At 42.3% G+C, this 65,319-nt stretch overlaps 2 protein-coding genes across 2 annotated transcripts; both read left to right on the top strand.

Moving 5' to 3' along the window:
* The first annotated feature begins 2,922 nt into the window (after positions 1-2,922).
* Positions 2,923-17,383, top strand: LOC129103542 (mitogen-activated protein kinase kinase kinase 7-like). The gene is made up of 14 exons (XM_054614058.1): positions 2,923-3,418; positions 3,860-3,970; positions 4,602-4,667; positions 5,778-5,823; positions 6,384-6,522; positions 7,408-7,532; positions 8,937-9,065; positions 10,472-10,602; positions 11,230-11,314; positions 11,432-11,562; positions 11,658-11,796; positions 13,178-13,239; positions 14,215-14,330; positions 15,811-17,383. The coding sequence occupies exons 1-14, from the start codon at positions 3,353-3,355 to the stop codon at positions 15,980-15,982; spliced, it is 1,518 nt and encodes a 505-aa protein (XP_054470033.1). The 5' UTR covers positions 2,923-3,352; the 3' UTR covers positions 15,983-17,383.
* A 7,110-nt stretch (positions 17,384-24,493) lies between these two features.
* Positions 24,494-63,539, top strand: bach2a (BTB and CNC homology 1, basic leucine zipper transcription factor 2a). Its single transcript, XM_054613543.1, has 5 exons — positions 24,494-24,620; positions 50,800-51,082; positions 54,570-55,997; positions 61,582-61,788; positions 63,129-63,539. The coding sequence occupies exons 2-5, from the start codon at positions 50,816-50,818 to the stop codon at positions 63,537-63,539; spliced, it is 2,313 nt and encodes a 770-aa protein (XP_054469518.1). The 5' UTR covers positions 24,494-24,620; positions 50,800-50,815.
* Positions 63,540-65,319: the final 1,780 nt, after the last annotated feature.

Below are 65,319 nucleotides of genomic sequence, written 5' to 3'. Positions count from 1 at the left end.
TTCTTTGTGGTCATGAGTGACATTCTTTAGTTGAAGGCCAGGGGCCCCTTGACCCTTTGGGTCCCTGTTTCTGTGCCTGGTAGGCCCATTCAGTCCATCCATGCCTGTAACACACCAAGGAATGGACCCAGTTTGAATTGTTTAGATTTACCATTTACATAACAGCGTATCATTTCTATGCCAAAATTGGCACAAATCTGTCCAAAACTTGCTTTGTATTGTTCTATGTAGAATATTCGGTCTCTTGATTTAATGTAAATAATAAAAATGATGTGAAATTTCTAATTTCAGTAAAAGTGGGATTTAAGAGACTTAAATTTAAGTAGTAGAACAGGGACGTACAAACAAAATGATGTAAAACTGACACATTGCAGTGCACATTGTAGTGTAGCATCTCAATATAAATATATATACACACATATACAGTACCAGTCAAAAGTTTGGACACACCTTCTCATTCAACTACTTTGAAGAATGTAAAATATAAAACATATTCTGGTTTGTTGAGCATTTGTTTGTTTACCACATAATTCCATATGTGTTCCTTCATAGTTGATGTGACTTTGTTGGGTTAACAATACAACAATTGTATAATGTCTAAATCATCAGGGATGCTGCTAAATAGTCTCTGATACAGTACCAGTCAAAAGTTTGGACACACCTTCTCATTCAACTACTTTGAAGAATCTAAAATATAAAACATATTCTGGTTTGTTGAGCATTTGTTTGTTTACCACATAATTCCATATGTGTTCCTTCATAGTTTGGATGTCTTCAATATTAATCTACAATGTAGAAAAAAATATATAAATAAAGAAAAAACATTGAATGAGAAGGTGTGTCCAAACTTTTGACTGGTACTATATATATATATATATATATATATATATATATATATACATATACAGTGGGTACGGAAAGTATTCAGACCCCTTTACATTTTTCACCCTTTGTTTCATTGCAGCAATTTGCTAAAACCGAAAAAGTTCATTTTTTTTTTTGCATTAATGTACACTCAGCAACCCATCTTGACAGAAAAAACAGAAATGTAGAAATTTTTGCAAATTTATTAAAAAAGAAAAACTGAAATATCACATGGTCATACGTATTCAGACCCTTTGCTCAGTATTGAGTAGAAGCACCCTTTTGAGCTAGTACAGCCATGAGTCTTCTTGGGAATGATGCAACAAGTTTCTCACACCTGGATTTGGGGATCCTCTGCCATTCTTCCTTGCAGATCCTCTCCAGTTCTGTCAGGTTGGATGGTGAACGTTGGTGGACAGCCATTTTCAGGTCTCTCCAGAGATGCTCAATTGGGTTTAGGTCAGGGCTCTGGCTGGGCCAGTCAAGAATGGTCACAGACTTGTTCCGAAGCCACTCCTTTGTTATTTTAGCTGTGTGCTTCGGGTCATTGTCTTGTTGGAAGGTGAACCTTCGGCCCAGTCTGAGGTCCTGAGCACTCTGGAGGAGGTTTTCTTCCAGGATATCTCTGTACTTGGCCGCATTCATCTTTCCTTCAATTGCAACCAGTCGTCCTGTCCCTGCAGCTGAAAAACACCCCCATAGCATGATGCTGCCACCACCATGTTTCACTGTTGGGATTGTATTGGGCAGGTGATGAGCAGTGCCTGGTTTTCTCCACACATACCGCTTAGAATTAACGCCAAAAGTTCAATCTTGGTCTCATCAGACCAGAGAATCTTATTTCTCATAGTTTGGGAGTCCTCCGTGTGTTTTTTGGCAAACTCTATGCGGGCTTTCATATGTCTTGCACTGAGGAGAGGCTTCCGTCGGGCCACTCTGCCATAAAGCCCCGACTGGTGGAGGGCTGCAGTGATAGTTGACTTTGTGGAACTTTCTCCCATCTCCCTACTGCATCTCTGGAGCTCAGCCACAGTGATCTTTGGGTTCTTCTTTACCTCTCTCACCAAGGCTCTTCTCCCACGATTGCTCAGTTTGGCTGGACGGCCAGGTCTAGGAAGAGTTCTGGTCATCCCATACTTCTTCCATTTAAGGATTATGGAGGCCACTGTGCTCTTAGGAACCTTGAGTGCTGCAGAAATTCTTTTGTAACCTTGGCCAGATCTGTGCCTTGCCACAATTCTGTCTCTGAGCTCCTTGGGCAGTTCCTTCGACCTCATGATTCTCATTTGTTCTGACATGCACTGTGAGCTGTAAGGTCTTATATAGACAGGTGTGTGCCTTTCCTAATCAAGTCCAATCAGTTTAATTAAACACAGCTGGACTCCAATGAAGGAGTAGAACCATCTCAAGGAGGATCAGAAGAAATGGACAGCATGTGAGTTAAATATGAGTGTCACAGCAAAGGGTCTGAATACTTATGACCATGTGATATTTCAGTTTTTCTTTTTTAATAAATTTGCAAAAATTTCTACATTTCTGTTTTTTTCTGTCAAGATGGGTTGCTGAGTGTACATTAATGCGAAAAAAAATGAACTTTTTCGATTTTAGCAAATGGCTGCAATGAAACAAAGAGTGAAAAATTTAAAGGGTCTGAATACTTTCCGTACCCACTGTATATTACATTACATTACAGTCATTTAGCAGACGCTTTTATCCAAAGCGACTTACAGGAAGTATATATATATATATATATATATATATATATACATATATATATATATGCATTTTTGGTAAAAAAAAATCCAGTCTTTTGTCCTATAAAGACCTGTGGTGGCTCTGAGAAGCAGGTTGTAAAGAGGACATTGGATGTGTTTGGACCTGCCTGCTGAACTCAACAGGTCTGAACAGAACCCAAACACGGTGATGAAGCCACCGTGCAGGCCCGCCCCACACCGCCTCCCCAGGGCAGAGTCGTGCTGGAGGCTCCCTCTGAAGTGAGTAATGAAGGATAACAAACACAAGGTGAACGCTTGTGTAAGGAGGCGCGTGTGTGTGTGCGTGCGTGCGTTAGTCATGGAAACATCGCGTGGCGCCCCTAGTGGAGGCCTTCAGCAGCGCAGACAGCTGAACAAAGCTGCGTTCAAGACCCACACTCGCCAGGGCGTTCTGGTGAAGAAGCCTTCTCCCTCATTCAGAGACGACCGGGTCACACCGCCGGTCTCAGACCTCACACCCTGCATGTCCGGTGCTCTTACGTCACTATAGCCCCGGTGTGTCGTGTCGCAAACGCCCCGTCTCGCTCCTGTGCGCTGCTTCTCTGAGCGGTGTCGCGTTCACGAGCGCGCTGCTCACACATGTGTTGTTAGCCAACGAGCCGCTGGAGCCACTTCCTGTATTCACAGCAACAGGAGCCCGCACACGTCTCTCTTCACCCCGCAAGAAGCTCCGGGGCTGAACTCTCCGGCCCGAGCTGAGGAGCGTCGCCGCCATGGTGGAGACTCCCGCCGGCTGTCTGTTCGAGGACATCCAGTATGAGGACATCCAAGTGGAAGCGGTAAACTCACTGCCGACCCGGGCTGCGGGGGGGGGGGGGAGCGGGGCCGTGTTCCGGGGCTGGGTTCAGAGGACAGCCGGGGACGGGTCTGTCCTCTGAACCCAGCACATTGAGGGACACGGGACAGCCTCTGCTCGTGCACACCGAAACCATTTAACACCAGCGCGAGGCCTCCGTCTAATAACAGCGTTGAGTGCTTAACTGTTACCAGTGCAAAGGCTGCTACAGACCAGCACTGACCCTCTGACCTGCGGGGGGGACTCACTGACCTGGGGGTCCGAGGAGGAACATAACAGAGCTGCTGAACCCCTGTTAACCTCCTCCTCCTCCCCCTCCTCCTCTCTTCTTCTCCTCCTCCTCTCCTCCTCCTCCTCCTCTCCTCCTCCTCCTCCTCCTCCTCCCTGTGTCCTGAGTGTCTCACTGTCTTGCTGTCCCCTGCAGGCTGTGGGCCGGGGGACGTTTGGAGTGGTCTTCAAGGCCGTGTGGAAAGGAAAGGACGTGGCCATCAAGACCATCGAGAGTGAAAATGAAAGGAACGCGTTCCTGGTCGAGGTACCGTCAACACCGTGGGTGGCTCTCAACCAGGGCTGTCCTCTGCAAAACACAGGCGTAGTCGACTGACACTAGTACGATTATGTCAACTAATCGATTATATGGTCGAGTCAAGAGGCCAAAGAATCAGCAGGAAAAGCATAAGAAATGATTAATGGACTTTAGAGAGCTAAATGAGTGATTAGTCGACAAATCTTCAAAGGTGGGGCAGTCCTACTTTAAAGGCCTGAGTGTGAGGAATATAAAACATAAACGAAAAAAAAAAGAAAGCCGAAGTTGCTCAAAAGTTAAATGTCTCTTAACACAAGCAGGCCTACAAGAACTTTGTTTTATTAAAATATCCTTAAGATCTTTAAAATGTGGATTTAGCTCATGAACTATTTGATCAGAGGATTACAATTATGAACTGTTTGTTTCTGGGACTTTTTGTACGGTAAATCTGGACCCATATTGTTTTCAAACAACAAGAGTAACAATATGATGATATGTATACTGTGTGACTGTGTGAAACTTTTACAATCATTACATGACAACCACCATAATACCTGTACAGTATGTAGTACACACAGACCTACAGAAATTCATATATTCATGCTAATATGAAGTATTTATCTATTTTCTATGTGCACAGCTCCGCCAGCTGTCCCGGGTGAACCACCCCAACATTGTGAAGCTGTATGGCTCCTGTGACAATCCAGTGAGTACACTAATGCATCGGTGCCCTCCTCTCATGATGTGTGTAGTAAAGGACAGGCCGCTTCCTGAATGAACGTACCAGGATTTTAGGCTACATCCACACTAATAGGTTTCCGTTTAAAAAAAACGGGGATTTAAAACAAAAAACGATGGGTGTTTCAGCATCCTTTTTCAAAATGATTCATCCATCCATATTAGCACACCCAAAAATGAATATCACATGACTATTCACGTACGATGAGCATGCGGGTGCTGGTTTAAGCAGGAAGTAGATTGTTTGTTTGAGTCACAGAACATACAACAGAGTATTTTAGTACTCTCTAATAATAGAAGGTTGTGCTTGATACATAGTATCTTCCTCTGTAATCTTCCTCTGTAACAAAAACCAGAGAGATTTCATGGAAAAAGTTTTTCAAACTTCGTCACAAGGCTGAAGGTTCTATCTCTCTCTCACACACACACACCAAATTTGCTTAAAAATGAACACTTACAAATAAAGTTTTACTAGATTATGAGTCAATACATTTGGTCAACACACCTCCCTCAGTCGTTTACTCGGTTTCATTGTTGTCTGTTTTTACACTCTTAGCTCTGCTGGTGGCTGAAGTCCCTGTCGTACTTGAGAGCATTTATGCTTTTGTTCCTTTACAGTTTCTTTGTGAACTTTACAATAGTTGTGCGGAGAGAAAAAAAAAAAGGCATTCATAAGAAAAGGAAAGTCCTTCACTTTGTGTCTATTGCCCTCTTCAAAGCTGCAAACCGGGACCTCAGACGTCGGCTCAGTAGGGCCGATAACACTGCTGGACACGCCGCTCGCTAATTGCTCCAGTAACAGCTTGCTTCCCCCGCATGTCGGCAGCAGTAGAATTATAAAAAGGAAACTTAGTAGTGTGGATGTAGCTTTAGTTGAGATGAGTTTCAGAGCCAACCCCAAAACGGAGCAGTTCTCCATCAAAGTGTTTTTCCCTCCACAAAGGAGACGTGTGAACGTCTCGTCAGGCTGCTGCAGGTGGCGGATCAGTAACCTCAGCTCAGCTTACAGGAAGTTACAGATGACCAACGCCTCTCTGTCATGCTTTCACTGCTTAGGTAATGTGTTGTGTGTTCTCAGGTCTGTCTGGTCATGGAGTATGCAGAGTGTGGCTCTTTATATAATCGTAAGTCATATTATATATGTATAATATTCTTGATAATTCATGTAGACTGGGAACATTGCATATGATTATATAGGTTATATTGTTTCAGTTCTTCTGGAACTCAGTCATGGTTACACAGTTTATTTTCTCTGAGACTTAGTTCTATTGTTTTATTGTTTCTCTGCTCTATGAGTATTTTATTCTATTCAAATTGGTCTTTGTATATTCTTAAGCTAGGCACAAAAGAGTTGCACTACACAATGTGCCAAAAAAATAGATTTTTATCATTATCAATAACATAAGCTAGTAATTATTCTTAAATGACTTAGTCTCAGTTACAGTATAATCATGCCTATTTTTTAAAATTGTATTGATATTTTTGTCTCATCTCATAAATGTACTACTTAAATCTAAGAGAATATCCTATTAGTTTTTTTTTCCTGGTAAATGACGACATATGCAAACCCCACCAGTGATCCACACTCATTACAGAAGAGTTCCCAAAGGGATGTGAGTGTGGGATGTGATTTGTGTCCGTCTTCATGTAGTCATCTCATTCTTTACTTGTCTCCTAATCAAAGTCCTGCACAGTGCTGACCCTCAGCCCCACTACACGGCATCCCACGCCATGAGCTGGTGTCTGCAGTGTGCCCAGGGAGTCGCCTATCTGCATTCTATGAAGCCAAAGGCCTTAATTCACCGGGACCTCAAACCACCAAAGTAAGTCTCTTTATTATCAAACAGATTGAAAGTTATACAGTTCAGAGTCTGTCAAAAACACGGTGATGATCACCAGACGCTTTCAAAGAAAAGATTTGCACTGATGTCAGACTCTCAACAACTTGAGATGTACCAAGTGATGTCATCTTCACTACTACCTTATTCCTGAAAAACGAATGAGCCTCTAGCTGTGCATGGGGCCACCATCTGCTGATGCTATAGGGAAGGGATTCTGGGTAATTGTGGCTTAGGAGTTGACTTGTGAAATATGAGCTGCAGCCCGGTGCGTTAAACAGTCCCTGATTGGTTCATGGTTGTCGGGCTTGTACAGCCAGAGGCATGTCGGAGGGTGAAGCATGTATGGAAATGCCTGATAGGAGCTATACAGCAAAGATTTAAGCCTTTACAGCTGGGAAAAGAACAAATATATACAACACACACGTTCTGCTGTTAAAGGAAAACCCCACTGTAGATTTGTCCACAATTTTTTTGATTGATGTAAAAAATGATACATTCTTTGATTTCCCGAGTCCAGTTTGAGCCAAAAGAAAGCACTTTATTTAACATGAGCTACCTAAAAAACATTCACAATAAATTATGGTGTTTTGTTGTTGTGTTTGGTTTTTCTTGTGTTTATCATTTCTTTGGTTTAGGGCATGGCACCAGTTGTTGGTCGGTTCTGACGTCCAACACTTTGGGCCGGAATGAACTATGTTTAATGGATTGCCTTGACATTTTGTGCAGACATTCACGGTCCCGTCCATTACTCTGTTTTATGACCCAAAGTCATAAGTTTTTCCTTCTGAACTGGTAGTTTTCATCCACAGATGTGTTTAGTAGAAGTGAGTGAATAGTCTTTAATCCCCGTCCTCTGCTCTGTTTCAGTCTGCTCCTGGTGGCCCGTGGCACCGTTCTGAAGATATGTGACTTTGGAACAGCTTGTGATATTCAGACCTACATGACCAATAATAAAGGCAGCGCAGCCTGGATGGCACCAGAGGTGTTTGAAGGTGAGCTGCAAACACTACTCTCACTTCTCGCTGTGAAGCTCCAAGCGAGAGCTGCCTTAAGTAAATATTTGTTTTCCACAGTCTGTCTGGATCTGGACCTGTATTTTTAATACGAGTTTATATACGTTTTAACTTTTTTAGATTTAACCTCACAGCTAGACTGAATTCTGATTGGATTTCTGATTGGATTTACTCCAAAGATTGTACTCCGAAACGCCAGAGGATTCACAAACCAAATTAACTGTGAAGAATCAAAAAGACAACTTGTGAAAAGGGCAAAACACCATAATCCAACCTACACAATGCAACTATAATTCATTGTAAACTCATATCTCATATTAATGGACACATTTACTGCCTTTGTACAAGCCCTGTAAAGAAAGAAGTTAAGTATTAAATGGATTATAAGAAACAAAGGTTTAATATCCTGTAAACTATTTGATTTGGCTGCAACATATTTACTCAAATGAAGATTTGTAAGACTTCCTGTTTCTATGTTTCTAAATGATTTAAAAGTGAAAGTGGCCTTTTTTGTATAATCCCTAGACACGAAAATAGTGTTTTTATCACAGAACTATTTGTGACAGTCACGCAATTGTGGGCGCACCAAGTAAAAAATTAAATAAAAGGCAAACTGGGAAGAAAATGTAAGACATTTTTCTTTACTTTACTTGTAATATACAGTTCTCTTGTGCTGCAGAATCAGTAACTGAACGTTCTGTACTCTCTAATTTTGGTCATATGTGTGGGACGACTGTAACAATCCCATACCATTGCTTTAAAAACTAAAATGTAAACATACATTAATATTTTTTTCATCAGTTGTATTCTATTAGCCCAGTAAAGCTTTTGTAAAACATGAACAAATGAATGAATGCCATAGAACTTTCTTTTATCATTTAGTTTGACAGATCTACCTGCATTTATATAAATATGACATATATGATGTCTATGATAAATATAAATTGCTGAAATTTTGCTAGCTCTGGCTTATGTTCCACTCTCCACTAGCACCTGTGCGATTGGAGCTAGCAAAATGTTAGCAATTTGGCGATATTTTACGCTGAGAAATCTGTGAAAGTGGATAATGAAGGAGAGTTCTGTGGCATTTATTGATTCATCTCTGCGTGTATTTCCTCTTCACTTATTTATTTTACATGCAGCAGGTGCAGTTAAACACACTTGCATGCATTGTGATTGCAGTGTCAAAATGAGGCCTCTTGTATTTGATTTGTCTCACAACTAATCAGAATCACTAGCCGAGCATTTTGCTGGTTGTGGATTTGAAGTCGTAGAGACAATGAATCTAACGTGTGTCTGTCTGTCTGTCTGTCTGTCTGTCTGTCTGTCTGTCTGTCTGTCTGTCTGTCTGTCTGTCTGTCTGTCTGTCTGTTCGTTCCTCAGGCAGCAACTACAGTGAGAAGTGTGACGTGTTCAGCTGGGGCATCATCCTGTGGGAGGTCATCACACGCAAGAAGCCCTTCGATGAGATCGGCGGCTCTGCGTTTTGTATAATGTGGGCCGTCCACAGAGGTGAGCCAAATCCTGTACCAGCGAGAACTACAAAAATACCAACTGCTTTTTTTTATTTTATTTGACAATGTTCTGCTGATTATTTTAAGAAAAGGTAAAAACTGTCCACCATGAGTTCCATATGGTAGAAGTTTAGTGCTGAATTGGTGAAGAACTCTTTCAAAAAACCCGTTCTGTGCACCTTGAAGCCACTTTGACTTCTTTGTTTTGTCCAAAACCTGCTGCTCAAACAGCGAATCATGCATTATGCTGCACATAATGGCAAAGAGAGGAAAGTCAAAGCTGGAAGTGGATGTGTGAGCAATATGAGGGGAGTTTTTAGTTACACGTTAGTCATGAGGAATGTCTGAGTAGGGTTCCTCTTATTTATGATCAACACAACTAGATTAGTTGGAATGTCTCCTCATTGTTTTTATTTCTACATGCAGTAGATTATTTCACCGACATTCAATCAAGCAGCTGCTGCAGGAATGCAGCACAAAGGGGCCACAACAGAATATCATTGTACAAAAGAACCTTGAATCTTCAAGGTCGACCCCATCTACGTTCTTTTCCCGTGTTTCTCAAATATAAACGCTGATTCGGCCGTTAGCAAAGAGCAGTGATGTAGGTTACCAAGGAAAGCTTATCAGCGAACGCTAGCACTAGCTGAGTCAGCATTAGCGTGCTAAGTTTGTAAATAACTGAAAGGATTAGAAATGGCTTTTGTGAAATGGGGTTCTACGTTTGCTTCCTTGTTCTGCAAGGTGATATGACCGTTTTTGTCAATGGAGTCTAGTGGCTTTGAAGAGAGGTCTATCTGACGACGACGACGACGTAAGTGGCAGAGCAGCACAAAAATGTATTTTAGACAACAAAAAAAAAAAAAAAAAAAAGAATATTTGAACCCCTTGACCTTGCCATCAAACAGACGTTATATCGCTATCTTCAAAGCCACCAAACTCAACTGTCAAAAACAGTAGTTTTATGCTGGCCTACCGTTGCATCAGTCGGTTAGTTAGTTTGTGTGACTTTTGGATTGGTTCTAACGTGGCGTTCACGTCAGTAAATGGTAAATGGACTGTAGTTGTATAGCGCTTTTCTAGTCTTCAGTACATCACTTAGCTCCTGTGCTGGTACTCATGTCTGCTTCTCCAAAACTAGGAGTGTGCCGACAGCCTTTTAAGTTACCTATGGATCAGGATATTTGAGTGTATATCACTGTAAACCTACTTCAGAACATGTGGTGAAACGTTTTGTCAAAAGGGCTCGGGTAAGGCATTCTGACCCTGAAACAACATACTTGGATCAAAATGTAAAGGTTCTGATAAGAAAACAAGTGGAACCAGTGTTCTCCTCAGTGAAGCTTGTCACATTTAGACATCCCAGGCCTCTGCCTGGCTGACTGAGTGTTCACTGTGACCCAGGTACACGGCCTCCTCTCATCAAAGACCTCCCAGAGCCCATAGAGACTCTGATGACCCGCTGCTGGGACAAGGAACCCAGCCAGAGACCGTCCATGGAGGAGGTGAAGAACACCATGAGCCATCTCATGAAGGTATAACAGATCAATTTGCCTTAGAGTATTTTTTTAATTATTTTTTTACACAAGATATGTAAGATGCAATGTAACATTTAAATAACTTTGGAGTATCTAATAGGATACTTTCCAGGCAATTTATTTTAAAGCAAGAAAATGAAAAGCATGTTCTAGAAACTGGGGGGGGGGTAAAATGTGTGGAAACAAACTATCATGTGAACATGTGTCATCAACAACACAACTACGCCCTTGTTACTTCTCAAGTGTTTTTTGTGATAAAGCTTAGTTTTGAAGATCTCATCGTGGGATTCCAATGAGACCATGACAATTTCCTGAAGATGCACCTAATAATGATAATAATAATAATAATAATAATGATAATAATAATAACAATAATAAGCCTGGGTACACAAAGGACCTTGTTCTATCAAACTTCTCTCAGCTTTGTAGTTAACACACAGACATGATGGATGTATCTCTCACTCTGGGAAGGAAAGAGGAAAGCATGTTTGAACTGTACCTTTAATGTGCTAATGGTTTGTTTAGTCAGTACTGATAAATTCCCTATTGATCAATATTTTTTCCATCAAATGAGGCGTTATGAATTTGTTGAAAAGCGCTGTGTGTCGTGTTTGGATCCTCCAGTACTTCCCCGGCTCTGATGAACCGCTCAAACTCCCTCACCAGTCTTCACCCAACAGAAGTGGCTCCTCGTCGGCCACGAGCACAGGTGACTATCAGCTCCACAGCTGCGAACGACGCGCCATGGTTGTTTCAGGATAATGTCTGTAGTGCACAGCTGAAAACGGTGAGAGAGTGTTTTCATCGGTGTGTGTGGCGTCTGCAGGCTCGTACGCGGACTACACCATCAACAGCAACAGGAGCGACGACAACTCCGATCACAGGAACTCCGTCGGCAGAGAGGAAACCCTGAAGAGCTTCGATGCCAAGTTTCCTCTCCAGTTCAAACCCTCAAAGGTGAAATGACCGTGAACGCTGATCGTACAGAATCACCAGGCCTCTGTTTGTCCAAACCGGCTCTATGCTGCTAACGTTATCTCTTCACCCCTCAGACCGCCACGTTACGTACCGGACTGTCCAAGGTGTCCAGTGTGGACAGTCTACCGGGACGCTCCCAAAGCCCCACCCCCTGCACCAGCCCTATTACCACCATGGGCCAATCAGAGCTGAGGATGACCATTAGTCCCACAGGTAGGGAGCCTCATGAGAAGGACAACAGCTGATAGTGAAATCAGCTAGCGGGCTAACAGCTACAGTCCACAAAAGCTGTTAATTATACAGCGTTTTACTGGCTACTTTAAAGAGACACCCATCTGGTTTGAATAAGTCAGACTTCGGAAGCCTCATTAACTTGAGATAAACTCATATAAACACATATTTTAATAGCCAGTATGAAAAGGAGGTAACCATTACAGCAAGCAACAGTGGACATATGGACATATGGACATGTGAACGTTGTTAAGGACAGAATAAATACTACAAATAAACATACTACAAATCAGAAAGTAATGTGAATACTACAAATAAACATACTACAAATCAGAAAGTAATGTGAATACTACAAATAAACATACTACAAATCAGAAAGTAATGTGAATACTACAAATAATCATACTATAAATCAGAAAGTAATGTGAATACTACAAATAAACATACTATAAATCAGAAAGTAATGTGAATACTACAAATAAACATACTATAAATCAGAAAGGAATGTGAATATTACAAACAAAGAAGTGCCCATTGTAATATTTGTCTCCCCCTAACGTTGGTGTTACATTTAATACATTTGAAGTGCGTCTGTTCCGTGACTCGTGACCGTCTGTCAGAAACACTTCTATATTTATACTATAAACGCTCTCCATGTGGATTGGCAGCCTAATCCCACTATCACATCAACCTATTTCTCTCACCTGCACACCGCCAACCAGTCCCAGCATGGAGCGGGTGAGAATGTTGGATTGTCGTACTTTTCAAGCGGCCAGCTCACTCTTGTCTATAATCCTAGCCTGACGATAATACAGTGTTTATCTAGATTTCAACCAGCCCTTCATCTATTCATTCATTTTTGGGTCCATCTTCTCATTGAGTCTTTACTTCATCAGGTTGAGTTTATCAGGAGTCTGACTACACAGTCAAGGCTTTGAGTTACGCTGCACTGCCCTCATTGTACCAATAGGGGGCATCACAGTGCAACCTACCGGTGTTTGTATGTATGCAGGTGCCTGTGTGCGCTTTCTGATACAGGAGCTTTCACAGAAATAATGTGTGTGTTGTGTGTGTGTGTCCACTAAAATGTGTTGTTGTTTTGTGATGTGTGATCAATGTGTTGTGTGTGTGTGTGTGTGTTTGTGTGTGTGTGTGTGACTGTGTGTGTGTGTGTGTGTGTGTGCTGTGTGTGTGTGTGTGTGTGTGTGTGTGTGTGTTCTTTTACAGTGGCAGTCCCCAGAGCTGCAGCTACACACAAATATTAATTAACAAACACTGGTAATTCACCAATCCAACTCTGTGTGTGTGTGTGTGTGTGTGTGTGTGTGTGTGTGTGTGTGTGTGTGTGTGTGTGTGTCTTTAGCTACCAATGGTTTGGACAGCTCCATCCCCATGGCCTATCTGAAACTGGATCATCAGTTACAGGTAAGAAATAAAAAATGTTTTGTTCATCAGATAAAAACCTTCTTCTATATTATAGTACAACTGTTAATAACAATACTAATATTTCATAGTTGTGTGACCGTTTCCATTTTTAATGTGATCAGTTATTTGCTTTCTATAACTTAATACTGTCGTTTATTTCTACGGAGTGGAGCGGGTCCTCTTCATGTTTCTACAGTAGCCCAGAAGGGACAAACCAAACACTGGCTCTAGATAGGGTCGTACACATGTTCATGTTTTTGCGTGGGTCTGCGCTCGCCGCCTGGCACACGGGAGAAGTTTCAGTCGGTGGCAATCTACACCCTCACAGCTAGATGTCTACAAATCTCTGCATGTTTTAGCATAATTATGGTTTCACAAAGCCTCATTTTTATTCCACAGTGCATTTGACGCTTATACTTGATACTTAATGTCTTTCAATCAGCGATATGTATGTCAAAACACAAACGGAAGGGTAGAAGCGTAAATGACCAGCGTTCAAATGCTCGTAACACTGTATGCATGTTTAGTGTTTAGTAAGGAGCAGGTCAGTATGTTACTGATGCACATTGTGGACATGCTGGACCTCATGTTAATCCATTTAACTCGTTGTTTTGTCCACTTTTCTCTTTCTCTGAACATTTCTACTAGGGCTGTGTGTAAGGCAAGAATCTGGTGATATGATACATATCATGATACAGTGGCTATGATTCAGTATATTGCCATCACTATAAACAAGGCCATATATTTCAATAAAAAAAAAAGCTATCCTTTAATGTATCCATATTTTCTTATACCCCTAATGTATTGCTTCAGAATTCTTATTGTCATTCCCACTGAATCAGAAAAGGGCAGTTTCTGACAGATGATTTGCTGTTTCTTTAACCTATTGTCGTAGAAGTTACTCCTGTGTCTTGGTCCTGATGACACCTGTTACAGAGCAGAGTACTAACCACTGAGCTGTCCCTGTGCTCTCAGCCTCTGGCTCCGTGTCCCAACTCCAAAGAGTCCATGGCCGTGTTTGAGCAGCACATCAGGATGGCTCAGGACTACCTCAAAGTCCAGTCCGAGATCGATGAGCTCGCCCGGAGGAAGTAAGTCTGTTGTTTGCTGTTGTCTGTGCTAAAAGTCTGCAGCTTTTAGAGGTTATTATTTTTAATAATAGAAGATATTTCATTAACTAACAGTCCCTTATCAAAAAGTGAGTGAAACATAGTGACCACACAGCAACTATTACACCAAAACTGTCCAATCAGTGGGTCACCTGTGGGGTCAGGTGACATTCATGCGTGCTCCTCTGTGTTCATTATGACCAGGAATGAGACTGGAACTAAAAAGGCAGCAGGGTCACATGTTTTCCTTTGGCCAGAAAAATGGAACTAAACAACAGGTGTGACACTGAGAGTTCACAACACCTACTGAAAACAGAAATGTACCGGAGACCCGAAATAATATGAATCTGGGCCATGAGATCTCAGGTCAGATTTAAATATGACCCAGTTTCCATTAAACGATCAAGAATTCAACGTTCTGAAAAAACACAAGACATTCTCAAGGACGTCTGCTGTCTCTGGCTCCCCTGGAAAGTGTCATTTTGCATTTAAAGGAACAGTTCAACATTTTTGGGGGAAACTTATTAGTTTTCTTTCTGAGAGTGAGTTGAGAACATTGAGATCCAAGCACAGAGCTGAAGTCAGGACGTTGTTAGCCTAGCTTAGCATAAAAACTGGAAGCTGATGAAAATTTCTGTGCATGGACCGATCCATTTGAGATCCCTTGAAGCTAGCCAGGCAAGCTGTTTCCCCCTGCTTCCAGTCTTCATGCTAAGCTAAGCTAACCATGCTCTGACGTCTCACTAGAGAAGCCCGATTCCATTTTTGCTGCTGATAGCGATTGACGGTCATCCATGAGTAATGACCAACACCGATGGTTGTTGTTTCATTCGTTATAGCAGCTGGTAAACCACTTTTTTCACCATAGCCCTGGATCAATCCAATCCAGACAAATAATTTCAAGAGTCCCAAAGTGAACTTGAAAATCCTAAATGTTATCCTTTTATAGCCAAACTGGTTATTTTCATAAAAAACACACAATTTAAATTCTTAGGAAATAAATGAGAAAAAAAACATCTCCTTCACACAAACCGAATGTATTTAAGTTTCTCCTCAAAAACTACATTTAACAAGATGACATCTTACACGTCATTTACAGCGTTATAATTTGCCATGGCCAAATACTCATGTCCACTGAAATGAGAAAGAACGTTCAGAAACCATTAATGCTGATCCCCAGATCAATGTTTTCTCTGGATATCAGCCGATAACGATCCTCTACTCCTCATGTCACTGAGATAAAGAAAGGCATAAAGAAGCAAATAAGTCTCATTCTAAAAATCTTGAAGTAGTCATTTGAGACAAAAGCCTTTTGCAGAAATGTAATACATTGCTAGTTTCATCTATAGGAGAAAGACATTGTAAAAATGATAGCTACAGGTATCACAGTCAGAATCCTTAAAAGTGACCAGGGTGTTTACTCAAGACATGTCAAACAGTAACAGAGGCTCCTTGTGTTCAGAGAGGAGCTCATGTCTGAGCTGGAGCAGGACCAGAGGGAGCAGCAGACCTCATCCCGACTCATCCAGGAGCACGGAAAGCTGCTGGAGGACAACAGCAGCCTGTCGGCCTACTGCCAGGGCCTGAGGAGCAAGCTGAGCCTGATCAATAGTCAGAACCAGCACCACAGCTAGGACGCGCTCCACCTTCTCTCCTCCACCGGCTCTTTCTCCGGCAGATGAGAGGAACCACTCCATGACCGGACCTTAAAGTAGGGAAGGCGCGTTATGCTGAGAAAATATACATAAAACGTGTCGGGAGAACACGGGCGGGGCTAACGGCGTTGGTCCAGAACCCGCCTCAAACCCATTTTAAAGACAAACATTTCCCATCAGTGCCAAAAGTTCACTTCCACTGGAGGAAACCAACGTAGAGGGTGTCGTCACTACAGGAAAATAAGGGAAATTTCTTCTTTTTAGTTCTTGCAATTTTGACCAAAGCAAACATTTAGATTTTCGAGAACAAATTATATCGGTTTGAAAATAATTATGAGCACCTTTTTGTTATCTTGAGGTAATCGGATTAAAAAAAAAATAGTAACTACCGCGTCCTTTCTGGGCCTCCGTACATTAGATGATGGTGTTGGCCAAAACATTCAGTGTTCATTTCAGTCTTCCACATTGGTACTGATGGTGGGACCAAGGAGGTTCACATGGACTCGCACTCTGAAATGGACCTGAAGGGGGACTTGCCTTTTTTTTTTTTTTTTTTTTTTTAGCCAGTGACTTATTTTACTGTATTTTCTTTTACTTTTTTGAGTTTAAAAGTAACTACGATTGTAATTTGTAAATTCTTACCTTTTTATATATATTCAGTCCATCACCTTATTGTATTGTGATTCATGAAAAGAGGAGAGGCACTGACAGGGTGGGCCGTAACATTTTAAAACCAATTTTACTGTGAATACAAGACGTTAACCAAAAGGAGTTCTGCTGTAGAGCCGCGCTGCCTCGGAGCAAAAGAAAAGCTTTGTTGAAACGGCTGTTTGAAATGGAAATAACTGTGGAATAATGAACCCGGCAGACATCTCTACACATCTGTTTAATTTCTCTTTACTTTAGTTCCTTTTTTCTTTTTTACTCACGGTTGTATTTCACAGAATTATATTTCCCATTATTCTGCACTGCACTTATTTGGGTCAAAGGTCACATTATTTGGGTCAGAGGTAATGTGTTGTAGTCTCACTGGTGTCTGGTGGTTTCCATGACGGCGGGGTTACTCTGGGATGGATCGTTGTTTTCGATGCATCTCTTCAGACGCTGCCTACGGATTGTTCTTGTACAGTTCTTTTTTTTTTTCTTCATCTCAGTTTATTTTATAAAACATGTTTCATGTGATTTTTAAAATGTACAGAATGCAACTATATGCTTTTAGAAAGTAAAAACAAAGTTTGTAGTATCTTTGTCAGTTGTCTTCATTGAGAATACTGCTTCTGGTGCAAGTTGACGAGCAGACTGGTGTCTGTGTTCACCCTCTGTCTGAAATGCTCTGTTTTAGCACTTGTCTCTTTAAGACACCTACCTAAAATCCCAGTCCATGTTCTTTTCTTTAAAAAATCCTTACTTCTTAACTAAACAATTGTTCTCCGAATTGAATGTGTTTAAATTATTTGAGTTCATCTTGTCCAATGCAGTCGTATTCCCGTTAACCAGACTCCCTTTAGAGAACCTTTCATTTTACTGTAGCAGGGTTCTAAAGGTCTTCCCCCCTTAGTCCTGGTTCTGGTTCTCCTGCGATCCGGCCTGGACCTCCAGCAGCGTGGTGTCGGTGTTGGCGAGGTGAAGCCCTGGCCAGAGGAGGAAAACTACAGAGAAAATAACCAATCTTCTTGCTGATGTTCTTGTTTCCTTAAACAGGTACTTAAAAAGTTAAATATATATTTAAAAAAAAATGTAGATTAGAGTTAAATAATGATATATATTATTTGTGAGAAGAGCCTATAGGCATATAAAAAAACTTGACTATACTTAGATGAGTCTTTCTGAAACCATCAGGTAGCATTTCTCTGTCATAAAGCTTTAACATTGTGTTGACAGCTGACGGGACGTCTCCTGGTACGTACACAGAGACGTTCCGTTCCTGAGCAGAGCGACCTGTCCGCTGAGCTCACCGTCCTCGCTCACCGTCCTCGCTCACCGTCCTCGCTCACCGCCATCACTCACATTCCTGCAGCCTCCGTGTCTGAATGTTACAGGCAGAGTGCACTACTACGGCTACTGTTCAGTACACAGAAATGATCAAAGATGCTCCAGACCCCCGTTTTGGATGTGTCAGTCGGTCAGCCCATTCAGCACTTTGGTCCAGAGCTTAACAACTAGCAAAACAACCATGACATCTGGGATGAATTATTTTCCAATTATCATATCAAATTTCCCTCTGACAAACAATTCAACCAATAACAGAATACGGTGTGGAGGAGAGATAGATATTCAATGTGCCTAATTTAGTTGGTGACCTCCTGACCGTTCATCTAGTGCCACCGTTAGTCCAAAATGTCCAACAGAAATATAAAAATATATCTAGTACCTTGCCATAAAATGTACTGCCATTTGGGCATCATTTCCACTGAATATTATTATTATTATTATTATTGTGGTTAGAGATGTAAATACAATGTCCTCTATCAATGAAACAATATGTAAACTCCAGTGGTAATAGTGCGTTAAAATTCAATGTGATCAGGTTTAGGCAACAAAACCACTTGGTTAGAAAAACACGTCATGGTTTAGCTTAAAAAAACGGTACGTTGAATTAAGCTGAACGTCGTCTGTAAACATCACTTCACTTTTGGTTTCCCATGGCGACACAAACGCTGGTTTGTTTCCTGTTGCTGTCCTTGAGGACAAACTACGTTTTTGGCCCCACTGCTGGTAAGGCAAGATTTTTGTGTGTGTGACTAAAAATTGGGGTGAGTTATTTTGGGGACTTGTTTTGATATGGCCTCATTTGAAAGAAAAAATTCTCGAGGCATGAACATTTAGAACTAAACGGGACCACTGCATACCCTTCCATCCCCATCATCTCTTGCAGGTTCCTTTTAGAGCTCAAGTTGGGTGAGAGTTGGAGAAAACCTGGACAGGTCTCCAGTCCATCACACCGACAGGCTATTTAGCATCTCCAGTTAGCCCAACAAGTCTTTGGACTAGCAGAGGAAACCACAGCGACCTGAGCTCAGAGAACATGCAGACTCCCTCCAGATGGAAGGACTCCGGAAGGCCGATCTGGATTCAAAGCTACTATCACTGTGCCTCACACTGTATAACTGAATGGTGGAGCTTTATTTTCTGAATTAGTTGCCAAGTAAGTTTTCACATACAATTTGGCTGGGTGTTTTTGGTGCATAACAGTAAAAAGAAAACAAATAGGCCTTCTGTAAAAGTCATTTTTTTCTGCAATACGTTGAATGTCAGCGTTTCTGAACCAAAAATAAGTTTCATAAATACGTTGAAGAAACTTGCAATGCAGTGTGGTTAACGTTGGGAAACGATTGGTAAGGTTTAGGCAACTACTTATAGCAACGCAACATGAATCCGTAACATAACAATGTAACCAACGTAGTAAAGACTTTCTCACTCGTACTCGCTATTAAAACACGCAACGTTCGCTTTCCATTGCTTGTTGCACTACGTCACTTGCTGCAAAAACATCAACGTTCAATGTATTCATTGTGATTTGCAGAAACGTACACTTTGTACATACAACTTGTATTTCCTTGTGACTGGGCTGGAGGAACACGTTGCAGGGACAAACAGCTGCAACACTGAATAACAGACCTGCTGTCCTCACTGGTTTATAGAACATCAGACCTAATGTTAGAGCAACCCATACAGTGAAAAATAGTGCACATTACCATACAGCACAAGCCGTGGTGTTCATACATCTTAATTGTTTCAGTGAACAAAAAAGCATGAAAAAAAAATATCTGGAATAATGCAGCAATTAGACAGTTGTGGACGGCCATAGATATCTATTCCAAGTATACCGAATATATTCACAACAACATATTCTTTTCTTTTCTAATTTCATGCTCAGTTTAACTTACATCTTCAAACAGACCAATTAAGAAGATACAATTGGTTGAGGACAAGTTGAGAGTACTGCTTTGATTTGTGGGTGAAATTGAGAAACGAGTGAGGCGAAACAATTTGTCCCAGAAGCCCTCCTCATCATCATCATCGGCAGCCGCAGTACAGCAGGTTATTGATGGTAACAGCCATCTCCGCTCTGGAGGTGTGTGTGTGTGTGTGTGTGTGTGTGTGTGTGTGTGTGTGTGTGTGTGTGTGTGTGTGTGTGTGTGTGTGTGTGTGTGTGTGTGTGTGTGTGTGTGTGTGTGTGTGTGTGTGTGTGTGTGTGTGTGTGTGTGTGTGTGTGTGTGTGTGTGTGTGTGTGTGTGTGTGTGTGTGTGTGTGTGTGTGTGTGGTTTAAGTGAAGGACTGGATTCATCTAAATCCGAGGGCTTCAGTTTCCATAGCGATGCAGAGGTTTTTAATAGATCCCAGTACTCCCTTCAACAACAGTTTGACATGCTCTGCGGTGATTTGGTTTCTCACACACACACACACACACACACACACACAAAGCTCCTGGTTGATAGGTTGGACTGAATGTGAACCCACCACCCTCTGTTTTAATGGTACAACACAGACATCAGCAGCTTCATCTGCCTTTTAAAAGAGGAAGAGTAAACATAGGGGTGTGCTGAATGAAAAGCATAAAAGTACTACTGAAAGTACCCTTTTTGTGTGTGTTTTCATGTTGATTAGGGTGTGCAGGGTCAGAGATCTTCACAAGTCATAAAGTTTCAAGTCTTTGAGCTGGAGTCCAAGCCAAGTCTCCATCAATCAATTGGCCGGGGCATCAGCTGGAAGAGTGGGGGGGGCAGAGTGAGAGGGGTCAGACCTTATTTCTTTTGCTCTTGTGATTGTACATTTCTGATATTGGGGTTCAACCGATGAGAGGGGGGAGCCAATAATCTTAAATGATTTATCGACTACGCTTTGCAGTTTCTATGTATGTGACTGTTTGTGATGGCTCTATAAACTGAAGGAGGCTGTTTTGAACTGTCTCTGCTGGGCTTCTTCTGGTGATGCCATTTCTATTGGTGTTCCATTTGAGTGTGTTACTGATGTGTGTGCCAAGAAATTTGAACGAGTCTGTTATGGTTATGGGTTCTCCTGAGACAAGTATGGGGGACACACGGTTCAATTCTTTGGACAAGAGACCCAGCCAACTCTAAAGCCTTGGTACTCTTTTGCTCCCAGACCAATCTGAGCCAAGTCAAGTCTTTGGTCATGAGTATGAGTCAGGTCTCAAGATTTTGGTCAAGGATCTGATTCAGGTAACAGGTCTTTGGTCAAGAGTCTGATCCAAGTTTCTATTATTTTATCAATAGTTGGAGTCAAGTCTCAAGTCTTTGGTCAAGAGTCCAAGCCATGTCTTAAGTCTTTGATCAGGAGTATGATTCACGTCACAAGTATTTGGTCAGGAGTCTGATTCAACTCTTAAGACTTTGATCAACAGTCTGATCCAAGTTTCAATTATTTTATCAATAGTTGGAGTCAAGTCTCAAGATTTTGGTCAGGAGTCTGAGTCAGGTCTCAGGTTTTTGTTAAAGCATCTGATGCAGGAAACAAGTCTTTGATCAAGAGTCTGATTCAAGTATTAAGTCTCAAGTTTCTGGTTGTAGGTATTACACCTTGCTTTGCCTACTGACCATCTCTTATTTAGCTATGTCTGTTTAATTCAAGTCATTTATTGATAAGATCACTTTAATATAACATACTTGCTGGCTGTCGTGCTATTGCCTTATTCTGCTGTTATCTTAATCTGGAAATGTAGCCTATCAAACCACTTGCTATTCCTAAAGCATCTATGAACAGAGTAAAGATTTATTGTGGGAGTCGCATCAGCCCATTGTTGAGTGAAGTGAGGTAAGCCTATATACCAAGGAAGACCTGTGCCTCATACTAAAGCCCAACAGGACTATTTTATCCACCCATATTTGCCTTCTCCCTATGCTTCTCAAAAATGATTGTTTTCTGAATAACTAAAAACGTTTAGCCTTGAGTGAAAGCAAAGATCAGTTTCACCAGTGACATTCTGTTTGATGAATTCCCCATCAGGCATTGCTTTGAAACAAATAGCGTATATGAGAGAAAAAAAAAATTAGTTTCCAGCAAAAGAATGATATGCTCTGTACAACGAGAGGATTCTGGTAATATGTCAGAATGTTGGCTGTTGCAATTTGGATAATGCGGACATGTGATTTTTAACAAAGAGGAAGAATGTATTGCGCACCCTGTTGTAACATATGAGCTTATCAACAGCCAGCCAAGGGTTGTTATGTATTATATAGTAATAGCCCTGTCGAATGAACTCATTTTATCTGAATGCAAACACAAATCATTTTTCTGTATCAACAACAAACCACCTCTGATGTGCATGTGTGCCTTTAGGAGGCTAGCAGCTAGCTCTTTTCCTTTGTCGTTCCAACCCTATCAGGCAACCCGTGGATCCGTCCCCCCCCCTGCTGAGCTGATCTTAGCTGCCAGAGGAGCTGTACGAATCAGTTCTGGCTATTTATAACAACTTGACATTGAGAATGTGGGCTGATCTGAATCCAGCCGCTCGGAATGAGGCCCAAGAGGTGCCTGTCTGTGGCAAACTGATAAAAATGTAGCTCTGCCAGCTCCCGCTGGATTACAGTCCTTATTAGAAACCATATCGTACCATACAGTCCTGTTCAGATTGAACTCGGCACGCTGCAAACCTGGCTTCAAATACATATGATGTGTGTGTTACTGTCAGATTTGAATGTGATGAAAGTGCCTTATGAGATTATGGAGGCCACTCATTTTGACCGATCAAATAGTTCAGAATTGGATTATCAATTAATTATTGAAATTTAGCAGGTAAGGATAAAAAAACTGCATTGTCAATAACATTTCCAGGGAAACAGTTTCTCCCGAATCAAGTTTGGTTTGGACGTATCACAAATATGTTTCTTCAAAGTCCATGAAGGTCGGTGAAGTGAGGGGGTCAGAGAGGACGGATGAGTGAAACTAACAGAACTGGTCATGTCTAGTGTGAAACCAAAAGTCTGTGTTGACTTATTGTATGTGTATAGCTTAAATAACTTAACAAAGGTTACTATTTTAAACCAAACCATGATGCTTTTACTAAACATACACAAGAAGTTCTGTTGCCTTAACATAACCAAGTATTTTTTTTACCTTTTTTTTTGTTTTTCACTTTCCAACTTTAACTGCATGTTTAAAACTGTGACCATTATCCGGGAGAAAATATGTCACCCCCGAAAGGTAATTGAGTATGCAGTTATTTGGGTGCCGCGCCATTGTTTGGCTTAAAATGTATGAAACCCCAATAGTCCTGAAAATGTCCCATGGACAGAAAGCCAATTTGACCGACAGCCTGTTATCCTGGAGAAAAACGCTTATAGTTTTGAAAATGTACACTCTTTATGCTAAATTAGTGCATTGGACCTTGACAGAGGTGATACTACTCCTGCCATGGGGGAGGCATGACAGCTTGTGAAGGTGTCGGTAACCTACTGCGTACTACGTGATGTGGACTTTGTGCTAGGGAGACGGCATTAGGGTGATGTCCGTTTAATGTTCGGTCCAAATGATTTGGACATTTTTTATTCTCACATACGGTGAATGTCTACGTTCAGGGTTGCAGTGCATGTGGGGAAGGGGTCTTTATTCTGAATCTTTCAGTAATTCAACTGCATCTTTGAGGGATATCAGAGATTCTGAGACATACGGGGCCACCTTGAAGTGGTTTCTATTCAGCAGGTTGTCCTTGAGGGTGTTTTCAATGGTCTTCAGATTATTCATTTCACCGCTTTAGATGAGAAAAACTTAGTTTTGGTTAATGGATTAGTCAGTAGTTAAGGCAACGTTTGATTTACAGTACCAGTCAAAAGTTTGGACACACCTTCTCCTTCAACTACTTTGAAGAATCTAAAATATAAAACATATTCTGGTTTGTTTACCACATAATTCCATATGTGTTCCTTCATAATTGATGTGACTTTGTTGGGTTAACAATACAACCATTGTATAATGTCTAGATCATCAGGGACGCTGCTAGATAGTCTCTGATACAGTACCAGTCAAAAGTTTGGACACACCTTCTCATTCAACTACTTTGAAGAATCTAAAATATAAAACATATTCTGGTTTGTTGAGCATTTGTTTGTTTACCACATAATTCCATATGTGTTCCTTCATAGTTTGGATGTCTTCAATATTGATCTACAATGTAGAAAAAAATAAAAATAAAAATAAAGAAAAACCATTGAATGAGAAGGTGTGTCCAAACTTTTGACTGGTACTTTATACACAAATATGTAGTTGGTTTTAAAGGAAAAATGGCAAACATTCTCAGGCTGTTATTTGTCAAAGGCAAGAAATGAATGTCTTCGCTTTGTGGACTTGTGACGTGACGTGTACGGCTGCATGGTAAATGAAGGGGGGGGGGCTTGGCCGTTGTTGTGAATGAGGGCCAGCATGACGTCAGGAAGGCAATGTCAACAATGCAGCTCCTAGAGGAGAAAAGGCGTTTCATCCTAACAACACACACACACACACACACACACACGCACAGACTGATGCCCACGGTCCGTTAGCAGCAGCGCGTCTGGCTGTCGCGGGGCTGCGGAATTAACACAGAAGGAAACAATGCGGACCCACGCGCGCTGCTGAGGAGCCGAACACAAGACGAGCAGGAACCCAAACAGAAAACCGGGTAAGTCGGTGCATGCACCGCACGGATACGGGTCCGCCGGTGGACCGGGCTGCTCTCCTCACGCTGCGGGGCGGTGCGTGCTCTGGTCGGTGCTGTGCATTAACGCATTAACGCGAGTCTCTCCGCCGGTGGCGCGGTGCTTTGTGTGTCTCCGCTGTGTGTGTGTGTGTGTGTGTGTGTGTGTGTGTGCGTAATGGTCGCACGCCGCTCTGGGAGGAGGACTGATGGTTACATTGTGTCACTGTGGCGGAGCACGCAGGAAGTTATCGAGGCTTCACGCGAGTCGATACATTTGTATCTCGATACATCCCGCACCGCCGGGGGACGGGGACCGGGGGACCGGGGGACGGGGACCGGGGGCCCGCACATGCTCTGCACGGGAGGCAGACGCCACAGAGCGGGGCTCGCTGCTGTCATGCCGCTGGGGGAGGAGAGGGAGAGGGGCTGCAGAGGGGACAAAGGACCCAGCCTCCCAGCCTCCTATTCCCGCCCTCAGCCGGTAGAAACAGCCGCCTCGGGGTAACGCCAGCACGGGCTGCATGTTGGCGCGTGCTCGCCTCCACGTTCCCCTACCACAATAACGCTCGTGTGAAAAAAAACAACCAAAAAACACGCTTAGGTGCTGCTGCCCGTCTCCTGAGATGGAAAACTGCGACCTTAAAGTCTAAAAATAGAAATGACCGAGGCTGTTCTTTTCACTCCAGCGGGATGAATGTGGTGTTGTTTAATTGGACGCCTTCATACAGCCTCTGTTGAGACGGTGTAGTGTGGCTGGAGTGAGTGGCTGCTTGTGTGGACTTCTTTAAGCCACTGTAAACATGCCTTTATTGTGAAGGGATTAGCTCTTTGTCGTCCTTCCTTCAAACCCCTTCCCCATCTCCCTCTCTCCTGATGGCACAACAACAGCAGCTTCAGAGTGCAGCACTGGTGATGGTGGTGTTGGGGGGGGGTTACACACAGTTCAGCTGAACAGTGACAGGGGTCAATGAAATATTTACCACCACCACTTAAAGATAGTTATCCTGAGCAAAGACCGATATGTCACTCCCGCTTTGGCTGGAGATATCGCCTCTATTGTTTGTTCAGTTATGCTCATAATACAAATGGATCTTAAATAAAGAGGCATTGAAGGGACACTCAAACGGAGATCAGGTTACTTCCTGCAAATGATGTCATGGCGGTCATCTCAGTGTGCAGATTCATGGCAGAGAAGTTAGGTGCTGAGGCCTTGGAAAAACAGCAACATTTACCTGGCTGGGACGGGTCAGACAAAGATGTTATTGAGCTGCATCATGGGAGGTGTAGGATAGAGCATACATGACTCAAACTGAGAACTACAGGTCAGAACCTTTTGTAAGACCTTCAACTTCATAGATAATTAACTGCCGGATTGCCCCTTTAGGAAAACCGCTGTAGGAATGGGTGCACCTGAACAGTACATCACTGTCATTCTTGATTCTGCCACTGGATGACACCAAAGAAAGAATAAGAAAAACAGAGGACCCATAATCTGCTCGAGTCCAGCAATAAGAGGACTCAGTGGTGTGATCTTATTGATTATGTGTGGCTTTAGTTGATTTAAATAAGGTGACTAAGTGTGTTTTTAGAGTGCAGGTATAGATGTGTTTGGTGTTGGCGGAGCATTAGGTGCCATTTATGTCATTGTGTGTGTGGGTTTGTCTGTGTGCTGTATGTTTGATGAATGGAAGGACAGTCGGAGGTTTGCGTCCGTGTTAGGAGTGTTGAATACACTTCCTGTAAGTCGCTTTGGATAAAAGCGTCTGCTAAATGACTGTAATGTAATGTAATGTAATGTGAAATGTGGTGTTTTTTCCCCCGCGGTCCTTGCGGAGGCGTTCAGTGCTGAAAATAACTGTTTCAATCCACCGCTCACATGTGACGCGTGAGGAGGTGACCAGCTTTGACTCATTCATGAAATGAATCCGGCCTGGCCCTGCTGGTGAGCCGAGACGTCTCAGTCCAGAGTATGATGCGTGATAGTTACACTTGTGTGATGGCAGACCATTGGTATTGTTTTACATGGCTGTAGCCAATCGTTTTATTGATGATGAATCAACAATTGTTCAGTTTAGATAGATGGCGTTCAGCATAGAGAGTAGAAAAAGTGACATTCATACTTTCCCACAGCTGAAGGGTCATGTCTTGAGATGTCTTTCTTTGTTTGACCAAAACCTGAATAAATTCAGTTTACTGAACAACAAGTCTTTTCATTTGAAAAGCAGCAACTATTTGGCATTTTGCTGGATGCTCTAAAAAAACTCAACTGATTGTTGAAATTGACCATTCATTTTCTGATTGACTAATTTATTATTTTGATAATTTTAGTATTAGCAAGTATGAGTATTCAATGAAAAACAAAACAAAAGTACCAGTAGCTTTTGAACCCATACTTCAGATGAAGAACCATGTTTCCTCTGTTTGATTTCCACGTCACTGGGATTCCTGTACTATTTTGCCGGTTAATTTCAATTTTAATAGTTAAAAACAATCTTTTCTTTTTTTATATTCTCTATGAATATTACCCATCACTAACCTGCCACACATTCAGCTTTAGTTTCCACATTTCCACAACAGATGGGAGTTTGGAGAGATGAGAAGGATTCAGGAGATGTTGCACTATGAAGCTGTATGGACGCATGGCTCCACAGCAGCAGTTGCCAGGTTGCCATTGCCTTTTGAGAAATTGGCATCCAGTTCTTGTCCTTTTGTCATATCCATATATATATACATATACAAACATGAACAAAAACCCTTTGGAGGCCAGGTATCCATTCTTTGAGCTGGAAGGAAAATTATACTGTAGTTTTGTGTTTTTTTAATTATTTATTGTATATCAAAATATAAGGTGACTAAAAATGGCAACCATATTTTTAATTTTGGCAACCAAAAGCTGATACCCGGCAACCATTTTTAAAAATGAGTTTTCAGTCTTGAGACACTGACCTTGTCACCGACTTTTATGTGCATTTTGAAGTATCGTATTAGAAAAGTTTAAAACGTTTTTACGCCTGTTTTGATGCTTTTTTAATTTTAAAGCATGTAATATATTTAATCAAATCAATGTTACATTAAATTTGATGCAGGTCAAATTTCACCATCCACTTATTTGTGCAAATGTTTGCATGCACCATGTGTGACATCTACGAATGCAGATTGTAAAGATCTGCTAGTTTTCATCTGTCCGCCCTGCTGTCAATTACATTACATTACATTACATTACAGTCATTTAGCAGACGCTTTTATCCAAAGCGACTTACAATCAGTCCATGTCCTCTTTAGAGTTCATCAAGGACTTGGAGATGAAAGGGGAGTCCAGTCAGAGATCTCCGCGGGTTGATCACAACCTGATTCTTATTTTCAGTCCCGTTCTTCCCTGTCTTGTCTCTAAAAGCACAGCGGTGGGTCAACCATGAGTGTGGAAGAAGGAACATTAAAAGAGGAATACGGAGCTTGCTCGGAGCGCTTTCACACCTTTGCACACCGGGCCGATTGCCGTTTAAAGCAGCCATTACAGTCTGATTGACACTGTGTTTTAATAATGTGCAAAAAAAAGCAGATTATCTGATTTTTGCACGTTTGAAAGTGTTCGTTACCAGGAGGCAACCTCTGTTTTTGAGATGTGATGCCAATGAAGAAATGTCTTAAATGTGCATTCTTTCCACTGACCACCAGGGGGGACTCTGGTAGTATAGAAGTCTATGAGAAAATGACTCTACTTCTCTCTTGATTTATTCCCTCAGTAAACATTGTAAACATGAGTTTATGGTCTCAATCTCTAGTTTCAAGTCTTCTTCAATACAGCATGATGTTCATTTAGTAAATGATGCTCCATTTAGAGTCAAACAGACCATAAAGCAGAGTATGCTTTAGGGCGGGGCTACTTGTGATTGACAGGTCTCTACCAGAGCTGTATATGGCGTCTCTACTTCACTCCTCCTCAGTCCAAATATGGTAAATTCCATTCATTGGTTGCAAAAAACAAGATGGCGACGGCCAAAATGCTGCATTTGAGGCTTCAAAACATCAGTCCACAACACAATGGGGGACTTCACAACGTCCTCTTCTTACATACAGTCTATAAACCAACCTTTAGAGTACGTCCACAACGTTAGGTAAACATAAGCTCAATAGAGAGACCTGTGTGGAAAGAGATTCAGATGAATAGACAAAGCAGTACAGAGTGAGAATGACGTCTTTTATTTCGTTGGCTGGTCATATGTTCACTAGCAAAGCTAAACCTTTGTTGTGAGTCAACACTTTCTGCTCCTCCCGTCTCTCCTGTCAAAAAACCTGAACCTCTTATAAAAAGGATAATCTTTAAAGTGACGTTTCTGCCTTTTTAAACTGGTTAAACACAGCTAGCACTCTTTGTACCCTGCGTCTATTTTCATCCTCACTACGTCATGTGAGGACATACTCCCTGAGGGGTGCGTGTGCGTGTGTGCGCCTACTCACATGTCTGTACTATGTGTCAGTGTTCGTTGTATGTCTTTACATGCACATCTGATGGTGTGCATTCACATCTGCTCAGTTAGGACCATTTAGCGGCGTTTTCAGGATGGTCATCACCTTGTATGTGGGCCTTCTGCTCTGCGAGGCACACACACGCGCACACACACACACACACGCACACACGCAAATACACGGAGACACACACCACAACTGGCAGATGAGCGAACACAGTGAACAGTGACGTGAGGTCAAGCGGAGTGCGGGACAGAGCTGATCGTAGTGAAGAGTCTGTCAGGAGAACTTACTGTACTCTCTGCAGAACCACGCTTACTCCACAAGTGAGTTATTCTAAATAAACGGGGCTTTGTGAAAAATATCATCTTGAAGCACACTTTCATTAAAGTATTTTTCTCAAATAAAAAAACAAATAAATAAACAAAAACAAAGTAGAGTCCTCTTCTCATCCCTCCCAAAACAGCCCTGTAGTCATCCGGCCTCGTTGAAATGAATGGGAATGGATTGAATTTCTGTGTAAACGCTACAATGTGTATTATTGTGTTATTGAAATGGGTACCTTTTTAATTTGAAATACCATACATTTGAAAATAGAAATATAAACATTGGGAAAAAAGGAATTTAAAGACAAGTATATCTAGGCTGAAAAAGGAAAATGAGCTTAATGTGAAATGCTTAGGAGTGTAACCGGCAACCTCCACAATGCCAAGGAAGGATTATAATAATCTATGAACTCATATCGTCATACATTTATTGCCTTTGTACGAGCCCTGTAAAGACACAAGTAAAGTATTAAATGTATTATAAAGAAACAGAGGTTGAATATCCTGCAAACTATTTGATTTGGCTGCTAAATATTTACTCAGATGTAGATTTTTAAGACCAGTTTCTAAAGCATCTCAAATTAATCCTTTGTATAATCCCTGGACTACAAATAATAATTGGGCTTTTATCTGTGATCTATTTATAACAGTCAAATCTGATCAGCTCTGATCTTCGCGACAAGTTACAGAAGTACAGAGTTCATTTTCTCCCGCCAACTTCACCACGCCTGTTCATAAACTTAGCTTTAGCCTCTGGAAGTCTTTTATTGTGAAAAACAATTGTGCAGTAAGTGTTGACCTGTACAGCAATCGAAATCAAGAATGAACAAATTGAATAATAAGTGACTGGAAACAGTGTTTGAAAAAGACAAGAGTGGAGCAGAGAAGTGCTGACAGAGTGGTGACATGTTGATGCTCTGTCAGAAGTAGTGTTCAAATGGACTTTATTCTGAATTCATCAAGACGGCCGCACACTTTGAGTCCTCTTTCATCAGCTAACAAGCTTAATGAGGACAGGTGTTGTCATGGACGCAAAGCGCAATAGAAGAGTCCGGCACAGGGGCTCTGAGGGACTGTGACCACAAGGGAGCACATATCTAAACAGGACGTGTGTGAGCTCAGCGTGAAAAATGAGGCATGCAGCCAACGCAGTACCAACGTCATCCTGCAAACACCTGTGTTTGATGCAACACAGAGAGCATCGACGTGTCTGCTTCGGTGTGATGAAGAGAACTTGTTGTCTTCCTGTGAGGTTCTTCTTCTTCTTCTTCTTCTTCTTCTTCTTCTTCTTCTTCTTCTTCTTCTTCTTCTTCTTCTTCTTCTTCTTCTTCTTCTTCTTCTTCTCTGCTGCTGTCTGTCAGAGAGACTTTAATACATAATTCACACTCCCAGCACTGTTGTATGTGTGCCTATGTGCAGGTGAGGGAAACTGATGGAAGGCAGCCTGTGTGTGCGTGTGTGTGTGTGTGTGTGTGTGTGTGTGTGTGTGATGAGTACAGACTGTCCCAGGAGGCGAAGCACAGCGTCTGATGGATCTCTCTTTCTTCTACCTCTGTATCTCTTCTTCCCCCTCCTCTCTGATTGTCCACGCCTCCCTCTCTTCCTCCTTCTTAAATTCTCTCTCTCTCTCTCTCTCTCTCGGCACGTCTATTTTTATCGCTCTTTGCTTCAGCGGCGCCGGGGGATGAGCATGGAGGTAGTGTGAACGTGATGGCGCTCGCTGTGTCGTCTTTGTGCGTCAATAAAGAAATGTTCTGCACGGCGATCACACAGTGTTATTTCAAAAACCTGCTCTTTGTTTCTGTATGAGAGCCAAGATGGCACCGCGCAGCAGAGAATGATGTGTTAAGATGATTTCAATTCAGTCATTTGTGCTTTGTTCCTCCGCTCTGGCATTGATAACCTCCACTACTTACTTGGACCACACCCGTCTTTGAACTACACACCCGTCAAGTTCCGTCCCTGCCTCTTGCACGGTTGTGATGCTGTCAGATGACAAAGACAGACAGATGGACAAAGTGCTGAAGACCTCCTCCATGGTAGTTCCCTCTGGAGTCATTTTATTAGCAGCATCGCTGTCAAATCAAACATGCTAATGTTTAGCAATTATGATATACCATATGCACCATCTCTGGCTGTATTCAAAACAGGCGGCAACCTCCTGTTCTGCCGAGTGGAGCCGATGAGGAAGTGTCTTAAAACTTGCATTCTCTCTACTGACCAGCAGGGGGCGACTCCTCTGGTTGCGGTGACGTCACCACGACTACGTTCACTTCTTATATACAGTCTTTTAATTAAATTCTGCAATCTCTGCAGAACGTCAAAACTATTAGGAAATGGACATATACATCGGACCAGTCTACCTCTCTCACACTGTCCCACAATGCAAAGCGCTGGATTGGTTGCAACAAAAGAGGCCAAAAGCTGTTTAATACAATTTGTTAAAGCTATCTCATCACCAAATTCACTCCTGTACATTTTTGGGGCGAGAAATCAAATGCGCAGATTTCAAATATTGGCAGTTTTCCGAAAATGAATTGTGAAATGCAAATCTGATCAACAAACTGGTGTGATGCCGCTATAGCACCTGCTGGTGCCACTATAGCTAGCCAGCCGTCCAGTCACCGTCACAAGACGACTGTGAGCTGTTTGCAACTCTGTCATGAGCCTTTTTTAGGTTGTGTTTGTTAACATATCCCAACAAATGTCTGTTCTAAAAGGAACAGGAAGCTGTGGTCGTCTGCCTTTTAAGGGCCTGCCCACGTAGCTCCATGCCAGCTGGCCAGTCGCGCTCATGGACCAGTGGAGAGGGAGAGTGCAGCCTTTACATTACTGTTGCAGAAAACTAATGAGATTCCAAAGTGTTGGACAAAGTATTTGATATTTTGACCTGATTGTGTTTATAAAAAGTAGGATCACCAAAGTCAATAGAGCTGATCCTTGTGAAGCGATCCATCCAATAGTTGTTGAGATGTTTCAGTCTGGACTAAAGAGGTGGACCGCCCAAAACACACAACTAAATGATTTTTGCTTTTTGTTCCATTTATCATACGGCAAATAGAAAGTGAATATGCTTTCAAAGCTGCACTTTCATCCAGAGCCATGTCTATTTGGGACCACTTGTCACATTTTAAGTGATTAATGTTCCATTTCTAGAACAACCATTAGAGGAGAGTCTGAACAGCTAACCAGGATTTGGTGCAGCAGAAATATGTTTTATATTTCAATATATTTTGATATACTGTAGTTTAGCCTCGATCAACGGCAGAATTCCTCTTTACTGCTGAAAAATGGGTCCTGCAGTACAGTTTTAAGTGTATCAAGCTGGACATGAAGAGCAATTTAGTCGCTTTCACACAAACAACTGGTACGTTTGGCTCTTAGTCAGTGTCTTTATTAGTCAGTCAACCAATGTGTGGAACATATTCCTTTGGGTTTGACATTGACATCGGCCCACACGCTGAAATAATACAAACAGCTGCCTTTTTTTATACTATTGGGCATTCAATATTTCATGGATCCATCTGTTCACACCTTGCAACAATGAAAGTGTCACCTGCAGCAAATCTGTCACGGCAGAAAACCATTTTTCTAATCCCGGTGCGAGAGATTACGTTTCCTGACAAGAAGGCGCTTCATCGAGCGCCAATCTTTACGCCGTTTATTTGGGCGTCCTCGAACACGTGTGAGCAGCCTTGTTCTGAGGGACACACTGAGAACTGTTAATGAGGAGACAATCCCTGTCTGTGAGAACAATGCATGTGTCCTCCCGGTGCGGAGGATGATGCTGTAATGAGATGATGATATGAATGACAGTATTTAACGAAGTGCAATTTACCAAAATGTCCAACACAAATTACCAACAACAAATCTCTCCGCTCTCACTGCCCAGGGCTTTGTTGGCATTTCATGGTTTATCCGGTGCATAACCTTGCCACAGATCTGGCAACCCATCTGGCACGGCTGGCGGTGATTGGTGCAGACAAGGGGGGCAGATGGTGAGATGACGGTCCGCTGTTTTGGGCACTGCTTAAATCCACAGAGGCCACGTAGGGGCTGCTAAGCTAAAGCTAAATCTGTTGTGTGGCTTAAATAATGTCTCATGAGAGGGGTCTGAGCGACGCGGCTGATGACAAATAAAATAAAAGACAATTTAACAAATCTTTATCTCAGCCGTAATCTCTGCTGCTGTCTTTGTCCTCTGTTAGAGACACGTCAGAGCTACATGAGACCTCTCAGATCGAGCTGAGCCCATGGGCTCCTCGCTTCTGTCGCTCCGTGACATTTAACCCGGGATGGCCCCAAGGCTCATGGGAAGTGGTGTTCATTGACGGCAGCTTAAAAACATAAACATTGAGAGCCGTTTGGAGACAATAGATGCTCTGATTATCCAATGTAGAAGCTTTAAACTATCACACTCACTTAAAACATAGATAAATCAAAAGGAGAGGGGCAACAATAGAGAAAGAAAGACTAGATTGCTGAATGTTAATGTTGCCAAACGTGTTACTGAATGTGGATTTTTTAAACATCAGTTACATCACATGTTAAATGTCCCTCTTTTCCTTCAGGGACTTTTTTTGGCCCCTTCATTTTTGTCCCCAACCCACATTTTTCATTCTCCTTTCTTTGGAAGGATTTGCAGACTCCAACTCCAAACTTGACCTGAACTTAACCTTCAGTGAGCTAAAGCACCCGTTTGGTGGACAGATTATTTTTGTCTGATTACTCAGCAGTCTGAATATGTGATGTAATCCTTCGTTATCAGATGAACAAATAGCAGCTCCTCAGCTTAGAAAAAGGAATCCTCCGAGCGGAGCAACAGGAAGGAAGGAAGCTGGTCGGAGGGTCGGCTCCGGTGAGTTTCAGTCTTGGAACGCATTCAGAACCCGCCAAGTGAACCCACTGAAACCGGGGGGAGGCAGGGGGGAGGGGAGGTAAGCAGTCCTAAATCCCCCAGAATTACCTCACCTTCATTACTGCTGCTCTGTAGATGTGAACGGCGGAGGCTGTGAAGACCATGATTTGAGTACACGTTAACTTTTAAACGCATACTCAAAGGCTCGGAAAGCAAACAAGCGGCGCACCTACTGGTTAGCCTCGAGTGAGTCCTGGCCCGTTTGGTGGGCTGATGTAACAGCGCCGATGAAGCTGTAAACGGCCCCGCTTCATGTTGCGGAGGTTCCACCTGTCGAGACAGATTAACACACTCTCACATTCGTCCTCCACGTCGGCTGCTGAGGGAAGACATGGCTCCGGCTTTGATGTGATGCAATTAAGGGTTGGTGTGCTGCGAAGGATTACGGCGGCGGAGGTGATAAACAAGCGCTCTGTCCTGCTTTGCAGCCACGTGGGCCGCTTTCAGGTAGCGTTTAATACACAGCACCGCAGCAGAACAATGCAGAGGGCCGTGTTGGTGTGGGTGTGTTGTTACTGGGTACCAGTGAGGAGAGGAAATATGTCATGGAGCCAGTTTGATGGATTTTTGCACACCAAGGCATCAAGTAGCTGCTTATATTCCTTTGTGGCAGCATTATTTCTACCACTCTGGATTTGCAAAGTAGTTGATTATGATATATATATATATTTATATACATTTATTTTTACAATTTATACTTGAAATGATGAAGGAACCTATAAATGACAAGATAGTAAAAAAAAAAATGTTTCATTTTTGCCTCTTTACTTAAGATTCCATTGAACTTATTCTTTTCAAAATGTACCAAAACCCTGATAATGAGGAAGATCTTGGATAGATAATAATGAGAAAAAATATGAAACCAAATTGAAATCATACCCTCTAAATCTGGTTTGAATTTAAACCAAACACCATAACTAAGCTTCTATAATAAAATGTAAAACAAAATAATAAAATGAATCAAATTTAATTAATTAACTAATTTGCCAATCCAGAGTGGTAAAACAATGCAGCCACAAACAAATATAAACAGCCACTTTACATATATAAATATAGTTCAACAAGTGAAGTGATCACAGGGCCCGTAGAGCGGTTAACCAGCGTTTCCTTAAACCACACCTCTGGTTCTGAAGAGTGAAGCCATTGTTGAAGTGTCTTAAAGCTGCATTCTCTCTCATGTCCACCAGGGGGCGACTCCTCTGGTTGTATAGAAGTCTATGAGAAAATGACTCTACTTCTCTCTTGATTTATTCCCTCAGTAAACATTGTAAACATGAGTTTATGGTCTCAATCTATAGTTTCAAGTCTTCTTCAATACAGCATGATGTTCATTTAGTAAATGATGCTCCATTTAGAGTCAAACAGACCATAAAGCAGGGTATGCTTTAGGGCGGGGCTACATTGTAATTGATAGGTCTCTACCAGAGCCATATACGGTGTCTCTATGCCAATATAGAGGCTTCAAAACGGCAGTCCACAAACCAACGGCTGACGTCACTGAGGCTATGTCCACTTCTTACATACCATTTATGGTCCAGCCTCATTCAAATGAACGGAGGAAGAAAATAACTTCGGCTATTAGTGCATTTTACTTTAAGGACCTGATGATTTGAATAAAAAAATATTCAATTGTTCTTACTGGCAAGTTGATGCACTTCAAAAATAAGTTTGAGTTGCAGAAGTCTCTTTCCCAATTGACGTCTATGGGAAAACATATTTTGAGTCCCATGGCATCACATGACCTGGACATTGTAATTCTGCAGTTTTTCCACTGTGTACAGTTTGCCCGACGGGCATGAGCACAGATTCTGTGCCGCCTTCAGTGGTCTCAGATAAAAACATTTGCACGAGACTTGCAAATGATGGCAAAGGACTTGTGTGTCGTCCACACTCGCCCTTAGGCTCCTTCCTGTATCCTTCAGTGTTATGGGAGCCTCCCTCAGGCCCTTTGCTCTGATAACGTGAGTCCAAAAAAACCCGTATCAGATATGTCATCCGTTTTTCAGCTGTAGTTAAAGTAAAAAAATTCAGTTTCATGATTCATTTATTCATTATTATGAATAATTATGTATTTGATTGATGCTTTGTTTTAATACAGTGGGGGGCCCTTTCACATCTTACCCCTTTGTTTTTTTAACATGTTAATGATCAGCAGCAGGAGTGTTAATAGCAACAAGTTACGTAGTCCTTCCTGTTTGATACTGGCTGCTCGCTGTTCAGGGTCTTTGGGGCTTCTGCTAATGAGCTTCATCGTGTCCAATTAACACTCAGTGAACTGCTTAGACTGAGACACACACACACACACACACACACACACACACACACACACACACACACACACACACACACACACACACACACACACACACACACACACACACACACACACGTCTCTGCCTCGTCACAAAGGGTTGGATGGCAACAACAATTAGCAGAAGGCTTTTGAAATCTTTATTTAATTAATGTAGAAGGGGGGGTGCAGATAGATCATTTACTTCTCACAGATTTGTTCTTGCTAATGGTGTAATGACTTCTGTCCATCCAGTTCTTACGCCAGGTTACTACTTTTAAGTGATTTCAGCGTGCTTGCTGTGGTTGCAACCAGAATCGAGAAACCACCACAGAGATGTGTTTTTTTTTTTTTTTTCCCCATGTTGCTTTAGGCCACATTTAGACCCTGTCTACACATACACAGATATTTTCCACTACGTTTTGGCCTATCATCCACACGCAGACTGTTGTACTGAATGGCAATATATAGCACAGGTGAACCTAATAAAGTGGCCATGAGTATCAGCCAATCATTTCTTCCACTAAAGTAAAACATTTTAACAATCAATAACATTTTATTATTGTCTGGAAGCAGGACTTTGTGCCCCCCCTTCTTTATGTGTGTGTGTCTGTAAACCCCCGAATCACACTACATTTCATAGACCCGCCCAGTCTCTGTGAGAAGTGGCGTATTGTCTTGTGTGCACAAGTTCTAAATAAAAATGCAGCTTCATGATCCTGTTTTGGTTTTTTATCAGAAAGTATCATCAAAGTTACTACTCAGACAGCTGCCAGGTGTTAGTTTAAGAAAACATTTTGTCTTAAATGTTGTGTTTGGATGAAAGAGCCTGGTTCCTAATTGCTATAAGACCCTAGGCCGTATGATAAACCCCGTAGTAAACACTGAGGGTTTATATCTGCGTCTTTGCTCCGTGTGGTTTGGCTGCCTTCCCGCTGCAGTGAATGTAAATTTCCACAATTTCCCCCCCCCCCCACCCCGAAAACCAACGAGCACGATCCGGTTCAGGCTTCCCCATAGCGCCCTGAGGCTAAGTGATGTCAGCCACAACCTCCTAGCTGAAAGGAGCGAGTGGAGGTGTAAGGAGACACAGAAGCCCACGGATGAGCTCCTCCTCCTCCTCCTCCTCCTCCTCCTCCTCCTCCTCCTCCTCCTCCTCCTGTCTCTGAACCGGTGAAATCATATCCACTGGACCAGGACTGACTCCTCAATGTTTTTGTGGGGGGGGAGGGGTTAATAAGGGCAGTCACAGTGTTCAGGAGGAGATGTGTGACAACATGCTGCAGAGGATCATGGGAAACAGGTTCCCAGGGCAGCCCTGAGCCTATGGATGAGATCAACATCTGAGTCACTGAAGCTCCTTCTCATGTTCAGCATCATATCCCAGGGGTATAATGCTGCAACGCAAAAAAACCCCATTTGAAACACAAAAAGAATTCACTGCATTTCATAAAAGGTGATGCTAATCTAGTCGTTTTTTTTCCCTCTACGGGAACTTTGTGGGCGTCATGAAGCCCACATGTGTACTTTCATATTTCACGCCTACGCCGCGTGAAGGAGACGAAATAATCCTTCTGCTCAACATCCCTGGCTTCATGACTCGTTTGGCAGAGAAGCACTTCTCTTCCTCTCTAAAACTATTCATTTATCGCACAGTTCTGATGTGATACGTTTGGCCTGGCAGCACAGACATGTAACGGAAGTCCTCGTTCGATTGGACGTGATCGATAGCTGAAAGGAAAGTAGAAAGTGCAGTTTGCAATACTGCTCTGACATTTAAAGTTTGGTCCAGGAAGACAATATCTTTCTGGTATTGATGATAATCCAAAATATATCTCAACTGCAGAGAAAAAGAGCAGTGTGAGTCACAAGATCAAAGGTTCTATCATATCCCTGCAATAAAAATATGTTGGACAGAACGAAAACATTCATTCATTCTTGATTCAATAAATAGAAAAGGAGAACTAATAAAATGGTGCACCATTAAAATGTGAATTAGCAATGCAAGAAAAAAAAAAATGTGAATAGATTCAGATGTGTGGGATTGGGATTTCTCCATCTATAAACTTTACCTGCAGAATCTGCCATATTTAGAGGGCTGACCCGACTCCCCAACGGGTCAACAAACTCTCTGTGGTTCCCGTAAAAGGTTCCACCCAGCACCCCGCCAGCCCAATGTGACTCCTGCTGCCGGAGTTTTATCGCCAGCCAAATCTGAGCCATCATGGCGCCAACTTGCCCTCCTGGCAAAGCAGTTGGTGAGGAGGATGTGACTAAAACACAAATAATTTCCTTGTCTCTGCCACAATGGCCAATGAATAAACTATTGAATGTTCATGGACCTTCCAGTCTGCGGTTAATGTAACAATGAACACACAGATGGCTAACTAAACTATAGGCCGACGCCACACCCAAGGATTATAAGATGGCAGACTTATTTTGACCGGATCTCAGACTTTCAGCAGTTTGGATGAATTTTGCGTAATAATGCCGTGCTGTCGGTAAGAAGTTGGCTTTTTTAAAGATAACTGATGACTGTAAATTGACATTGTATGGACCCAGTAGTAGAGGGGAAATCTCACCCTGCTTAGGCTTTTTTTCAGCACGTTTGCAGTAGTTTGCACTGTTAGTGCTGCTAGTACCGCTAGCTACGAGCCGCCGGCTTGGACGTCGTCGTGTTGCCAACCTTGTATTACTCATCTGATTGTTGCCCGGGTCATCAGATTGTTTGGGGGTGTTCTGTTCATTTCTACACAGTTGGAGTTTTCTTGAAACCATTCTAATGGTTATCAGAGGAACTGCACCTCCACGTTGACTTTAACCTTTCTAGGTAAAAAAATGAAGCAGTTAGGTGTTTCATCTTGGACGCCATCTTGAAATTTACAACTTTCTAGTGGTCAAAGTAAACTTTTAGTATGTTACTAAGGACACCTAATACTACAAGAAATTGGCTGAGAAACCTTTTGTTAGAATTTTTTTGAGGTTAGGTCCACCTTTAATTCACCATTTTTTTTCATATTTACATGGTGTTTGCAAAGTTGTGAGTACCTCGACCACAAAGTCTTCATTTCCTTTTGAGAAACACCGTTAAACATGACACCATATACCTATGGCAATTTTGTATTTGTTAATTTGCATTCCACACCAGTGTTAGCGCGTGAAGCTAATCCATACAAACTCAAAGTAGCAGAGTAAAAAAAAAAGAAGTAAGTTAACATAAAGGTGCAGATGTCCTCTATTGAGTTAAGCAGGCTGAGCCTCAAGGTGTTCCTTTACCCAGCAGATGTTAGTGCTGAGATGGAAACAGAGGCAGTGATCCAGAAAAAACTGACAATCGAGGCCTTTTTAGACCAGCAGCGCAATTGTTCAGCTGTACCCGGCGTGTGAAGAACTCAACCAGTTCAGCCAGGAATTGTGTTCTCACCTCGGAGTCTGTAGCCGGCGGCGCTGCTTCTCCACACACTAACCACAGCAGACGGATATATTTCTCTGCAGCCAAGATCTCGCTGACCTTAAGCCTTTTGTTTAGTTTCTGCTTAGTTGTGACTTTGTTAGTTGTGATTCACCAAAAACACACAATAACACAACACACAAACTTGCCGATCGAGGCGTGTTCTGCAAGGAAAAAGTGCAGTTTTTATCAAAAGAGTCTTGCTGCTTTGAAGAGAGCATAGTTTATGGCTAAAGCTTCTTGTCAGAAAAGGCCGCTGACAGTAACGAGAAGCGGTGAAAATCCTGTATGTCGTATTCCTACTTTCCTCTGAGTAAATGGCTTTAACTGAATAAAACAACATCGATATTAGACAGTAAACAGTCTGCTCATGACATCATCGAAGCATCCAATATTGTCGTTTTTGTCATTTGAATATTTTGGTTGGTCTTTGCTTTTTAAAGGGACTGTTTATGGGCTATGGTTTGGTTTCAGGAACATGGTTGGACGTCAAGATTCACAGACTCTGAAAGCTGTTTTTTGTCCTTGATAATAGCCAGAATAAGATGAATAACGCCTCCCGTTTCTTTCAACCGTGAGTCGATTTTGAATTGAAATGGAATTGTGAGATTCCCTGAGAGTCACACTTCTTGTAAGGGCTTGATGTAAAAAAAAATTCAAGGGAAATAATTAGTTTTGCATCCTGTATGCATGTGTTTGTGTGTGGGTGTGTAGGTGAGTGAGAGGTAATTGCAAGGCTCAAAAGTAAGGGTTGCCATTGGCAACCATTTTGAGAAACTGGCTACCAATTCTTTGCCATGTCACAATGTCAGTATTAAGCTGACATATATCCTTTATAGTATCTTAATTACTCAAAATAGAAGGTTAATTAAATGGCAACCACTTTGAATAGTTGTTGTTTAATCCTGAATAGTCTGTTTTGTCCATTCTTCCTATCGGTGATAATCAGATTGTACTTAATTGCTGAGATCAGGGAACACATGACATCACTAAAAAGAAGGTTGGGCTAAAAACACAACACAAAGCCGTATTAGTAAAAGAAAAGGTTGGCAATTTAATGAGTGTTCGTTGTTAACATCCTTTAACAGTTCACTGACCTACTTCCTGCTTCAGCTTCCACCTACTGTACCAACTGTAGCTGTGTGCAAACAGTTTTCCTCTACAAAGGTTTAGTTAACCATAACTTATCCATAGTTCACTTACCATAACCACACTCTTTCCTGGCCTCAACCACACGGTAGTTGCCACACACAGATATTGCAGAAAGCAACAACCGTTGCCATTAGACGTAAAAACAAATGCTGTCCCTGAAAGCCATCCTGGGTTTTGCAGAATCATACTGTGTCGGTGATCTTGTCTGGCACTGGAGTGGAAAGCAATGAAATGTGTCAGTCTGCTTTCTTCCTGAACATCCCAGCAGTGAGAGTGCTCTTCTCATGGTTACAAATGGCCTCCTGATGGAAGCAGATTAGAGCGGTGAGTGCTCCGCATTAGCGCTGCTTGACCCACGTGCAGTCTGCAACACTCTCTGTTATGTGTGTGTGTGTGTGTGTGCGCGTGTACTTGTAGGACAAAAGGTGAAGGTATTGATGGGGGAGTAAGAAGAAATGAGAGCCAAAGTACCTAGGTCAGCTATTCAGTGTCTATAGATCGTAACTTAATCCTTGGTTAAACACACACACACAGATGCAGATATGCCCTCACTTCTCCCTGCTCACACCGACACATATGTCTTTCCATAAATGTTCCACGCGCCGTTTCCCAAGCCTCACAGTCCATTTACTGCTCATAATCCTCACTCCTACAGCAGGCCACTTGCCCTTCACACACATCCAGTAGTCCTCTGACATACGAGCGCTCTGTCAGGAGAGCTGGCTCCGTGCTGGAGGGGACGAGGCGGTTTCTTTTGCACTAAATCCAATTCCACTTGACAATGGCAGGATGAGTTATACCGGTTTGAAGGAGGCCGAGGGGTTGAGCAAACAGCGTCTGCAATGACCTCAGGGGTCATTTATCAGGATCTCAATGGCCGCAGTGCAAGTGAGAGCTTCCCCACAGCCGCTTTCTCAACAAAGGCTCATTTGTTGAGACGCTGATGTCATGGCGGTATCTAGCCGGAGCTCGGGAACTCCCAAAGGGAGGGCCCCAGTAATGTAGCGAGCACTGAGTGCTATCTTTAGCTGTGAATTGTTTGGGAGGAAATTGCTCCCCGATATTAAGTTTCGTCTCTTATTTGGTTGCTTTTGATGAGTTGACGTGAGAAGTAGGAACCCTGCGAGCAGGTACTTTCTAACAACCACTATGATGCTTTATTTAGAGACATCCAGTCATATCAGTTTCCCTTACCGACACGATCCTGATACCCGACCTTGTGTATCTGTCAATACAGCATACCAATCCAATCCAATGTTTTCCTTCCGGGTGAGTATCATCCGATACCTCGTAACAATCCGATACCAGTGAGTTGAAAACAAAAAAGTATAATTATTATTCCTCTCTTCATATACTACTAGCCCTGTATTAATCATTGCCATCAGCGGGAGACAGAGAGAGAATAAATGCCATAAAACTTTTATTTATTATCTAATTTTACAAATTTTCCAATCCTTAAAATATTTCCTAGACATTTTGCTAGCTCTGGACAATTTTCACACTCCCTGCTGGCATCTGCTCAATCGGTACTGAGCATGTGCAACTCTCAACAGAGATGAGAAAGAAAATAGATGGCTCAGACGTTAGCTACGAAATTCATGATGGGAGTAGCTAACGACTGAGCCATATCGCGTCCATTCATCTCTGTTGAGAGTTGCACATGTTTAATTGTTTAATTAATCCGGATGTAGGGATGTTGTTGAGGCGTAAATCAGCTGTTAAATGATAAGATAGCAGCTGTAGATAAAGCCCACTGCTCTTCCTGGCACTACTTTACTAGTAGTCAAGTGCTAGGATTGTCCAAGCGTCCATACCCGCCGAGGTACTATTAACATGATTTGTTCAGGTCCTATGATCTGACCAATGGGCTCTCCTGACCCTAACCACACAAGGTCAATGCCTAACCTCAACAACCGTCTCTGCCTCAACCAGCTACGTAGAGCAGGTCTTGCCAAGAAAAGCTGTGTTATTCATAATTAACAATGAAAATATGATAAACTAGCGACCTGCTGATACCCAATCCAACATTTCGGTTGTATCAGATGTATTTATGATACTAACTCAACCATTAACCATCTAGATTAAATTATAGCATCCCCATATTTGGGGAATCATGTTTTTTCAATGTTCAAGCCAGTCTAGCAGGGTGGCTCTAGGTGTTCTGTCTTATTGTTGGTCGATCCACCTATTTGGTCCAGAATGAAATATCTCTACAACTACTTGATGGATTGGCACAAAATGTTGTACAGACATCAGCGGTTGCAATTTTGCCTTTTCATTGTCATTCAATTTTGTACAGATATTCATTTTCCCCACATCACAATTTCAATTATCGTTCAGTTATGAATTGTAACAACCTAGGACAGAGGCTCCCAGTCCAACATGGAGAACATTGGAGTAGTGAGAGATGCTATATCATATACTCTAACTGTGTTTTCTTTCTCTTAACGCAGGATTAGGAGTGTTTTCTTAAACAAATTAAACATAAAATCTGTTTTCATAAATGATTCAAGCTGGGTAGCGCTGCTTTTAGCAAATAGATGTCATCAGATGTTTTTCGACAGAACTCGCCATTCGTTATTTATCTCATAAGTGCACACACACACACACACACACACACACACACACACACACACACACACACACACACACACACACACACACACACATACTGTATACATATATATATATATATATATATACCCAGTATACCCCACAGACACCATCAGATGAAAATAAGACATAATCAGGACAGGGGAGAAGGCAGGAAAGGGTGGAGGAAAGTAGGGCATAGCAGTACATTGGACTGTACCTAGACACACACACACACACACACACACACACACACACACACACACACACACACACACACACACACACACACACACACACACACAAACACAGAGTTGGATTGGTGAATTACCAGTGTTTGTTAATTAATATTTGTGTGTAGCTGCAGCTCTGGGGGAAGGTCCCTGCCTGGTGTTGGGCTCTGCTGCTCCTCTGATGAATAATTCACTCCTGGATGTTTCTACTCTGCCTGCTGGGCTGCACCGTCTGTGTGTGTGTGAGTGCGTGCGTGTGTGTGCACACCCGAGGCTACCTCTGGCTGTCTCAGGGGTTTGAAATCGGCCTTAGATGTGTGTGTGTGTGTGTGTGTGTGTGTGTGTGTGTGTGTGTGTGTGTGTGTGTGTGTGTGTGTGTGTGTGTGTGTGTGTGTGTGTGTGTGTGTGTGTGTGTGTGTGTGTGTGTGTGTGTGTGTGTGTGTGTGTGTGTGTGTGTGTGTGTGTGTGTGTGTGTGTGTGAGATTGATGGTTCTGTCGGGTTGAATGTAGGCTAACAGAGCAACTGGCTGCTGAGGGGAAAGTGCTGAGCTGCATTATGGGTAATACTGGCAGTGCCACTTGGACAGTCGGAACGTCCTGCTGCTCTGCTTCACCGGGGTGTTTGGCCTGTTGATTGTGATTTTAGAGCGCCGTATAAGACATTGAATGCAGCAGTGGAAGAGCCTGCTCTGTGTTGTGTGTAGATGTAGGTATAGCTGTATACATTTTGAACCATTAACTAAACTACTCTGACTAGGGTTGCACAAAGAAAGCTACAGATGCACCGATAAAGATTTTCCAATTTTTATGTCTGAACCGCTGATTAAGATTTTCTGTCCAAGACCTATGGTTGTTCCTCCACGACTTAGTTTGTACTTGAAGTGGAGAAATACGGGAGCTTAATGTCTTCTTCACTCACGCTAACGAACTTTCACGATGACCACAGTTTGTGTGTGTGTGTGTGTGTGTGTGTGTGTGTGTGTGTGTGTGTGTGTGTGTGTGTGTGTGTGTGTGTGTGTGTGTGTGTGTGTGTGTGTGTGTGTGTGTGTGTGTGTGTGTGTGTGTGTGTGTGTGTGTGTGTATGTGTGTGTGTATGTGTGTGGCCTTGTGTATATTGCTGACGCTGTGCGCCGACGTTAAAACATCATGTCAAAATACAAGTTAATTACCATCTGTTCACAGTTAACGTCCACTGCCCACCGATGGGCAGGACAGATGGGGACAATTTATTTACAGTGGATTTGGTTCTCTCCAACGATGAGTTGTGTATGGACGAAGCTCTAAATGTCATGGTAACGTCTGTACGGATCCCCCAAGAGGTTCTGCATGCATGTTAACTGCCGATTAATTCCACAGTTTAACCGTCATAGTGTGAAATAAAGTTCTTTCTGCAAATTGTTATCGGACAATATTCAGTAAAATATGTGATTGAGAGGTCAGCATTGATGCTTTCTCGTCTCTGATCCCTGATCATGCTACAGTGTTCACAACAAGGCCGTGTTTACATCGGCAGGAGTAGAGCTAGTTAACGAGGGCAGCACCAGAGTTAACCGCTAACGTACGGAGGTTCCATTAAAGTTCCATTATGATGCGTTCAGGCTCTATTCAGTAAAAATGTATGCAAAGGTCAAATTTAATATTATCGTGATGTGTTCAAGTGTAATCTAGTAAATGTAGCAATTAACTTGAATAAATCCAATTGTTTGAAGATGTTTTCTCAGCAATATAAAATAGTTATAAAAGAGGGAAGTATGAGCTGTTTAACTTCCTAACACTAGTTCTAAGCAGCTGATAATACATCATTAAAACTACTTATGAAAACATTTGTTTTATCAATAAAAATACAATATTTTTTTCCTAATCATTTGAATTGTGTGTTTTAAAGCAAACAAAACAACATATATGACTATAACAAAGTAAAATAATGAAAATGTACAATTTTTGACGTTTCACAGAGCGGTTTAAATAGAATTGTCTGGACGATGTATACCAGCTACTACTATTAAAAAAAGAAAACATGATCAGAGCATCAATATGCTAGAATAATGTACTCTCCGTTTCCAGTCCTTCTGTCAAAGTTGAACAAAGACAAACTCTGTCAGCTGGAGCCGATTTTAAAAAAGAAAGCAAAAGCATCCTAGAATTTGTTTGTTTGTGACACGAGTTAATATTCAGCGGAAGAATATGCATTAACATTAAACGACACATATGACTTAATGATTAATGAAGGTGGGTGTGACGAAAATGATGTACCCACTGGCCGACTTTAACACCAATATCTGCAAGAAACTAATAGCACTGTTTTTATTAGCCTAGATTTCTTTCATAATAATATTAATGATGTGAGAAAGAAAACGTGCATAAAATACATAAATAAATACATCTTGGATTGATAAAACGCCCATTAACGAGACTCAGGTAGCTCTCTGTTCAGCACACCTGCTGTGCTTTAAGAGGCCCAGTGGAGCGGTTCCCACTATATCATCATTATGGCTTTTTATAGCTTAATAATTCATCCTCATATATAGAGAACACACTCCCACTGTGCCCTTTGTGTAGCTTAAAGTATGTATATGTTCCTCACTCCCAAAGCTTTTCTATCTGGGTTTCCTTTATCTCGGCTAAACATACAGTGAGTAATATGGTGTCACATGCCGTAATTCAGCAGCTACAGCTCTCCACCGTAACCCGGTTACGCTCAGAAAAAAGTTAGCTGGGTTTTCTGCTCCCCTCCCTCCTCCACCTCCTCCTCACTTGTAATTTTACAGCTCGGGGATTATGGATATCAGTTAGCTGCCTGTCAGCCCAGCCTGCTGCTGAAATGTCCCCCGACCTCTTCTCACACACATTAAGGCGAAGCCCAGACAAGATGATGAAACCACTGGCAACGTCTTGTTTACCAAAGCCCCTCTACCGCCTCTGAGCAATTTACAGCGTGGTTTGTTGTTTGGGGGAGCAACACATGGAGAAGCATGGCTTTAAACGTCAAAGATTAGGCTTATTCAAAGTGAGAAATGGGGAAATGTTTATGCAATTTCTCTAAAAGTCATTCCTGTAATTTGTTGTACTGGTGTCGTAAACACAACATCTGTCTCTCACATCCCAAGTAATCATGCTCTTTCTGTTTAAAGGAGATTCACAGCATTTATATGTATGTTTTAGCAAACGCTGAGCTCCGTCAGCACTGTTGCCTTTGTTTGCGCCGTTTGCTGCAAGCCGCCTGCTTAGCCGTCGTCATGTTGAGAGCCTTGTGGAAACAATGGAAAGGCTCAGATTTTTTATTTTTTTTTAATGGCTTGAATGGATTTCCTGTAGCCCTTGATGATTTTAATGCAAAATCTCTCATTTTCATAATCTTTAGAACTCCATTCCCGTGTTTGTTCTTCTGATGACTTCATCATACTGTGTTCCTTCCTCCTAATGATGGATCGCGATATCATGACTGGACAAATGTCAGTGAAAGCTCATGAAATGATCTTATACTTTATATTTTAGACTTACTCATTATAGTTACACATTATAATATCAAATTCAGTCAATGTGTTTAACCTTCCCATCTCCTCTCCCCATCAATGCAGACAAAACCTAGAACCTATACTTTTGTAAAAATAATGAATAAATAACAACAATTAAAAACAACTGACGTATGTCTTAGGAACATCTTCAGATGAACTCCTTTTATGCTTTTATACCTTCTTCCTCTCCATATTGATTTAACTACGCATCTTTACTGTAAGACCTCACTGTGTTAGTGGTCAACAGTAGTGGTGTAACGGACCACGGTCGATCCAGGATCTGTACAGATCCCCCCTCACGGTTCCGTACTTATGTGAACCACAGATTCTTTCAGTTCAGTAAAAATGAGCATAGGGCGAAGGTAAATTATAACGTTATGATGTGTTCAAATGTAATATCGTAAAATGTAGTTGTTGTTGAGAAACTTGAATAAATCCAGTTGTACATCATTACAATCTTTTTTTTTGAGGACATTACATTACATTACATTACAGTCATTTAGCAGACGCTTTTATCCAAAGCGCCTTACAATAAGTGTATTCAACATAGGTATTCAAGAGAACTACTAGTCACCAGAAGGCATAAGTGCATCTCCTTTCTTAAACAAGCATCTAAGAGCATAAACCAGAGCAAAAGTATAGTGCAGAAGCAAATTACTACGAAAACAATAAGTGCAACAGACTAATACGAATACAATAAGTGCAACAAACTAATACGAATAGGATAAGTGCAATAAACAAATACGAATGCAGTAAGTGCTACGAGGATAGTTAGGCTCAGGGTAGTACTTCATGAAGGACTGTCTTCAAAGCGGTAGAAATGAATTTTGGGACAGTGGCAAGAACAAAAAACTCGTCTGAACCCTTGTCGACCAGCTGCTTTAATCAAACAACAAAGTTGTTTCTGGCAATATGGATCATCAATGATCGGCAAAAAAACGTCATCAGGAATCTGAAGTTGAATTTACTCCCTGTTTCCTCTCATGCTGATCCGACCTATGACTCTCATCTGTGATACGATCTGAACCATGAGTTTTATGATCCGTTGCACCACTAGTCAACAGCAGAGTACAATACAGGCATAGAAAGCTGAATAGTCTGAGGAACACAGTAGATGACTAGACACAAAGAGCAATGTTAGCGAAGGCCTTTTCTTTTCTTTTCATTTGCAGCAGCAGGCCGATGAATGAACGAGTGTTAGAGCGGCGAGTAAAGAGTGGTAGAGAACAATGTGCTTGTGCATCATGAAAAGCAACAGAGAGCGGTCTGAGTCTGAAGTGTTCCTGAGGGGGAGCAGGAGCTGATCCACAGTGTTGAGATGATTGGCCACAGGGACAAAAGCCAGAACACGGCTTCAGCAAGCCCCCAATGCCAGGCTCTGCCTATTAAAAAGCCATGAGTCGGCAGAAACTTAGCCCACTCTATGCCTGCTGACACACACACACACACACACACACACACACACACACACACACACACACACACACACACACACACACACACACACACACACACACAGAGCCCAGTGCTGATGAGACAGACAGACTGCATGCTCAGCTGTCTGTGTCGGGGCTTTATGTGCTACAGCATTGACATTAAACACAAAGGATAGAACTGCCTGCTGCTTTATTTCTATCTATATTTACTTCTTTGATATCTATCTCTAGATATATAGGTTCATAAAGATCTTGAAAGATGGTTTATTTTACAAATAACTTATAGTTTCTTGAAATTCAGTCCAATAACCCTGCAGCCAATAGCTAAATAGAGACGCATTGAGGTGAACAGAGAGCTGGTAAATTTTCAAAAGGCCTCGCAGTGTGCAGGTTTCTTTCTCTTCCAAAGATATCCATCTTACAATCACATGCATAGTGCATTTTGAACTTCAAGTTTGTGTTTCACTAAAAACTGTAGTCACAACTGAGGCTATGTTTGCACAAAAATAGTGATGAGATATTGCGAGAATTACCATAGAAACCAAACCCCAAAACCCGACTCTCAACTAAGATGAGCCTCGCAGACTTGTTGTCGAACCTACCCCAACGGGAGATGGACTAATAGAGTTGCCATTTTTTAATTAGGATTTCATTTTTTTTTTTTTACAACATGCTCTAGAAATGAGACTTCTAAGTATTCTCTACGATGTCGTCGTCGTCCACTTCAGCGCTGCGCCACAGCGCTGAAACAGCCTCATAAACAAGAGAAAATTTGCATACACAAATAAATAAATCATGAAAATCAGCCTTGACAGTGAGATATCCTTCAAAACGTGCAAATGTATCTTCTTGCTAGCAATTTTGAATGGTTGTTGTAAGTACTTTTGCTAGTTTGTACAGAGTTAGCTGCTGGACTGGTGTCCGTCGTCTTAAGCATACTGTACCATGATTGCATGGCTTTGAAATTGCCCATGTACCATTTAAAAAAAACAGTTTGATCTTGTTCCACATGCCATCCCGAGCCTCCTCCTCTCTTACGCTGGGAGTGGGCTCTCAGACCTACTTGCCTTTATCACCATTTGAATGCCTGATGTGTCTCACTTGACTGTAATGTCCTTGGGTTTTCATTGCCAATGCTTTCTGCATCAACAGAAACCTGTGATGGTGAATTGGTTCCCAAAACATGGAGAGCAGGTTGTCAAACACATTTAATGTCATTTTGATGTGTCTGTTTGATTGTGCATGATTCAACCAGAGCCAAGTTAAGCGTGTGGGCCATGCAGTGTATGTGGATGGTTGAGAGATAATCCCCTTTGATACTGATACTGAAAACTGAGGCTCCATCATACGACCATGTGCCACTATCTCACTGTCCTCATGTCCGCATGAATCCAGCATCCTCTTGATGGCAAGAAACAAATGAATCGCTCCTTCACTTATAGCTTCTCTGTGAATCTGATGCAAGCAGCCAGTTGCTTACTATTGAGGTCTGCGTCCTGCATTTTTCAGGACTTCACAGAGGGGAAAAAGTCATCTCTTGCTTCTGAACTGCTGCCTTCAGTGTCCACGAAAAGCTAGTCCAAGTTCAGAGATTAGTTTAACAACATATACAACTTTGGAAAAGGCAACCTCTTCATCCTTCTGGATTGCAGCAGTTACATTCCTTTTTAGCAGCCAACTCTTGACCTTTGTTACTTTAAAATAAAACTGTACTTTGCTACCATGTTGCCCTCCCCCCCCCTAAGCTACAGTGTCCTAACCTCTTTCTTTCCTCTGTGCAGGGCGCCAGAGAGCGTGATGTCGTCAGGCGAGGAGCGGGATGGTGAGGCGGCAGCGCCCGTGTACGTGTACGAGTCCAAGGTCCACTGTGCCAACGTGCTGTTGAGCCTGGAGGAGCAGCGGCGGCAGGGCATCCTGTGCGACGTGACCGTGCTGGTGGAGGGCAGGGAGGTGCGCGCCCACAGGGCCGTCCTCGCCGCCAGCAGCCGCTACTTCCTGCAGGCCCTGCTGGGTCACAACGGGTCGCCAGGCGAAGCAGAGTCCATCATTAACCTGCCAGACAAGGTAAAGGGCCAACGAGGAGCACTCTGAGAGTTCCTCAGGGTCTCTGGGTCATTTTAAAAGGGAAATGTTACAGGGGAACTCAATAGTCTGGGACAATAACCCTGACTGTCCTGTTATCTCAGTTTGGGCTGGGAAACTACAAAATAATCACAGATGGCTCAGTTACATAAGTAGATGTGGGCATTCAGGGGGGCTATCACCACATCTTACCCTTCATGCCCTCTAACGCTGAAAACACATGATCAGTGGTGAAGTGCGGCCTTCGGCGAGCTGCCATGGAAGGTCTATGTAAAGATGTCAGGGCCGCTATGATTCTGCGGCAAAGAATCAATCTAAAACTTTAGGATGGTTTAACTTTTGACGGCCAACTGCTGCCCGAAAATACCCGCAGCCAATCGGTAACAAGAGTCATGTGACTCCTACAAAATGTTGACCGTTGAAAAATGTAGATATCATGGCAAGCAACGCTGCTTGTGTGTTTTCAGCTTAAAGTAAATGATTTAGGGTGAATGTTTTTATGGGAACTATAAAACAAAGAGAGTGTGTGTGTGTGTGTGTGTGTGTGTGTGTGTGTGTGTGTGTGTGTGTGTGTGTGTGTGTGTGTGTGTGTGTGTGTGTGTGTGTGTGTGTGTCCTTGTGTGTGTGTGTGTGTGTGTGTGTGTGTGTGTGTGTGTGTGTCCTTCGCATATCTCGAGAACCATTCATCTGATCTACTTCACACTTGGCTTGTGTTTTGCTGGGTTCCCAAGGACTCACAGTGTCGAAATTGGTACAATTTGGACAAGCACACGTAATTAATCTTTCAATATTAATAATCTTTGAATAAACAAGCGTTCAGTGTGTGTGAGTATTCCCACCATGCCAGCTGTTATCACAGCCATGGATTCGCCTCTGTTACTGCCTACCTAATGGCGAAAGACGCCATAATAACGCTACAGCCTTGAACAGCATTGTGAAAGGGGCTTTTGTTGGTCGATGCCGTTTTGCCTTCACCACCAGGACTAATCTGGGATCCGTTCTTGCTCCCAGTGGCTGACGTTACCATATATCGGCCCAGATCTGTCATATTGATTAATATGTCCGTGTAAGTCCACCTTATACTGTCCATCCACTCCTCGCATAAATTACTGGAATTCTTTGTGGCACTGAGGTAAATAGGTTTGGGTGTGGAATATGGTATTATCAGGACCACGGACACTGCCATGGTACTGCTATTCTCTGGGAAAACACCAGTGGTCCTTCTCGTAACATGGTAATAAAGAATACTCAGTTTCAGGCAGTAGATGCTTCACGTTTCCCATCCCATGCTAGTGCTTGTCAGCCACAACCGGCCTCGAAGCTAGCTTGCTTATTAGACGTGCAAGTAGACATATTTGTGCCACTGTTATCTGTCTGTCTGATAACTGTCTGCAAACTATTCTCTTTAGTGGAGCAGTTTATACTCTGAGGGAAGTTACATAAACGTGAAGAATGCAAAACAAGTCATAATAAGTAAGTTGGTCTGCTTTTGGTTTGATGGATTTGCCGTACTTCACCCCTGTGATTGAAAGCAATCCATCTTGCCAAAACAAATCAGTGTTTTAAATGCTGGTTTGAGCCGGCCTTTAGGCGGTGATTGGCCACTGTAACATGGTGTTAATTTAGATTAAATCAAATATCAAATATATATATATTTCTTTACGCATACTGAGTGTAGTTTCCTTAGCTGGTTAGCCATCAACACATAGTTCTATTGCTGTATTTTAGATTTTGTCATGGTTCGTCAGACAGAGAGGTAAATCCATTTGCTCACAGGCAGGAACAGTGATTATGATGACCGATCACTACCATTTGTGTAATTGTGAAAACTCTCTCAGTGCACATGTAGCTCTGATCTGGTGTTTTTTTTACAGCCTGAAGAATTCATCTGGTCTTTTTTTTTGTCTAAACGCTACTGACTCAGTTCCTCAGTAATCCCCTTCTGTCGATACATTTGCCCTCTGCGTCTGAACATTAAAAATCAGGACACAAGGTACAATTTGACACATCATGTAAAGAGAAGAGGGCAAGCTGAAACAAGCAATTATATGGCTTGGTGTTAATGTGTGATCATTGATTTTGAGTTCTACAATCTTTTGATTAACACAATATAAATATATATATATATATGAGAAAAACTAGATAGATTGGATAATTTCTCTCTCTGCTGCTGCTCATCTGTGAGGTTGGTACTGGTGTTCGAGGCAGCTTCTCCCGGCTCGTCTTGGTGCTGATGCAAGCTGAAAAAAGGCTTACATGGGCACCAATATCCACACATACACATATATATTTCCATGTAGAGACACACATGCACACACAGCAATATGGAGCAAGCACATGCATGCAGCAGCACACGCTCTCTCACACACACTCACATATGAACGCACATGCAGTAGAAGCTGAGTGTAGTGAACGTGAAGAAAAGCGGAGGAGATGAGAGGGTGAAGGGTGGGGGAAGGATGAGCAAAAGGATCCAGGAAAGGACACAGGACGTATGAGATTAACAAGGTGGGAATGTGGCACAATAACGGACGATGAGAAAAGTGGAGTGGTTGCTTGTGGGTAAAATTCCTCCATTTTCAGCTCAGCTGAATCGCAATCTGTGTTGCATTTACAGTAAATAATGTCATAACTTACAACACTGTTCTTCTTTGCTCTGAAGAAACAGAACTATTTACAGTATAATGAATTTCTTGGAGTACCAAAATACTCTTTGGCCAGAATGGTCTCACCCCGCTAATTATTTGAGACGTAACCATTATTTGAAGAGAGAATTTACAGAATGCCTTTTAAAAGCCTCATTAGTATATAGTACCATCAAGAATTGTACATTTTCAGGAGCTGCCCAGCATATTTTGTTGGTCAATGTGCAATGAAAATAAAGGTGTTCTAATCTAATTTGCAGTCATTACCCTGAACTGAAATGAAATCAACATAATAGCTGTTAGGTAATCAGATGTATGGCAATGCTTACAATTTCTACACTTCTTTGAGCACGAGCCTGTTCAGAGCGAGCCGATTGCTCGGCTCCCAGTAGTGCTGCTTGCAACTGCTCATCGCTAGCTTGCTCCAGGGCAGTGAAGAAGAACTCAGGTCTAACGTAGGTACCCTGCATCCCACAGCAGAAGTGAACTACAGTCACTGAACCCTGCTGCAGATGACATGCTTGACTCAGTCCTCAGAGGCCTGGAGCCACGTCCCCAACTGATGCACAGGGCACCATTGAATGTTTATTCAAAGTTCATTAATATTGAACATGTTGCTTGTCCAAATTGCAGCAACTTGGACACTGCACGTCTTTGGGTCCCCGGCAATACACCCACCAAGTGTGAAGTTCATCAAAAGAACGGTTCTTGAGATATTCGAAGAACATACCCAAAACACGCCTAGATTCCTTGCTTTATAGTGAGACGCTTAAGGCCCTGACAGTTTAACCATTCCTTCATCTCATGCTCTCTCTCCTCTACAGGTGACAGCTAAGGGTTTCGCTCCACTGCTCCAGTTTGCCTACACAGCCAAGCTGGTTTTAAGTCGGGAAAACATCCATGAGGTCATCCTGTGCGCTGACTTCCTGGGCGTCCACAACTTGGAGGACTCTTGTTTTCGGTTTCTTCGGGCCCAATTACAGAACGACAGCCAACGCGCCAGTAATGGCAAGGTGGAATATGACGATGACATCACTGCTGAGGATGCCAGCTTTTCTGAGGCAATATCCTCGGATGATTCTGCAGAGACGAGGCAGCAGACCAACCGCGTAGCAAGCACTGCCTCGCTTCCCACTGACCTTTCGCAGTGTCCTAAATACAGGAAGTATCAGTACCAGATCTGCAATGACAAGCACAACGGAGAAGACCATCATAGCAGTGATGATGTCATCTTGGCCACCCATACCTCAGTCAGCCCCGTGAGCTCACAGCTCAGAGACAGAAGTGGTGCTCCACAATCTCTTCTTACACCCTCCAGGATCAAAGAGGAACCATTTATGTTCGAGGAAGAAGGAGATGAAAGGAGTGGTTGCAACCCAGAATCGTGTACCGAGGAGGTACTGGAGATGGAGCTTGAGGTAGAAGGAGTTCCAGTAGCAGCCGAGCACTCTCCGAGCGGAGGGTCACCCTCTTCCTGCCTGCGCTCCTATCTCCAGAGAGGCGGCCTAGATCTGGGCAGCGTGCCCAGCACCACCATCCAGCAGCTCCTTACCAACAGACTGTCCCTCAACCACTACAGGGAACTGGTCAAAGACAGGCAGAGGGATAAGAGAGAATCTCTGGGTCGAGTGGTCCTCAAGACCGGCGTTGCAGATGTCATACCAACAGCGCTTACTGGCAAGAACATGGAAAGGCCAGTGTCCAAAGCATCCTCCTCTAAAAATGAGGGGGAGCTAGACAGAGCCAGCGTCATTTTCTCCTCAGCAGCTGGCGAACAACAAATGTTGGCCCATTCGTACATGGATGATAAATTCAGAGAAAAGGTCTCAACCCTGATGCAGGTAGAAGCTCCGTCTTCTGGTCGGTCATTCCTCACCAGCAGCTGCCCTGTTCCCATCAAGACATCAGCCCACTCCCCTACCCCTTCTGAGCCCCGTACCCAAACCTCCAGCTCCCGCTCCTCCTTCTCCTACCCGGAGGACGCAGGCAGCGGCAGCTCGCCTTTCAACCTTCCACAGTTTGACTTCTCCTCGTCCCCACACTCAGGCTCCACCTCTGGACTTCCTCACTGCCTGGCTGGGGTAGTGGAGCAGAGGAACCCCCTCAGTGGAGAGCTGCTCTTCTCTCAGGGTTGCACCAATATCAAAAGTGAACAGGGATTTGGTGCAAGTGGTGGCAACTCCAGCGACGAATCCGGCTCTTTCTCAGAGGGAGACAGCGAAAGCGGCGTCTCCAGAATCTCTGGCCCCGAGGTTAGTGTCCCCCTTCATGGTACTTTGGTTCTCCTTTTCTGTTAGCACTTTTGCTGAAAAACCTCCACCTACCACTAGCCACAAAGGTACTGAATCAGTTGCTTAAAGTCATCAGAGAACTGATTTGGAGTGAGTGAAATGGGATCACTAGCAGAAAACAACATGCATTTGTTGTATTAACTCCTTGTTTTACTATGTTGATTAAATCAAAGTTGTTTATCTCTCACCAGCTATAATTTAGTGTGAGTAGCCCAAGTACATCTAAAGTCAGCTTATATTAAATTAAAAATAGAAACTGTTAGTAGGAGGTCAATGTGAGTTTTCATGATGCAGCTTTTCCAAAATATAAATACATATAGGCTCCAAAAACAATGTTTAATGTAACTCACTGACTCCAGAACCACAGTATATTGTGTTTGCCAGTGTGCAGAATACCCGGAGGCGATCGCAGGGTTGTGTCCATCTGTTTAGGTCGGAAAAAAGAGGTAAAGACTTTTTAGTGACAATTGCAAGTGACAAATAGCTGTCTTAAGATATTAGAGACCCCCCCAATAATTTCACTTTAGAGGCTTAACCAGGGTCTCGAGTGTCAACGGAGGAGTCGGACCCCCCCCTCCCGAATGTAAGTAGACTCTTGGTCTTGCTGTGACAGTACTAAGCCTCAGAATGTCCCAACATGGTTCTTATGCCCCTGAAACACTCAAATTACATCAAATGCTGTACTAGAAGGGTGAAGGTACCACTCATATGTCAGGTGATGACATCGCTGAGTTGCCTTACTTACGATATATGGCGTGTCTTGCTAAGACATGTACTGACGTTGCCATTAGTCTGTGGATAAATCCCTGTACTGCTTAGAAATGGAGAGGTTTGCATTTCACCAGAAGATTTTCTTACCAAAGTATTGACCACTTCCAAGCAATAACCGGCTACCAGTACACCCTGTGCTAGGAGCATGTGGCAATTATATATTTTTTTCAAGCATATTCGAGGTGTGATTTACAGCTGGGACTATTCTTAGACCGTTTCTTTCTCTCAGGAGAAATTACACAAACACTTCAAACACATAGGCCTGCTCATTGGAGTTAAAAGAGGTGTATGGTTGCCATGGTGATGCCTAAGCATATGCAATATATGAAATGTGAGATGAGCCATACTGAAGCTCTCTCTCTCTCTCATACACACACACACACACACACACACACACACACACACACACACACACACACACACACACACACACACACACACACACACACACACACACACACAACACACACACACACAAACAGCATATTAGCTTCATTAGATTTGAGTGGTAGTGGCCTCTGGCTCTTGAAGAGGTTAATGTGTCATGAGGTAATCAGCTATTTTCAATAGAAATACTGAGTCAGATTGTAAAGGGGTCACTGCTACAGAGTTCCTCTTTCAGCTGCTGCTCTCCTAACAGTTATGAACATGTGTATGGGGAACTGTGTGGAACGGCTGTGTGACCCACTGTAAAGCCGTTTCTGCTGTTCTAACATCTTCAAAATGCTCCATCTGCTGCATTTATTCATATTGGTACATGATTATATCCTAAATGTGTTGTGTGTTCACCATGCTGATGGACTGTAGTTAGATTACTACAAAGCAAAGACAGTCAGGCTTAGAGACCTGTTGAGCTTTACATTGTTAACTGTTTAAAAAACATTGTCTTGGTGGATGTCAACATAAAAAAAGAAAAAGAGTTATAAAAAAGGTTAGAGAAAAGAGGTCAATCCTCACAAACAAATACTTGAACTTTCGGTCATCATGCACATTTCTAGTCCAGTGCTATAATGATATTCAGTTTTCCTACTCTCCTTAAACACGTGGGACTGTTTCATCTTTAGAAGAGGCAGCCATGTTATCAAATTTGGGATCATTTCTGTGAGGGATACCAAAAAACAGGGGGTGGATAAACGGCTGTCATAGAAAGAGCATGCCAAAAAAAGCATGATGTGCATTTCCACCTAGGGATTGGTATCGATAATAGTACTCTACTAGTACTTATTGATTCTGCTTATCGTTTTTTTCCCTTATTGATACTATTATCGGTTCTTTTGAATTATATTGTAAGACAGAAGACAATTTATTAAGAAAAGAAACGGTATGGCTTTAATATTCTTGTATTTAAACAAAACGTTTTTCTTGAGCAGCATTACAAGAAGTTACAAAAACTTTAAAATACATTCGCAGCTAAACAATAAGCTAAGTGATTATCTTTCATTGATGATCCTGTCCTTCTGATCAAACTAACCTTACCTGCAGTGGACGAGGATGGACGGCTGATCTCCAAACAGTAGAAAACTGATCATTTCTGCAGACTGATGTTCTGCTTGTTGTCCAGATGTTGTGATAAACTGCTGCTGTGTTGGGTTTATTGAGTTTGAGACAGCGAGAGTTCTCAGCATCTACTGGAGGAACATGTAGCCTCACTTTGGATCTGTGTGTTCTCTCTGCCATGGTGTGTGTCTCCCGCTGTAGTACGCTCTGGAGGTGTGTGTGTGTGTGTGTGTTTGAGTAAAGCACATAGACAAAGAGACAGAAGTCAAGAGGACATTTGCGACGAGGACGTCTCACTCCAGAACTTCAAAAGTAACAGTTTTTTTCCTAAAGTACCTGTTTTGAGTACACTTTATCTGCCAAAAAAGAGAAAATGTTGAAGTCCCAGCCAAAATGTATTTGTTGTAACGTACAACATGACAGTAAATACATCTGAAGTACAGTTTGAGAACCGTGCAAGCCACAGCATTTTTAAACCTGCACAAATAAAAATCAACCGCAAAGGGTGAAATGCACCCCTAACTGTTCTGACAAACAGTCCTGTGCTCTTATTTGAATTAGGTAATGTCCAGACATTCATTGCAAAATTAGCCCCTGTCTTTGTGAATGAGCCTCATGGCGAACACGTCTAATCCACAGAGATCAGTGCTAAGAGCAATTTGTAACACTAAAGTTATTAGCGTATTCAGAGAGTTGGTGGAAATAATGCGCCTTTATATAATGTGTGTCCACTAAAATGTTTTTATTTTGAGATGCAGTGACAAGATCAATGACAGTTGTGTTCTATAAAAAATGAATAAATCAAGTTTATTTGTAGAATAAGGTGGACTTAATAAACTGGCAACTGTATTGACAAAAAGAACTAACAGCTGTGACACTGAACTAAAAAATACCAAAGCTCAAAAAACTGTCCCGGCCTTTTATCTCGTCACCTGAAATTTAGCAGTGAAATATTAAAACTAAATTACTGCCTGACATTGGACTCACCTATATAAGCAAATTGGGAAATGTGTAGCTCTGAATAGAATTTAGTTGCAGTACTGTTTTATTTAGTTCTTTTTTTTGCTGTGTGTGTGCGTATGTGCTCATACATCGTATATCACTCGTGTGTGTGTGTGTGTGTGTGTGTGTGTGTGTGTGTGTGTGTGTGTGTGTGTGTGTGTGTGTGTGTGTGTGTGTGTGTGTGTGTGTGTGTGTGTGTGTGTGTGTGTGTGTGTGTGTGTGTGTGTGTGTGTGCGGGTTCTGTCCCACTTCTTCGCCCTGACCCAGTTGTCTCGCCCATAGAAGACACACACACACACCCTAGGGTGCCCTGCGGGCAGGTGGAAGGTGCCCTGGCCATGTTCGATCCACCATCTGCTACTGCTGACCCCAGATCTGCCCTCTCCAATTAGGCCAGCCCACCAAGACCCTCTCCAGCCTACTTTGCATTCTGTGGTTTTGCTTTTTCCCCTCCTTATCTAAATATTTAGTCAGTCATTCATGATGACTAAATGATGAGATAAAACTGTGGTTAAGTTAAAGATACAAAATCTACAAATCGGCAACCTCCAAAATACAATGCGTGGTAATCAAATTATAACAAAACTATGTATTATTGTGAATATATTTCAGTGGCCTTAATATTCAGATTTTTATGTTTAAGTAGCCTAGAAATGCACAAAACTGTGAATTAATTTATTAACATTATACACTAAAACACAATACTGACACATATATATATATATATATATATATATATATATATATATATATATATATATAAAAATCACTATTGCTACTATTAGAAAATCACTATTGCTACTATTGAGAGAGAGAGAGAGAGAGAGGAGTGGATTTATGACCGTCCACGGCTCACTTTGTCATTCCAACCTTATTATGTGACTGCTGAGAGGCATGCAGCTATATATAGATGTCTATACAGTAAAGGATGGGCGGCACCTAAACACACCAGACACACACACACACACACACACACACACACACACACACACACACACACACACACACACACACACACACACACACACACACACACACACTTGCCTTTCTTTTCCCCTTTCCTCTGTTGTCAGAGCAGTGAATGATGTCATTGTGGTATGCTGGCAGCGTTGAAGTCTGGAGCCGACTGCTCCGATGTACACTACTGCAATGTGACATGGAGCGAACACAAAGTACACAGTATTCACTCATCAACAGATTAAATGAGCAATGTTTGAAAAGTGACAATTCGGCTTCAGATGGCAACAAACCAGTTAGTGAATGAAAGAATACTTCCATATAAATGGGCAGATACAGAGGTAACGATGAATGAATACATGAGTGAATGAGAACATGAACTGATACGTACAGAAAGAAAAAAGAAAATGTCATGAATCCATCTGCAAGAACAACAAGTAACCAATAAAGTGTTCATAGGTCCAAAAGAAGCTAGTGGCTGTGAGACAAAGAGCTCCCTCTGTGTTCTCTTTGTGACGGAGCTGCTGGGATCAACACACGGCATCATACTGACACCTAGTGCATTCTACACCACACTGACCTCCATCTGGTGGATTGGAGCTCAAGTAGAATTATTCTCATATAACTGAATGCCAGTTATTTAGATGTCTTCAGATAATTTACTTGATAAAATGTAGAAATTAAAAAAAAAAAGTAAAGAAGTGCTATCAGTACCATAAGTATCTAAACTAAAAACCCATTAGCAGCAGATAGACTCTGTTTGCTGTATTATTGGATTATTATTAATGATGTATTAATGTGTGAGCGACAGAGAAGAGGACAAGTGATATTGAAAACAAATATATGGATACATTAATACATTAGGTATACAAAACTCACTGAACAAAAATACAAACGCAATAAAAGATCAAAGACTTTTTCTATGCACACTAAAAGCTTATTTCTCACAAATTTGTGTAAATCCGTGTTAGTGAGCTCTTTATTAAGATAATTCATAATCCATCTTCCTGACGTGTGGTGTGGTGTGTCCTATCAAGATGCTGATTAAACAGAGCCCATTCTCTAACTATTCAAAGTGGTTACCACGCTGGTAACCAGGCATCAGCTTTTGGTTGCCACACTAAAAATATGTCTTCTATTCTTAGTCACCTTAAATCAAGATACTTTGCAGTTCACCGTCATCCTAATTATGAAAATGTTACATAAAAGGATAAAAGCTAGTTTGGGAGTCTGGGAGGTTTTGCTTTGCGCTGTCTCAGTTTCTTTCTTTTTTTTTTAAAGTGAAATGAAATAAAAAACCCTCTGGTCCACTTTTTAGGTGAAGCTGCCCTTCCCCGTGGACCACATCACCAACCTGCCACGCAACGACTTCCAAATCCTCGTCAAGATGCACAAGCTGAACTCTGAGCAGCTGGAGTTCATCCACGACATCCGCCGCCGCAGCAAGAACCGCATCGCCGCCCAGCGCTGTCGCAAGAGGAAGCTGGACTGCATCCAGAACCTGCAGGGCGAGATCCGCAAACTGGTACGATCACATAACAGACGCACAGTCACCTTTAAGCATGGTCTCAAGCCTCCAGGGTGGTGGTCCTTTTGCTTGTTGTATACAATAGAATGCTTCTAGGTGATGCAGCACACCCCCTGGTGGCCATGTTGGCCAACTGTGGCTGTTAACTTCCACATCATTGTGTTGGAGGAAAACGTTACAAATCAGGTATTGTGGGGGATACAAATATAAAGAGTGCAAATAAAGCCAAATATAAACAATAAAGAATATCAATAAGGGCCAAAACCAAATGAACACAATGCCACAATGCTAGGGTTAACGTTGGGTTAGGTTTTTACTGGAAAAGGTCACAGTTCTGGCTGAAATGACTACTCAGACAAACTTCAACTAATTACAAAGGTTAGGGATCATCTGTGATCGTTGGTTAAAAGAAACCAACATCCACTGTCAGTAGGAGGAGGAAACGAACGGCAGTCTCCTGTGTCAAAGTCCTCTGCTTTGTAGACCCATCCTCTCACCACAATGTCCTACCTATGTAGTACTGAGTCTTTACTAGGGATGCACTGATCTGACTTTTCCAGTCCGGATACCGATAGCGATACAGAGTACTGATCTGGTACCAGTGTTTAATTAAAAAGACGTATGTCTCACTGTGTGGAAGTGACTGGGATCATTCTTTGACGTGTGAAACATCAGGCTTGACTTTAACAAGTCTTTCCTCACTTTGTGAGACAAAATGTCCATAGACATTTTATTATAGATACAGCCGTACCAGTCATTGGTGTAAACAGAGAATTTAATTGAACGGATCAGCCCCATTTGTCCCCAATACCCGATCCAGTATCGGATAGGTGCATCCATGACATAAACGTCACACTAGCTCTCCTTTTGGTCTTGAGAGACAAGAGTCCAAACTCACACAGCCACTAGAGGACACTTGTTAAATAATAAACATGCATTGGGACTGAAAACGGTCCTACTTTTAAAACGCACAAGAGGATGTGTTGTGCTCGTTTGGTTTAAGATACTGCTGAGACGCGACATCCGATCCAGGGAGTCCAGTTTGAGAATCAGTGATCTTATCTCTCGTCACAACGACTGTGAAGTTAAAAAGTAGAAGTACTTCGTTCACATAATCACACAAGAGTGTGTATTGCATGTTTTACACTTGCAACATGTTTTGGGTGAAGTCGCATTGCGACAGAGCCAAAAGTTGAGCCAGGGTGGACTAAATGACATCGACATTTGGCCTTAGAACAAATGACTGGTGCTCTTGTTGTGATGGTCTCTGTCCACCTGACAGAGCACAGCATTGCTGTCATGCCGACCTGATGTCTCTGTGTCTTATGCACTCACAGGTGTGCGAGAAGGACAAGCTGCTGAGCGAGCGGAACCAGCTGAAGGTGTGCATGTCGGAGCTGTGGCAGAACCTCTCCTTCCTCTCCCAGCAAGTGTGCAGGGAGGTGCCACCTCCCGTCTCCGCCAGCATCGACCTTACATCCAACCCGCCGTCGCCTTTTTCAGACGAGGGCTCACCCCCGCCCAGGTCACCCGCGTCACCACGAGGTGATGCGGCGTGTCTGTCCGACATGGGGGGTCCCAGTCAGGGGGGACTGGAGGAGTCCGATCTGGGGCAGGAGAACCCAGATGGTCCACTGGTGCTGGGGTCCACAGAGGAGGTATGTAGCCCGACCGTAACGGTGGATTTCTGTCAGGAAATGACTGAGAAATGTACAACGGAGGAACAGAAGAGACAGAACTGTACTTAGAGTCTGGAGGCAGACGGTTTGGTCATACTTCTCTTGATATTTGAAGTATTTCTTTTCTTCTTTCTTCTTTTGTAATGGATGACACAAGCGTTGTCTTATCAGCAATACTGTTCAACAGGTATATTTTGGACTGGAGATAAAAACAAAGGCACTGGCAGCTTTCTTTCTTTCTTTGTCTCATCCTGACTTCCTGTCAGCTTCCCTCCCTCTCTCGTGCATCATGGGAGGTTAAACTCAGGAATTCCTCCGAATGTTCAGTAATGTCCTTGTTAACATGTACATGCACTTTACTTTACAGTCCTGTCACACCTTGATAATTACTTTGGTACTTACAATTGATTTGTATTAAATATAAATGGTCAGTTAGTAATATAAGTAATTATAATACTTCATATTTGACCCTTTTTAAGTTGCAGCACTTCTGGTTCACTAAAGCAGTGGTTCAAATTTTTTTTAAATGTGCTTATATCCTTCTCTCTGAGAATGAGATGTTCTGATGGTTGTCAGTCTCGTATCTGTGTGTTAGGAACGAGGCTGGAGACAGGACATGATTAGCCTAGCTTAGCATAAAGCCTGGAAGCAGGCTATGCTGTTTTATAAAATATTTGGTACACCATCAAACAGTTTACCTTTTGTCATATCACCTAACTTTATAAGTGATCAAGTAGTTGTTGGGAGACACAGGACTTTAGAGTAAAATGTTACCAAAGGTGTGTTTTTGTAATATTTAACATTAGATGAAATGGTCAAATGAACTCTCATTATGCAAAGTTTCTTTTGTCAAACTTCACTTGTACTTTTTCTTGTACTCAGATGGACATTTCTACACAATTCTCTCTCTGCCTTTTTTTCATATGTGGGCTAAGAGACAGAACTACATTACAAAGTTGGAGCACTGCCCGGCACCTCCAAGAGGTGACGGCCGGACAACCAAACGCATTGTGACGTCGGCACTTTGAGCCCGAGCCACAGTCCCATGGTGTCCAAACAGATTAAAGGACCATACCGGTGTCTGCTTTACATTCCTGCTGACCGTTTTCCAAAGCATGCTGTAGTGTTTCTTAGTTCATATTCATTTATGCTTAATCGACTTGCAAAAAACTGGAAAACTGCTCGAGCTTGGTGGATCATTCCATCAGTTCTGCTTTTGTTGTCAGAGTGTCATACTCAGTTTATCAAACTAGGTGATGCTTTATTTAACAGGTTCCTAGGTTTCCCAATAATTTCCTAACAAAGAACTGGAAGGTTCCTCTTTTTTGTATTCATTGAAGGGAAAATGCAATTGTTACACGCTCTTTTAATTTCACTTAGTTAGTTGTGTAACCTTTCTTCACCAAAGCAAACAAAAATATAGACATTTGTTTGTCAGTGTGGTTGTTAATTACAACCAAGTAGTTTCCAACAAACTGATTTATGATATTATGTAAAAGCTGATATCAGGTCATTTTGCAGTTGTTAAGATTTCAGCAGGTCCATCAAGAAAATCTCTCACGGAACTTAAAACCCAACTATGTTACTATTACATCATGTCCTGGTCCTTTCCTAAAAAATCTAATAAATGGAAATTTGTCTGTCTTTACTGTTTGTAAAGACAGACGACATGACAGCTGTGAAAAAAAGTGAAGCCAAAACATCTTGATCTCCCCCTGGTGGCTCACTGCAGTATCCTTTATAACCCCCCCCCACAACGGGACACAAATTGAATAAAATTTGAAAAAAACAACATACATCAAGCAACCTCATAGTAGATTTATACCTCATGTATTAGTAAGGTTAAATC

Source organism: Anoplopoma fimbria, chromosome 15 (genome assembly GCF_027596085.1).
Source record: "Anoplopoma fimbria isolate UVic2021 breed Golden Eagle Sablefish chromosome 15, Afim_UVic_2022, whole genome shotgun sequence".
NCBI classification, from domain to species: Eukaryota; Metazoa; Chordata; class Actinopteri; order Perciformes; family Anoplopomatidae; genus Anoplopoma; species Anoplopoma fimbria.
Note: the sequence above shows the minus strand (reverse complement) of the source record. Positions and strands in the feature narration are given on the sequence as shown.

What these genes read in the sequence shown, in the direction of transcription:
- LOC129103542 (XM_054614058.1), top strand. Translation starts at nt 3,353, where the DNA reads ATGGTGGAGACTCCCGCCGGCTGTCTGTTCGAGGACATCCAGTATGAG. An exon ending in GTGTGGCTCTTTATATAATC is followed by an intron (nt 5,824 to 6,383) that starts GTAAGTCATATT and finishes TCCTAATCAAAG; the next exon opens with TCCTGCACAGTGCTGACCCT. An exon ending in GATGACCATTAGTCCCACAG is followed by an intron (nt 11,797 to 13,177) that starts GTAGGGAGCCTC and finishes GTGTGTCTTTAG; the next exon opens with CTACCAATGGTTTGGACAGC.
- bach2a (XM_054613543.1), top strand. Translation starts at nt 50,816, where the DNA reads ATGTCGTCAGGCGAGGAGCGGGATGGTGAGGCGGCAGCGCCCGTGTAC. An exon ending in TCATTAACCTGCCAGACAAG is followed by an intron (nt 51,083 to 54,569) that starts GTAAAGGGCCAA and finishes TCTCCTCTACAG; the next exon opens with GTGACAGCTAAGGGTTTCGC. An exon ending in AGGGCGAGATCCGCAAACTG is followed by an intron (nt 61,789 to 63,128) that starts GTACGATCACAT and finishes ATGCACTCACAG; the next exon opens with GTGTGCGAGAAGGACAAGCT.